General features: G+C 46.4%; 2 protein-coding genes across 2 annotated transcripts; both read left to right on the top strand.

Annotated features, from left to right (window-relative positions):
- The first annotated feature begins 4,155 nt into the window (after positions 1–4,155).
- On the top strand, positions 4,156–6,385 carry LOC144269733 (alpha-1,4-N-acetylglucosaminyltransferase-like). The gene is made up of 2 exons (XM_077825531.1): positions 4,156–4,566; positions 5,774–6,385. Exons 1-2 carry the CDS (start codon positions 4,156–4,158, stop codon positions 6,383–6,385), a joined length of 1,023 nt encoding a protein of 340 aa, XP_077681657.1.
- A 13,065-nt stretch (positions 6,386–19,450) lies between these two features.
- On the top strand, positions 19,451–49,789 carry DZIP1L (DAZ interacting zinc finger protein 1 like). The gene is made up of 15 exons (XM_077827186.1): positions 19,451–19,966; positions 21,654–21,738; positions 23,124–23,248; positions 25,501–25,641; positions 26,374–26,511; positions 28,302–28,364; positions 30,452–30,592; positions 31,889–31,919; positions 33,525–33,575; positions 36,787–36,920; positions 39,146–39,338; positions 40,296–40,506; positions 42,292–42,491; positions 47,122–47,261; positions 49,610–49,789. Exons 1-15 carry the CDS (start codon positions 19,451–19,453, stop codon positions 49,787–49,789), a joined length of 2,349 nt encoding a protein of 782 aa, XP_077683312.1.
- The last annotated feature ends 21,868 nt before the right edge of the window (positions 49,790–71,657 follow it).

Below are 71,657 nucleotides of genomic sequence, written 5' to 3'. Positions count from 1 at the left end.
AGATCTTTTTTGAGTGGTAACAGCTAACTTAGACCTCAACATATTGTATGTATAATTGGGATTATGTTTGCCAATGTTCATTACTTTGCATTTGTTGGAGACCCCAGGGCATGGCCACTAGTTAAGTCGAGGGGATGGAAGGCCATAAGGGTCGAGGAGGTCTCCCTGCTGAAGGCCTAAGGGCTTCTTCTTAACCCCCCTTAATAGAATTCAGGCCTGGCTGGTTTGAGTAAGCTCTTTTGCTCTTTAAACAATGTTGCAGCCGCAGATAATGCCTTATAGTGTAAGGTTTGCTGACGCCAAGTTAAAGATAATAGGAGATAGTTACAAGGCCAGACAGAATGTGCTGATTGTTTAAGTTGCTAGGAATGCTTGTTAGAGGTTGCAGGAAATAAACATTGTTGTAACCCATATAAGGAAGGCAAAGTATTAAGTTTTAATTGGCTGATGTGTAGTGCAGTAGCATTAAGGAATATAAAAGTGTGTGTAATGACCTGCTCTGGTGTGCAGGATTTGAGATTCTATTCTCCCTGTACCTTGTTTGCAGCTGCAAATAAACTTTTCTGCTTCTGCACCCCGTTGTGATTATTGAGTGAAGAACACCGGGTAACGAACCCCTGCTGCTGTTTTGCCTCTTGGGACTCGGAGCCGGCAACAGCTTTTGGCGTCCAACGTGGGGCGACGAGGCTGCTATTTAGCCTTGCCTGGATCTCTTCTGGAGGTCGAGGATTGCAGCGACAACCAACGCACAGCACGCACCAGTGAGTTCATCGGGGGCCTTGGAGGAGATGCAGTTTGATCGACCCCAGAGGGCACGACGGTGCAACGCATTCACATAGTGGAGAAGCAGCTGCGGGCGACAGTGGGGAACCGCTCCCTTGGATAAGGTAGGAACCTTTTGAAATCCGGATTGTGTGCTCTGTTGGAACCTGGGGACGCCCAGAGTTACCCTGTAGGTATGGGACAGGAACAGAGCACGGGAGATAGGGTACGGTGCATGGCCCTAGAGTGTATTTTAGTAAATTGGAAGGTATTTGGATCAGATCCAATGACTAAGGGTAAATTGAAGCGATTTTGTACGGTTGACTGGCCTCAGTACCAATTAGAGGACCAGGAACAGTGGCCTCCCGGAGGATCACTAAATCATAATACAATCCTCCAGTTACTCCTGTTCTGTCAGCGAACGGGGAAGTGGAATGAGCATTCGTATGCTTACTTGTTTATGACCTTGTGGTCTCGTACTGATATTTTACAACGCTGTAATTTAACCCCAATTGGCCCGGTACCAATTAATGTCAGTCCCCGGACCCCCACCCCAAATGTAATGGCAGATCCGGTGTCCCCTTCGACCCCTACAGCCACACAGAGCGAGGCTCAGAGTAAGATTCCTAGTGAAGCTCATAGTGAGGTTCAAGCTCCATTTGCTGGACTATACCCGTTACTTACCAAGACTAAAATTGCTCGAAATGCAGCGGAAGGTAGACCAGCCCTTACCATGCAGGTCAATACTCATGCACCTTTTAATCCTATGGACCTGGCCGCTTTCAAAGCACAGGCTGGAGAATTTTCTATCAACCCAAGCAAGTTTGTATCAGTTTTTGAGGGATGTCTTAGCAGCTACAAGCCAGACTGGGATGATTGTAATGTCCTTCTGCGAACATTATTGACTTTGGTTGAACGAGAACAGATCATAGCTAAAGCAAGGGAGGAAGCAAAGAGGCGATATGACCAGGACCATAACAATACCCCAACCCCAGATGATCAGGTTCCTATAAAGGATCCTAGGTGGGACCCAAATGACAATCAGGCTATGACCCACCTCACCTCCTATAAGGAGCTGCTACTGTGTGGACTCCGTCATGCAGCTGTCAGACAGAATAATTGGACTAAACCATATGAGGTAGTGCAGGATTTGAGATTCTATTCTCCCTGTACCTTGTTTGCAGCTGCAAATAAACTTTTCTGCTTCTCCACCCCATTGTGATCATTGAGTGAAGCATACCGGGTAACGAACCCCTGCTGTTTTGCCTCTTGGCACTGGGTGCTGGCAACACATTTATCAACACTGAATTTCATCTGCCGTTTTCTTGCCCAGTCACCCAATTTTGTGAGATCCCTGTGAACATTTCACAGTCAGCTTTGGACTTAACTATCTTGATTAATTTTGTATCATTTGCAAACTTTGCCACCTCATTGTTTACCCCCTTTTCCAGATCACTTATGAATATGTTGAATAGCACCAGTCTCAGTACTGATCCTTCAGGGGGTCCCTGATATTTACTTCCCTCCACTGTGAAAACTGGTCATTTATTCCTACCCTTTGTTTCCTATCTTTTAACAAAGTACTGATCCATGAGAAGACCTTCCCTCTTATCCCACAATTGCTCACTTTATTTAAGAACTTTTGGTGAGGGACCTTGTCACAGACTTTCTGAAAGCCCAGGTATGCAATATCAACTGGATCACCCTTGTCCACATGCTTGTTGACCCCCTCAAAGAATTCTAATAGATCAGTGAGGCATGATTTCCCTTTACAAAGAGCCATGTTGACTCTTCCCCAACATATCATGTTCATCTGTGTCTGATAATTGGTGTGCAGTACATGGTACTTTGTCTATATTCTGATCTGTTTAATTAGTTAATAAAACAAATTACCAGACAAAGAAATGTGGGTGTATCTCCTAACTTTACTAGAAGTACAATTTATTCAGTTTACTCGCAGGCTTGGCGAGTATTATAGATGGTTACTACAGATTTCCCCTTCAGACACCTCAAATCCACAACTGTCAAACAATCACCCCCATGCCATACACTGGAATGGGAGCCCAGGTATGTATCACTTTCTTTCTTGCAGCCTTATCCTAAACATAAAACAAGTGGCCCCCTTAGGCACTGAGGCTGCTGTTCAAAACCTCAGGCTGGCTAATGAGTATTGGCAGATCTGACTATAATGGATATGCACTGGTAACATGCAATCAAGCGGCACACCCAGAGTGAAAGCACCTGAAACACAGTCCAGTCCAGATATAGGGCCAAATTCTGCCTCTTATGCAGCAACTTCTGATCTACTGGGTTGTGCAGGAATGCTGAATTTGGCCTATGCATTTATTTTTCACTTCATGCAGCCAAAAGAAAACAGAAGACTAATGGATAATAACTCGGTTTCCACAGGGACTGCACAGCCAAGTAGACTGGGCTTCTTCTAATATTACCAATGCCCTGCAGTGAGAATATACATACAAAAATACACTACCCACTTCTTTTGGGATTTCATATAATCTGAAAGGTGTGAGTGACTGATTCTTCTGCTCCTTTATATGGAGCTCCTAAGACAAGAGAGAAGGTTGTTCATCGGTGCCTTTAACTGGGTCTTCTTCAAACACCCACCACCTTAGCTCAGGAGGGTCCCTTGCTTGTGTGCAGCATGCCACTCAACTAGAGTCCAGGCAGTTTCTCCTTCCTGTTATGACTTAGGGCCCTTTTCGTGCACTGAATTCCATTAAGATCAGTAGAGAACATCTTTGGTTTGAGGACTGCAAATTTCAGGGCTCCAACCCATAGACCAGTGGTTCCCAAACTTGTTCCACCGCTTGTGCGGAGAAAGCCCCTGGCGGGCCAGGTCGGTTTGTTTACCTGCCGCTTCCGCAGGTTCAGCTGATCGCGGCTCCCAGTGGCCGCGGTTCGCTGCTCCAGGCCAATGGGAGCTGCTGGAAGCAGCGCAGACAGAGGGATGTACTGGCCACTGCTTCCAGCAGCTCCCATTGGCCTGGAGCAGTGAACCGCGGCCACTGGGAGCTGCGATAGGCCGAACTTGTGGACCCAGCAGGTAAACAAACCAGCCCAGCCCTCCAGGGGCTTTCCCCGCACAAGCAGCGGAACAAGTTTGGGAACCACTGCCATAGACGGTTAACAAGTCATTTTCTTAAGCTGCAGCGTGAGTCCGAGGCTTATGCCAACTCAGGTATGTGATTTAGTTTAACTCTTGAGTCCCCAGTTTTGTAATATGCTCTCAATCTCATAAGAAATAATCCAAGGTAGTAGTAATTTTTGAAATCCTATCCTATCACGTTTTTTCTCCCAGTGATAAACAATGAACCACAGACATTGACTTTGTTTCTTTTTTATTAAGACTCAGATGTCCAAGGAAAAGCAAGAATGTTGAAGGAGATCCAAATAGTACTCTGGTTCCTTTTTGTCTTTGTCTTTGCCCTGTTCTATAAACTCTCCCTGTGGTCCGGCTGCATCTTCTCATGCATGCCTATTGCTAAGCAATTCCTGACGCAAGAGGATATTATGAGCCAGAGCAGAAGCATCATCTTTGTGGAGACCACAGATCGCCTTGAGCCTCCTCCACTGGTTTCATGTTCTGTGGAGTCTGCTGCCAGGATCTACCATGACAGACCTGTTGTTTTCTTCATGAAAGGGCTGAACAATAGCACATGGCTGGATTCAAATTCCGCTTACACAGCCTTCTCACTTTTATCTGCTATGAAGAATGTCTTCATTTTTCCTTTCCAGATGGAAACTTTGTTCCAGGAGACACCTCTGCTGCCATGGTATCACAAGGTGAGAGGAAATGTTTTTGAACAAGATTTAAATTAGAGGTGGTGGAAAATGAAAAGAACATTTTTTCACTTTTTTGAAGCTGTTGTCATTTTGTTGCACCCAATATCAACCCCTTGTTCATGACAGTTTGCCATGCGTTAGTCAAAATATTTATTGAAATTGTTATGGACATTTACCATTTCCTGATGACAGGAGGTGTGGTAAATGGAACATTTCAATAATGATTTTGATTAACCATATTTTATCAAAATGGTTAATCACCATTTTTTTCAAAAATGGTAATGTATGGATAAAAAAGGTTGTATTTGAAAAATTTCAGTAAGCGTGAATTTAAAGTGAGCTTTTAAGGTTTGTGAAAATGATTTCAGTGCTTGTTAAAGGTGTCAGACACAGCAATGAAAATGTCTGGGGACAAGCTCTAGAAGTGAGAGGGTCATTCAGAGGTCAATTTTGGGGGGGAAAAAGGGCAGTGATGCTCTTCCAAGTTCCAACCAGGCCTCTCAGAACTGTTGTTCAGGGTGAGTTCACACACCTTTGAGTTCTTGTTCTGAGTCCTTTGAGTCCTGTCTGAAAACTCAGGTAGACTTCACTGCATTATTCTGCACTTGTTTCATGTTTCCATGGGTCGATTGACAACCATTATAGCTAAGGACGTCATTATTTCACTTATTTTTAAATGGAAGTGGAGAGTCTGGAGAATAAACAGGGACCTGGCTGCTATACTGGTACACCAGCCCTCCGTGCACTGGCATAACCCAAGGCCTGAATTTCTCTCACTTTTTATCCTCTTTAGAGATTGCCAGGAGGGGCCTATTCCAAAGCTCACTGAAATCAATGAGAATCTTTCAATTGAATCCCACGGGCTTGGTATCAGACAGTGTGTGTGTAAATTGAGATGGGGGAGGTTGTTTTTGTGGAAATTACAGTTCATAATTCATATTCTCATTATTTCATAAATGTTGCATATTTCCTTGGAGTTTACTGCACCTTGGAAACACCTGTAGAATCACATTGAACAAAACCTACAGCTGCTCTTGCCTTTTTTTAGCAAAGTTTCATAACTGAAAAAGAAAAACAGCCATTAATTTTAAAGGGATTAAAGTAAGGATAGATACTGTTAAGAGTTTTATAGAATATATAGCTAATGGGATCAGGTGTTTCGAAGTGGAGTCAATTGCATCTCTATGATCCCTTTCCAACTCTGCAGGTAAATGCAACCCAGGAAAAGTACTGGGCTCATATCAGCTCTGATGCCAGCAGACTTGCACTCATTTGGAAATACGGTGGGACCTACATGGACACAGATGTCATCTCCATCAGGCCTATTCCAGTGACAAACTTCCTGGCAGCCCAGGCTTCCCAGTTCTCCAGCAGTGGGATTTTTGGCTTTCCTCACCATCACTGGTTCATTTGGGATTGCATGAAAGATTTTGTTCAAAACTACAATGGACGCATTTGGGGAAACCAAGGACCCATCTTAATGACGAGAAGGCTGCAAGCCTTGTGCCACCTGACCAATTTCCATAATGTGGAGGATCAGAGCTGTCAGAACATTTCCTTCTTACATCCTCAGCGTTTCTACCCCATCCCTTACCCAGCATGGAGGCAGTACTACAAGGTTTGGAAGAGAAGCCCTGACTTCAACAACTCCTATGCTTTGCACCTGTGGAACTTCATGAACAAGGAACACAAGACTGTGGTTGCAGGAAGTAACACGTTAGTGGAAAATCTGTACAAAACATACTGCCCCACCACTTATAAGGCCCTTATTCAAGGCACAGAAGGCAGTGGTCATATGCAACAAAATAAGACTGAATGACTGGATCTAGCCAAACGAGGTGTCCTTTCCAGCCCTGATAGTCCTGTGACTAAAATAAACTGCACAATGTGTACTTCCTCTTAGTCAGTGACTCAGCCATTTTCTGTCTGCAGACCACTTCGTAGGAAAGTCTCTCAGAAACCACCTCTTCTCCCAAGTTTCCCCAGGACCTAATGAAATCATAGAATATCAGGGTTGGAAGGGACCTCAGAAGGTCACCTCATCCAACCCCCTACTCAAAGCAGGACCAATCCCCAGTTTTTGCCCGAGATCCCTAAATGGCCCCCTCAAGAATTGAACTTACAACCCTGGGTTTAGCGGGCCAATACTCAAACCATTGAGCTATCCCTCTCCCCAAATGTGTAGGAAGGTGGGGGTGTAAATATCATGTCATCACTAATGGTAAATATGTTTTGTCCTTTAGGGTACAATTTTCCAAAGCAGCTAAGTGATCTAGGAGCCTGAGTCCCATTTTCAAGTCATGTTGGCTTTGGGAGCCACATATCCACTGAAAATTAGTGCGACCTAGGAACCCAAGGGTCAGACTTTCAAAGATATTTGGTGTCTACAGATGCAGAAAAGTACTTTTGCAAATCCCATTAGGCATCTATCTGCATCTTTAGGTGCCTAAATGCCTTTAAAAATCTGGCCCCTTAGATGCTTTCAGAAATTTTTCCCTGCCATTTGCTGTGCGGTTGTACAGCACTTTGTGCAATGAAGCTCCAAACTGGCTGAGGCCTCTTGGTGCTACTGTAATATCAATGTTCAGTAAGAATAAATATAATAATCAATCATAGCCCAAACTTCCTCCACTCCAACTGTTCATTAACGTTGTTTATTTTTCCTCTTCTGCTTCAGCTATGGTGTACACTACCTTTTGGACAGTGACATTTTAAATTCACATATAAATAAAATATCTAACCCACTCCAGTGGCTCTGAATTTGTATTCCCCTCTCAAGCCTCCTTCAAGCTTCTGGGATGGACTGAAGAGGAAAGGGGGTTGTGTTTATTCATTGTTTCTTAATATATCTAAGTACTTATGTGGCCCCATTCTTATAGCATTTGGGCAGCTCACTTAAATTATGGAATTTCGTCTCCCAACAACTTGTGAGGATGGGAAGTACTATTCTCCCCATTGTACAGCTGGAGAACTCAGGCATGGAGATGAAGGCTTAGATCCCCAACAGAACCTAGGCACCTAAAACCCAGTTTTAGGCACTACTGTAATCCACAAAACCCCCCATTCAGCTACTGCCTAACCCAGTAGGTGCTGAACTCATGATTTAAGTTCCCTTGGCACCTATGTTTCTGCCTCTACTCACATGCGCTGCCTGCAGGGCCCAGTCTGGTAGGTGTGCTCTGAGCACTCCTAACTCAGCACAAAATGGGCAGGGGAAGGAGGCCTCCCTTATAACCTTTAGCCCAGTGGTTAGGAAACTCACACCCGGTGAAGGGGACGCCAGTTCAATTCCCCCCTCTGCCTGGCAAGGGGAAGGGATTGTAACCTAGGCTTCCTACCTCTCAGGGGACTGACCAAGCCTCTGAACTATGGGGTATTCTGATGTGAGAGATTCTCCTGATGAAGCTTGGTCCACTTTGTATGAATAATTAAATACGCATTGGGGCAGAGAAAGTACGAACTTTCATACATCCGCAGGCAGTTGGCCTCTGCCAGGCTGTGGCTACACAGCAGTTTTTAGCATGTTAGCTCAATCAGAGGTAGCACATGAATATTTACAGAATGTAAGAGACCATGGCACAGGCAGTGTGGCCAAGCAGTTACAGCTGGGCTGGGATCCACACAGCAGGGACAGTGGTCAGAGGAATTGCTAGATCCAGGTTCAATAAATAAGAGTCGGGATCAAAGTCAATGAGGGTCAGAAACCAGAGATAGTGCCAGGCTGCAGTCAGGAGTCACCTTCCTGGGGCACCCTCCAGGGTTAAATAGGGCTCCTGGCAAATCAAAGGGCCACAAGGTACTGTCACTCTGGGTCACTTGGGCCGTACGTCCTGCAGCTCCTACTCTCCACCATGCTCCCTGGCTGTGACTTTGCATGGGCTCTGGGTGGTGGTGTCCCAGGCTCTGCCGACCTGGGTCCTCATCCCTAAATCCTTACACCTGTCCCGGAAATTACACCTCCAGCTGCAGTGTAGCTACACCTTAGGAGAAGAATGACAAGATCCTTCACCCTCACCCCTTGTAATTCACCATGATGTTTACCTCCACTCTGTGGTACAAATAAACCCTCCCCCTATCTTCCCTGTGGTATGATTTGCAAGCCACAACAGCAGAAGGTCTTCCCAGCTTTTAGTCTCCTGGCCTTTTATTAGGGGGTTTCATTTACTTAGAAAGAAATGTAAGCTGGAGTCTTTCCCAGTGTTAGTTCAAATCCTTTCAAGCCCAGATCTCAAACAAATCTAAATAGCAAATCCGTTTCTGCTCTGCTTGAAAGGCTGTTTAGAAATCCAAAGCCCAGGGGATGGCAGTTTAATAACCCATTATCAAATGTTTGCCATCTGTGATATGGTGTCTTTTGTAAACACAGCCGCTAACAAGTGGACTGCAAGCTGTAGCCTTTTCTATGCTGCACAAGTTACAGTAGAATTAACTAGCAGGAGTATGTACATGTATACACACGCACAGTGAACCCTGAGCTCTGTTCCCTTAAATCATGGGGCCTGATTCTCCTCTCACTCACCACAGTCAATCAGGAGTAACTGCACCGAAGTACCTAAAGCTACACCAGTGTCAAGAGGCTACATGGTAGAGGAGAGTCAAACCAAGTGTTGCCAGAGCAACAGCTTGGCTTTATGGAGCATTTTACCATTTGTTTTTCCCTGGAGAAGCCGCCTCGGGGGAGGGGGAGGCAGGGCAGGCTGTTTTCATCAGCGCATAGGCTGAGATGTATTTTTCTCCCTATGCTGGGAGAAGGGAACTGGGATTTTGCTTGAGCTAAGCACTAACAGCTGCTTTTCTTGGGTGGCTTTGAATTTCCCGGTGGGAGATGCAGGGAGGGGTGTAGTGTTACAGCACAGGAAACCCTCCCTGTTTTCCATGCAGCTTTGCATGGCCCTTCTGTGTTAGGAACCACTTTAACCCTCTGCGTTCATCACTCCAAGGCGACCTTTCTAGACTCTTTCCAAACTCTCCCTCTCAGGGGACAGGTAAGGATTTGCTTTTCTTGTGTCCTAGGGCTGGGATTTGCAGTCTCTCCTGGCTGGTCGAGTAATAAATACTGGATGTAAAAGTCTAGCTCGGAGGAGGGCTCAGACCAGCGTTTCTCAACCTTTTTGATACCAGGGACAAGCTTGCTGCCTTCCTAAACTGTGTCAGGGAGATCTCAGGGACTGGTGCCGTGCACGGACCGATCCCTGAGAAACACTGTGTTAGTTGGAAAGAGCTTCTGTTCGCACTCATGCTTTGGAAAAGGAAGTATTGCAGAGGTTCCGCTTGGTTAAGTATTAGCTGCTGTGTCATGTCTCTAGCAGGCTAACCGAGCACGGGTACATCCCACTCCACCTCCACTTGGCTGTGTGCTAGGTTTGCAGACGGTGGGGATTTTTTACAACCAGCCCGTGAGGCCTGGGATCTGCACACGGAATCCCTGGCTTGCTTCAGCTGTTAGAGGGTGTTTCTGTTGCATCCATGCAGGAGAAAGAGAGTTTTGTGTGGCTTCCCCCGGGAGGGAGGTCTGGAGCAAGTATACCCTGCCAAGAAAGGAGGGGACGGCACTCTGCTGTCACTCACTCCGGGTCTGGGGGAGGGCTGTTGGCCTGCTAAGCAGTTTCTGAACCAGGGCCCAAATCCTGAAGTCTATAATCTGGTTCTGAAGCCAGTGGGATATTTGCCTGTATGAGGTGGGGTCACCACCTTTGAAATGCAAAAAACACAGCACCCTCCAAAGCAAGCCCACTGCAACCCCAACCCCCAAGCCAACTCCACAACACCGCCCCCCCCCCCAACAGCCATTTATAGTATCTAGAGATAGAATACATATAGATAAGACTGATAATATGACAGGTTTCCTCACTGTCCTGTGACTCAAACCCTCTTACACACACACAGTGCGCTTGTGTGTTGGTGGGTGGACAGCTGCTGTCTTTTCAACAGTTTTGATCTGTTATCACTTAAACTGTGGAAGTGGGAACACTGCAGCATCTCTAGCTGGACACAGACACTTTTATGTATCCCAGTGTATTGGCAGAATAATTAAAATCTTTAGACCCACGTAAAAAAAACCGAGCAGATTAAATTATTTTTCTGGCAACTGGCAAATCTATTTTAAAAAATGGCCAGGCTGGTCAAATACTGTTCAGGTGGTAGCCCTAGAGTGAGGGTTGAGAATTGAGGGCCACCCTATGCTGTTCCGCTGTAATACAGCTGCCAGCATTTGGGAACTTTTTTCCAAGGGACAAATTTCCAAATAAGCAGGGTGGGAGTGTGAGGGGGAGAAGCTGCTGGCTCCTCTTGTGTGAATGGGGTGCTTTAGTCTTCCCCACAGCTCGAGTGCTTTTCAGAAGGGAAAAAAAGGCCAACAAAATAACCAGAATGTCCCTAGAATGCTCAGATAGCGGGGGGGAGGATGGGGGGTGGGAATGGGAATGGAGAGGTAGGAAACAATGTTGGTGGAAGATTCGATAATACTTGATAATAATTAACACTGATTTACACCCTTTGCATGTTCAAAGTGCTTTACAGACCTTAACTAAATAATCTTTAGATTGTATATTCCCTAGCGCAGGGACTGTCTTTTACTTGTGGGTTTGTAAAGCACCTAGCACTTCCCAGGTGCTTTGATAATACAAATAAGTAAGAGGAGGGGGAAGGCCCTCAGCCCCTCCAATAACATGCCCCTAGTTTTCTAATTGTTAAAACAAACCGTCAAACATCACATCACAATATACAATGTAAATAGTGTTAAATCAGAGCCTAATAAGTTCTCAAGCAGCATTTTTCTTCCTTTACTTTCCTGTATATTTTGATTATTATCTATGGAAATATTTTTGTTGGTTTGTATGTGTACAGTGAAATCAACATTTGCCGACATTTACCGATAAAAATCTAATCCTTCCAAACCTAGTTGTAGACTTCAGTTAGCCTCTTTTCAGAATAATACACTGGAGAGGCTGCATTTATCAGCTACTTCATCTCTCACAATGATTAGGTGGGGAGTGGTTTCTCAAAGTGCACAAGGAAACTCCTCATTCAATTTCTAAAAGTTGTGGCCTTTTCTTAGCCTCATTTTGTACTAATCTTTGACCAGTTTTTTCCTTGGAATTTGAGGATGAACTCAAAACATTAACCCCAGCTTAATGCTATGGAAGCCAAAACGATCAGTCCTTTTGAGGGGTTCAGATTTACACAATGGAGAGTTAATACCACTGTGCTGAGTTAGTTGTACAGCATTCTGACATGCATGGACACAGCTGAGGACACACAGTGAAGTCCTGGCTCCATTGTAGTCCATGGGCCTTCATTGGGGAAGGATTTCACGCAGAGATCCTCAGCTGGTGCAAATCACCACAGTGCCCTGAAAATCAAGGGAGTTGTGCTGATTTATACCAGCTGAGGATCTGGCCCAGATCTGGTGGCCTCAGTGCCTGCCCCAGCAGCTGGAGTGGCTCTCCTTACGTGAGGACAGCCCTGCAGTGCCTTGTCCCTTCTGCCATTTAGAGTCCTTACCTGGGGTTGGGGTGTTGGGCCATCAGTGGGCTCCCTTGGTTCAGTCTGATACCATGGGAAATAGAGTTTGACCGTACAAAACAAAGCCACCCACCAAGGTCCTTCCATGCAGTGCTGTGTATCAATGAGCCTGAGGAAAACTACGGCAAAGGCAAACAGTTCACCGTCACCCCGACACACACTTACGGTAAGCAACAGCATGCTTAGAGCTGTATTGCCAGGCACCAAGTTCATGATGAAAATCAGGTTAAACACCATTCCCTAGGAGGGCAAGGAGACCATGAATATTAATGAGATTGCACAACAACACCTGCCTCCAGTGTCATGGAGCAGCTCATTAGTGGATTCTAATTAGTGCTCTGACAATACACAGGAAGTGTACCAGGGCTGAGGCAACCTGGAGACATTCATTCAGACTGTCTTGCTGGCTACAAAGTTGGATGGGGAGCCAAATTTATTGAATTTGGATTCAGCCCTAGATGCCTCTTTTTGTCTGTGTTACAGAGATGGGCGGGCTTTCAGAGGAGTTGGGGGAAACATTCTCCTTAGTTATATGTGCTGAGCTAAACAACTGGGTCCCTCCAGTCGTGTAATGGCAGAGGAAGTCCTGGAACAGAGGCAAACTGAATTTATAGGGCCAGATCCTCAGCTGATGTAAATCAGCACCACTCCCTCAATGCAAAAAGAGATTGTTGTGTTTTTTGCATTTTACACAACAGAAATACTACATAGAAACAACAAAGGCATGGTGGGCTTCAGATAACTCTACTGATCAATTACACACAATACACAAGATCTAGTTACACATTACACACAAAAACCTACGTTAAAAATACTATTTAGGTTGCAAAGTTGAACATGCAAAAGTCAGGAAATGCCAGCATTAATATTGTCTGTGTCTGTATTAGTATATGATCATGTAATTAAAGACCATACCATAGTGCTCAAGAAGAGCTAAATGAAGATTGTAAAGACAACCTCAATTCTGGCAATTCTTAGCTTTTGAGTGCTTGCCTTTGAAAACTCAGTAATGTTCTTTTCATGTTGGGTTTGTGTGTGGAATTTCCCAGGTTTTTTAAAAAGCAAACGGCAAAACAGAAATTCTGTATGGTTAGAGATAAGCACCCAGGTCTTTTCTCCTTTTTCCCTACCTCTCTTGTCCCACCCCGGGTTTGGGAAGATTTCATATTCCATGGGCTGGTTTCCCTCATGGAAGAGAATACCCCTGTTATCCCCTTTGACTGCAATGGGAGGAACATAGGATTTCTCATACAAAACCAGTCCATCGATCAATCTAGTGTGAGACCCTGCCTTCAGGAGTGGCTAAGGCAGCACATGATGCTTCAGAAGAAGGCAAAAGCTCCCATAAGGAGCCAGTTGTACACTACTATATATCTTTTGACCCATACAGTGATCAGTTTATGCCCTGAAGTGACTGATTCCCCATCTCCTCACCCAGCAGGACTATCTCTCATTCAGGCTTTCTAAAATACTATAAATATATGTAATATACTAGAACATTGTGTTCTCTATAATTCTGTATTTCTGCAGCAGCCCTGCAGTTACTTTTGCTATATATAAACAGTACAGTGCGCTTTCGACACTGTTATTACCTAGGTAACCATAACAACAGAAGCTGATAACCCAAGGCTAGAAGCGATCCCTGCAGGTTTCCATTTCACAGAGCGCTGCTCAGCATTCCCATCCCCAGATCATATTGAATATCACATTGCATGACAGTCCCACTCTCAGGGGTCCCCTTTGTTTGTCACAGCAACAGTGAAATAGACGTTTCACTGCAGGACACAGAAAACTGACAGGAGTTGGCTGGGTTAATCTCAGCTTGCGTGCATCTGGCTGCGATTAACTGTTATGAGCCAGGTCTGGGGTTTGTGCCTGTTTTTTCACAGCTCCTGGCACATTGGAGTTCTGATCTCAACTGGGGCCTCTAGACACTACCACAGTGCAAATCCTAAATAAACAATGAATAGCAATCATTACTTCTGCAGGCAAGAAATATGGTGCATCCGGGTATTAGTCGTGGTAGCCTTACCATTAGGGTTGTCAACTTTCTAATTGCAAAAAACCGAACACCCTTGCCCTGCCCCTTTCCCAAGGCCCTACCCTGCCCTGCCCTTTCTCTGAGGCCCCCCTCCCTCTGTCGCTTGCTCTCCCCCACCCTCACTCACTTTCACTGGGCTGGGGCAGGGCATTGGGGGTGGGAGTGGGTGAGGGCTCCGGCTGGGGGTGCGGGCTCTCGGGTGGGGCTGGGGATGAAGGGTTTGAGGTGCAGGAGGGGGCTCTGGGCTGTGGCCAAGGGGTTTGTAGTACAGGCGCACGCTCAGAGCTGGGGCAAGGGGTTGGGGTGTGGACTCTGGGAGGGAGTTAGGATGCGGGAGGGGGTTCTGACCTGGGGCAGGGGGTTCAGGGTGCAGGCTCTGGCTGGGCAGCGCTTATCTCAGGGGGCTCCCAGTTGGCGGTGCAGCAGGGCTAAGGCAGGCCCCTGCCTGCTCTGGCTCCGCACTGTTCCTGGAAGCGCCTGGCATGTCCAGCCCTTTGGCGGAGGCATGGCCAGTCAGCTCTGCGCAATGCATGCTGCCTGTACCCGCTGCCCCTGCAGCTCCCATTGGCCACTGTTCCTGGCCAATGGGAACTGCAGAGTTGGCGCTGGGGGCAGAGGCAGCACGCAGAGCCCCCTGATCACCCCTGCGCCTAGGAGGCAGACATGCTGTCCGCTTCCGGGAGCTGCACAGAGCCAGGGCAGGCACAGAGCCAGCCTTAACCCAGGGCCCCCGCCAACTGGACTTTTAATGGCCCGGTCAGCAGTGCTTTCCCAGAACTGCCAGGGTTCCTTTTTGAATGGGCGTTGCGGTCGAAAACCAGATGCCTGGCAACCCTACTTGCCATCTCTATCCCAATGAGTGATAAAGTCAGGTCGTGCAGGATGGGCTTTTAAAGGGTTTTTATTCATTTCCAAAAAATCTATGAAGCAGGAAACAAGCCTATCCCATTTTTTGGTCAAAAAGTTCAATTGTAGACAGAAGTATGTTGCCCAGGTGCACACTGTCCCTCTTGGAGAACTACTGGGGAGATACAACTGTGACAAATGCCCGCAGGTAGCTGATTTGCAAATTCACCATTTCCTGTCTTCCTTGGATGCAGGACAAGTGTTTCAGTGTTAGTCACAGCCAGCCCAATTCTCCTCCTGCTGACACCATTGCAAATGAGGGGCAACTCCATTGAAGTCCACGTGGTTTCTCCTGTGTTAAATAGGTGTTGGTGAGATCAGGCTCAGGCTCAGGCCCAGGACATGCACACCTAGGATAGATAGATTAGGCTTCGGGTGGTTCTGGGTGGGGGGAACTCTGGCCGAGTTCTCTCAGCCTGGCTGTTTGTGACTCTCCCTCTCCTTGTTGCCATGTGGCACCTTAGAGACTAACCAATTTATTTGAGCATAAGCTTTCGTGAGCTACAGCTCACTTCATCGGATGCATACTGTGGAAAGTGTAGAAGATCTTTTTATACACACACAAAGCATGAAAAAATACCTCCTCCCACCCCACTCTCCTGCTGGTAATAGCTTATCTAAAGTAATCACTCTCCTTACAATGTGTATGATAATCAAGTTGGGCCATTTCCAGCTTTGTGTGTAAAAAGATCTTCTATACTTTCCACAGTATGCATCCGATGAAGTGAGCTGTAGTTCACGAAAGCTTATGCTCAAATAAATTGGTTAGTCTCTAAGGTGCCACAAGTACTCCTTTTCTTTTTGCGAATACAGACTAACACGGCTGTTACTCTGAAACTTGTTGCCATGTGTCACTCCATTTTACCCCCTTGGGCACAACTCAGGAGAAACATATGGGACGGATCCTCCCCTGGTGTAAATCCTCACCTTTGAAGTCAATGAACCTATGTTGAGTTACACCAACTGAGGATGTGGTCCATGAGTCTCTATTTCAGTGTGCTACAGCCTGTGAACAAGTGCTGCCTTATCTTCCTTTGGGAGTTCAGCCTGGACAGAAGCTCAGAAAAATCTGATAGAGCTCTGCATTCATGAAATGTACCCAGATCTGCATAAATTCTCACTCCATTTCCTGGCCCTGTTAATGACTTGCTTCAGACACACACACCCTGCTCCCTCAAACAATTTCAGACAATGAACGCATGTTTATTTTAACCACCTAGAGATCTCAGGCTGATGGCAGTATAAGTCTACAATAGTCTGCCCTTAGGCATCTTGTTACTATTGCACATGACACACCTAGTAACACACTGTTGCTCTACACAACTCTCTGTTGTCAGTCTTCTTGGTGTTCAGAGTTGATCTGAAAATATGGTATGTAACATTTTTCTAAATAACTTCTCTGTAGGAATAGAACAGTGGGTATCCCATCCCATTCAGGATGATTGTAAACACTGAGAGCAGAATTTTAGAATCCTGTAACTGATGTCCTGATTTTAACAGTTAAATACCTGTTACATTTTACAGTTTGTGGATATTAACCCCCAGCAGAATTTCCAGCTACCAAGGCTAATGAGAAAGATTCCTTGAAACTATATATAGAGGTTTACAGATTTTTGCAAAGTGGTTTTGGCCTGTGGATGGCACAAATAAAAAATGCTGCAATACAGGCAATGTATCTGGTTAACACGTGGTGTTTGAAAGCAGTCAGAACTGTGTGCTACCATGAAGAACTATGTGTGTGTATATAACATTTAAACAGTTGTAACTCAAAAAGGATGGGTTTCAGAGTAACAGCCGTGTTAGTCTGTATTCGCAAAAAGAAAAGGAGTACTTGTGGCACCTTAGAGACTAACCAGTTTATTTGAGCATAAGCTTTCATGAGCTACAGCTCACTTCATCAGATGCATACTGTGGAAAGTGTAGAAGATCTTTTTATACACACAAAGCATGAAAAAATACCTCCCCCCACCCCACTCTCCACTCCTGGTCTCTATTCAGGCCTAGGTTGATTGTATCCAATTTGCAGATGGGTTCCAGTTTGGCGGCCTCTCGCTGGAGTCTGGATTTGAAGTTTTTTTGTTGTGATGTTGCGACTTTCATGTCTGTGGTCACGTGACCGGAGAGATTGAGGTGTTCTCCGACTGATTTGTGAATGTTGTAGTTCTTGGCATCTGATTTGTGTCCATTTGTTCTTTTGCATGGAGACTGTCCAGTTTGGCCAATGTGCATGGCAGCAATGCCCCTCTGCCATGCGCATTGGTCAAGCTGGGCAGTCTCTGCGTAGAGGAGTGGATGGACACAAGTCAGATGTCAAGAATTGTGGCATTCGTGGACCAGTCGGAGAGGACTTTGGTCTCTCTGGTCACACGATTGCAGACGTGGGGGTTGCGATGTTGCAACAGGGGAACTTCGGGTCCAGGCTCCAGCGAGGGACTGCTGAGTTGGAGTTCATCTGCGGGTTGGATGCAGTTGACTTGGGCTTGAGTGGAGACTGGGAGTGGCTGAGTCATTATGCAAGGTAACCTATTTCCCCTTGTTTTTTCCTCCCCCCCTCCCCCCCTCAGACGTTCTTGTTAAACCCTGGATTTGTGCTGGAAATGGCCCACCTTGATTATCATACACATTGTAAGGAGAGTGGTCACTTTAGATAAGCTATTACCAACAGGAGCGTAGGTTTGCGGGGGGGAGAAAACCTGGATTTGTGCTGGAAATGGCCCAACTTGATTATCATACACATTGTAAGGATAAATTGGTTAGTCTCTAAGGTGCCACAAGTACTCCTTTTCTTATTGTAAGGAGAGTGATCACTTTAGATAAGCTATTACCAGCAGGATAGTGGGGTGGGGGAGGTATTTTTTCATGCTTTGTGTGTATAAAAAGATCTTCTACACTTTCCACAGTATTCATCCGATGAAGTGAGCTGTAGCTCACGAAAGCTTATGCTCAAATAAATTGGTTAGTCTCTAAGGTGCCACAAGTACCTAAAAAGGATGGGTTTCTTTTTAAAGTTTCCACTTTAAAGTACTAAAAGCTGAAAAGTATGGTTCAGCATAGTTACCATCTGTTGATTTTCCACATATCTGGTGATTGCTTGGTCTTCAATATATCAGTAGCTGACATGTATTTCCCTGAAGAATTTAACAAAATCTACTGATATCATTTCCTCACAGAGAATCATTTTCTAATAGTCTCTTCTTTTTACACAGGCTATTCTTTATATGGGTATGTGCGTCTTTATGCATGTGTACATGTGTATGTATACAGTGTAGTTATAGCAGTGGCTGTAGCTCTGTGGTTCTCAAACGAGGGCCACCACTTGTTCAGGGAAAGCCCCTGGCAGGCCAGGCCGGTTTGTTTACCTGCTGTGTCCGCAGGTTCGGCTGATCGCGGCTCCCACTGGCTGCGGTTCGTCGCTCCAGGCCAATGGGAGCTACAGGAAGGGCGGCCAGTACATCCCTTGGCCTGCGCCGCTTCCCACAGCCCTGGTTGGCCTGGAGAGGCGAACCGCGGCCAGTGGGAGCCATGATCGGCCGAACCTGCAGACGCGGCAGGTAAACAAACCGGCCCGGCCTGCCAGGGGCTTTCCCTGAACAAGCAGCGGCCCTAGTTTGAGAACCACTGAGCTACAGCCATGTGTTATTGGGATTCATACACAATGGGTGCATGCATATGTTTTAGGTGTGTATGCAGCCTTTAAGTATAGGTGTGCTGTATAGAGGTGTTTGTATGAACATAGATATGTATTTGTACAATGTAGGTATGTGTATGCATACCATTGTGAGTGCTAAGGCCACTATATTAAAAAGTGACTTTCTGAAATTGGCTCCTAAATACACATTTAGGCACCTGAATAAGTTCTCTGATTTTCAAAAGGGTTGAGCACAGCAGTTTGCACTGACTTTGTATAGGCATACATGTATATGCAAAAACTATGGGTACGTGCATCTTCAGTATACGGGTGAGTTCTATACATAGTTGGTAAAAATGTATTTTAATTACCAAAAAAAATTGAAGAAAATTTTCCTCAGAATAATTTGATTTTCATTAAAAATCAATAAAATAAATAAAAACGAACTATTGGAGGGACTGGTTGATTTTTTTTTTTTGACAAAAATCCAAAATATTCCAACAAAAGCAGAAACTTTCTTGCAAAATTCAAAAAGCCATTTCTTTGTTTTGAAAAATGTTTTGACAAAATGTTGCGGCCAGCCCTAGGATCACAGAGATTTGAATGTATGCAGATGAAAGGTAGCTTTGTGTATGCACACAGTAGATGTGCATGCTCAGTGCAGATCTGTGTGTGTGAAATACAATAAACATACTTACCAGCCTTTTTTCCTTATTTTCCAGCCTTTCTCCCAAAATACATACTACCCATTGCATTGGCCTGTCTTCAAAACTAAGTGGCTGGGTATGCCAGGGCACACCGCCTCCATGAGCTACCCAACTAGTGGCGTTGTCTTTGGGAACATGCTGACCAATCCAGGTGGAATTCCCTCCTTCAAATTCCAGGCCCGTCGAGACAGCGTTGACTGGAGGCGGTTCAGTGCCATAGACGTAGAGCGGGTGGCTCGGGAGCTGGACGTGACCACGCTCCAAGAGAACATTGTCAGCGTCACCTTCTGTAACCTGGACTCGGAGAAGTGTCCACACTGCCAGCAGCCCATAGACCCGGTTCTCTTAAAGGTCCTTAAGATGGCACAGCTGACCATCGAGTACCTACTGCACTCGCAGGAGTACCTGACTGCCAGCCTGGCACTGCAGGAGGAGCAGCTGCAGGCTACCCTGGAGGAGCTGAAGCGCACCAAGCAGGAGCTGGACAAGCAGGCGGAGGAATTGAAGGGAGTGAAAGAGGAGAGCCGGAGGCGGAAGAAGATGATTGCCACCCAACAGCTCCTCTTGCAGGCTGGGACCAATAACTACCACAAGGTGAGCTCTGGGGCAGAGAACAAAAATAACCTCCCAGCCTTGATTGTCCTGGAGGTATGAGAGGAAGGAGCCTTTTCATCACTGACCTCAGAGGCAATGGCAATTCAGTCCCCAGCAGCACTAGGTAAGCGTGACCTAGACCAGGCGCTAGACAGAAAACTTCCCTGTTCAGCCCTGATCAGGCACTCACCCAGGATGTGGGAAACCCTGATCAAGTCCCCCCTCTGCCTACTGAGGAGAAGGGATTTGACCAGGGATCTCCCACGTCTCAGGTGAGCTCCCTGAACCACTGGGGCTATGGGACATTCTGAGGTGGGTCTCCCTCAGTCTCTCCTGTTGAAGCCATTCCTCTTTCATCAAATGTCAGTTGGGTCAGAGCCAGTGAGAATCACTCTCTAGCCCAGCAGTTGGAGCAATCCCCTGAGAGGTGGCAGATGCCTGGTCAAACCCCTTCTCCCCCCAGGCAGCTGAGCTGGGATCTTCCACATCTGGGGGAAGGGCTCTAACTACTGGGCTAAAAAATGTAAGGGAGGCGATCCTCCTTCTTCCCTCTCCCCCCAGGCTGTTTTGTGTGGAGTGAGGGAGGTACCTAAGATGCCCAGCTCCAGGCAACGGGCCTCCCTGCAGCCCAGACTTAGGTGCCTAACTCCAGGACGGGGCGTGGCTTAGGGCACTACCCCTCTCCTTAGCATCTCCCATTGGCTATCTTAGCTCCCTGCCTAGCGTGCTGGCTTTGTGGATCCCATTCTTAGGTGTCTCTCTCTCCCCATGCCTTGTGTAAGGAGCTTAGGTGCCTCACTCAGGCTCTGTGGATCCCAGTGTGTTCCTGTGATTTGCTAGGTACCTAAAAGTTAGGGGTTGCAATGCCGAAGGCCCTTTGTGGATCCAAGCTGAGGTCCTCAGATTCTACAGTCCTGGGGGCCATATAAATACCCATGATAGATATATGACAGGAAATCTAGGATCACTCTTTCTTTGGAAACTGGTAGCACATTTCTTTCCTCCAGTCTTATTGTACCTACCCAGGGTACAATTATTAATTATTAAAAACCAGTGATTGCCAATAAATCATCACATCGGTCAGCCAATTCCCTTACTTGGGAATGTCCAACAAGCCATTGAATTTATATTCATCTATTCCAAACCATCTCTTAGCCGCAGCTCTTCCTTCTTTATTAATGGCTCCAGCTTCACTTCCATCTTTTTCAAGTTGAAGACCAATTTTTTTTTTAATTGCAGTACTTCAGCCATTTTTGAATCATTAATTCATCCTCCTCCTCGTTTGTTAATGAGCCTTCTTTCTCCCTAGTATTTCTTTCCTCCTGAATATCTTTATAAAAGCCCTTCTTTTTGTCCTTCATCACCCTGTGGCTAGTATTGACTTGTTTTGGTCATCTCTTGCCCAAAGTTTTCCCTACAAGCCTGAGCGGTCTCTGAATCATCTTCTTGGATTGTCTCTTCTTCTTCACCCCTACGAGAGGTTCTCTTTTGGCCTCAGAGTAAAGATACTCCTGATAATCATGCTGTGATAAGGTTCTGACACAGGTCCCAAGTATGTTGGGAACTCTGCTTTCAAGTAACAGAATGAAGTCTTTTGGTTTGGGGTGGGAAGATAGGATGGGATGGGGAGAGCGTGGCACTCTGGTAATCTGACCCCTTTCACTCATTCGCTTTTTCTAATGCCCAGTGTCAGCTGTGTGACAAGGCCTTCATGAACTACTCCTACCTCCAAGCCCACGTTCAGCGTAGACACACTGAGGCCAGCGAAGCTGGTGAGTATGGGGCTGAGCTTTTCTCCTTTGGCTTCTTTTTGGAAGGGTTTTAGGCCTCCTAGCCACAGGGGATGACAAGCCTTGGAGAGGAACGACATGGGCATGCAACACACTTTATTGTTTTTAAGACTGGCTTTTTCTGAAATACTTTTGTTCTAAGTATATCATACTTTCCTTTAAGGAAGCTGCTGGGTCACTAATTTCCTCTGTCAAGGCCCTAATGGGAGCAGCACTGCAGGGTCTGAGTCCAAGTCCAAGCTGCTAAGGTGATCGCAGTGCATTGTCACCTAGCATCCAGTCTGAAAGTGGGAAAAATGTATCTTCTCACCCCTCAAAAGAGGTGACAGACCCAGGGCTGGGACTTAGAGTGGGTGCTGGCAGAGAGACCAGGGGCTGTGTAAGGTACAGTGAGCCCAATAACTATGATACTCAGCATCTCTGAAAATCAATTTAGGTTCATAGAAATAGATCTACATGACTAACCTTAGGCGCCCATCTGCACTGCTGAAGATCCCAAATCAGTAATGAAGCATTTACATCTAAAATGAGAAACAACACATTTGAAAACATATAGATGTCTCCTTTATTCAAAAAAAAAAGGAAAGTCAAAGTGGCCTAGTGGCTAGAGCAATGGACTGGAACTCAGGAGATCTTGATTCTAAGCCTGGTGCTGCCACTGGCCTGCTGGGTGACGCTGGGCAAGTCACTTCCCCTTCTGTGCCTCAGTTTCCCCATCTGTAAAATAGAGATGATGCTACTGATCTCCTTTGTAAAGCACTTTGCTATCTGTGGATCTATTTAGTCACTTATCAAGACCAGAATTCCGATGCTTCAACTTGGCAGATAAGATAATTCAGAACTGGAGCCACACAGACACCATAGTCACCTGTTCCACTACCCACAAACAGGTTGCCTGGAGGAAAGAAATCACAAGGTTGGGTACAAAAAATGCAAGCTGAGCTCAACTCAAGGAGGGCTCTGCAGCTGCTGTGATATGCATTCTGTCCAGCAGAGGGCAGTGGTGTTATACATCTATCTTCATGTGTCCCATCCTTAAGTCATTTGCCCAAGTATCTTATTTTAAAATGGCAACAGCTGTTCAAAAAAACCTGCAGTGAAAAGCAAAAAATGGCTTGGCATTTTTAATTTTGTTACAAATTTGAACATGTGCCACGTTTTGCAAATATTTTTCACGGAAAATTGAGCCCCTTTTCTGGGGCAAATGACTCAAGGGCTGATCCTGAAGCTTTAAAGTCAACGAGAGTTTTGCCTCTGGCTTTAATGAAAGCAGGATCAGGTCCTAAATATCCCAGATAAGTCACAGCAGAAGCTTCTGGCAATTCAGGCTGTCACTTATGGTTCCTCGGTTTGAATGGCCTTCACAGAGAGACAGAAGAAGAAGCAGGTGGAGCAAATGGAGGACGAGATTCAAGAACTAAGAATGAAGCTGAAAGAGACCCATATGCAGCTGGAAATTGAGAGAGAGGCTGAGACTCAGTGCAGGGCTCAGGTATGAAAACAAGTGTATTTCCAAGGATTTGGGGGGAAACGGGGGAGGGAGGGAGGAAGGGGGAACATTTATTTTATTTTGACCTGAAACAAAATGAAAAACTCAGCGAACATTTTCCAACATCAAGGAAAATTCTAATTTCTTTTGAAATTTTTCACAGAAAATCTGCAGTGAAAGGCAAAACTGCTTGACAGTAACAAAATTTTGGATATGTCCTAAAAGTAACATTCCTTTAAAAACAAACAAACTTTCAAACTTTCTAGGCCTAGTCTACGCTAGAAAAGGTTTGCTGGTGTCACTATACAGGTATATACAATCAGTGCTATACCAGCAAACCCTCCTACTGGAGATGCACCTATTAGCGCCAAAGAGTGCTTTTGCTGGTATCGCTTATACTAGTCCCCGAAACTGAATGAGCCATGCTGACAAATGGCCCTTTTGCTAGTATAACTACAACTATACTAGGGCTTTTGCCACTATCAAAATGTCATAGAGTCATAGCCCTGACTCACATTATTATACCAACAAACGTTTCCACCGTAGACCTGACTTTAGCCCAAAGCCGGCTCTACACATGTTTTTTGCAGTGGTGTAACTAAGGGTATGTCTACATTGCAATCACAGGGTGTGGCTGCAGCCAGTTTTAGACATATCTGAGCTAGTTCTCATCTAGCTAGCTAGAGTACCAGAGCAGTGACGCTGTGGCAACCTGGGCTGTACAAGCCCACTTGGAATTCTGGGTAATTCACACTGTTCTCATAAACAAACTAGCGAAATGCAACCTAGATGGAGCTACTGTATGGTGGGTGCATAACTGGTTGGAAAACCATTCTCAGAGAGTAGTTATCAGTCGTTCAAAGTCAATCAGGAAAGGCATAACAAGTGGGGTCCTGCAGGGATCAGTTCTGGGTCCCATTCTGTTCAATATCTTAATCAATGATTTAGATAATGGCACAGAGAGTACACTTATAAAGTTTGTGGACGATACCAAGCTGGAAGGAGTTGCAAGTGCTTTGGAGGATAGGATTAAAATTCAATATGATCTGGACAAATTGGAGAAATGAAGTAAACAAGATGAAATTCAATAAGGACAAATGCAAAGTACTCCACTTAGGATGAAACAATCAGTTGAACATATACAAAACAAAATGACTGCCTAGGAAGCTGTACTGCGGAAAGGGATCTGGGGGTCACAGTGGATCACAAGTTAAATATGAGTCAACAGTATAATACTGTTGCAAAAAAACCCAAACATCATTCTGGGATGTATTAGCAGGAGTGTTGTAAGCAAGATATGAGAAGTAATTCTTCCACTCTACTTCATGCTGATTAGGCCTCAGCTGGAGTATTGTGTCCAGTTCTGGGCGCCACATTTCAGGAAAGATGTGGATAGATAGGAGGAAGTCCAGAGAAGAGCCACGAAAACTATTAAAGGCCTAGAAAACATGACCTATGAGAAAAGATTGAAAAAATTGGCTTTGTTTAGTCTGGAGAAAACTGATAGGGGACATAACAGTTTTTAAGTACATAAAAGGTTGTTGCAAGGAGGAAGGAGAAAAATTGTTCTCCTTAACTACTGAGGACTGGACAAGAAGCAATGAGCTTAAATTGCAGCAAGGGTGGTTTCTGTTGGACATGAGGAAAAAGTTCCGAACTGTCAGGGTGATTAAGCACTGGAATAAATTGCCTACGGAGGCTGTGGAATCTTCGTCATTTGAGATTTTTAAGAGCAGGTTAGACAAACACCTGTCAGGAGTGGTCTAGATAATACGTAGTTCTGCCCTGTGTGCAGGGGAGTGATTTAGATGACCTCTCGAGGTCCCTTCCCGTCCTACACTTCTTCGATTCTATAATTACATACTCTTGTCAATTGGGGTGGTGATTTTATGTTGAAATAGTTATACTGATAGAAGCGCTAGTATGGCTGTAGTTATACTGATATAATTATGCCTCATACCAGGATACCTAATAGGAAAAAGCACCTTTATACCAATATAACTGCGTCCACGCTTGAGTGGGGAGGAGCCACTTTAGTTATACTGATATTGTTAAATCAAAACAAAATTTGGGTGCAGATACAACCTAAGCTCAGAGAAGCTGACTGATCTGTGAAGTCAGATTGTCAGAGCTTATTTCACTGGGGGGGGGGGGCAGAAGATGAGGGGTCTGAATCATTAGAAAGCCTCTGTTTTCCTCTCAGCTCCAGCTTGGAGTTTATGTTTCCTTGGCAGGAAGCAGAGATAGTTCGCCAGAGAGAAGAGGAGGGAAGAAGGGGATTTGAGAGATGGAAAGAGGAGGAGAGGACAAAGTTTCAGGAGGAAATGGACGGCCTGCGGCAGTTGTTCCTGACAGAATTCAAGGACATTGCCAGCAAGAACTCTGCCTTGGAAGGGGTGAGTGAAATGTGAGGGTTAATGTTCTTCTGTTGAAACAGATGCTCAGCTTTTCCCCTGGCATGTGTGTTGGCTCAATAAGTCCCATTGCTTTTTCTCTCTAATGCCGTCAGATCAGAACAAAATATCAAAGGTTGGCAAGGATGTTTTTCATCCACAGGCTGGTAAGTGTAGCTCCCCTTTATACCAATGCGGAAAGTGAAGGAGTGTCACACAAGGAAATGTCAGTGAAACTAGGAAGCAAACAAACTGGCTTAAAATAGTGCTGGTAACCCAAACGAATCACAGCACAGAAAAGAGACCTCAAGGGGTGCTGAACAAGCTCAGTGGAGTCAGTGGGATTCCAGAGCTTGGTGACTTGTGTATTCCAGCCCTGCAGTAGCCCTGGCATTTTAATATGCCCCATTGCACCCCAGTTTGGCAACACATGGGTCTCTCTCAGAATGGGGGGAAATATTGACCTGTTCAAGGAAACTTCCTACCACACCCCGCCATGTCATGTACAATATCAAGCCAGGATTGCCTGTGTGTAGTTCAGTTGCATAGTTATTTTTATGGTAAGTCTCACCTAAAGGAAAACAATATTCTAAGGTCAAACACTCCCATCTGACAGGCAATGCAGCATTTTGATAAGTGAGTCGCAGGTATCAGTGCTCGAGTCACTTCCCCATCAGGTACCATTGCTAGCTGGTATCTGACATAAGCAGAAATATCTCCTTCCATCCTCTCCAGAAACTGCAGGAGCTGCAAGCCAAAAACCTGGTGGCATCCAATCTGGGGGTCCTGCGGGATGAGGACTCTGATGACAAGCAGCAGTGGGCACTGACTCAGAGAGAGCTCCAGGGCATGAGGGAGAAGATCGAATTACAGGTGAGGCAGTGCCTCCAGCTGCAGCAGCCCATTTGGTTCTGATCAGTTTCCCATCAGCCAGCTGTGGGGAACCTCTCCCATGACTGCGCAATATAGCACAGGGCAAGGGAAATCCAGTAATGTCCCTTGCATGGAACTTCATGGCACACTAGGGCTCACATTCAGGATAGCACTGGGCATATGCTTAATTTTAGCATGTTCGTAATCCCAGCTGCTTTTCTGAATCGTGGCTTGCGTGTGTTTTCCAACATGCACAGCTCTGCAGAAGGGTTATGAGCCCTCATGCTCTAGTACATAACTGACCTCTAATTCATGGGGGCACTAAACTTTCCTTGGTGGAAGTTTAAGTCATAACCATCCCTTGCAAGGTGAAGCAACTTGCTGACAGGTATTAGAGTAGATAGAGCCCTGGTCTGATCCGATCTGGCAATTCCTTTTTGCCTATGAGGTGAAATTTTAAGACGAAGTTCTTGCTCTCTACCCACGGTACATGCACAGTGGAATGGTCCATTCTTTCTGCAGATGAGATTCCACTGGACAAAGGCTCCATCTGTTCAAAGTGAGGATTTGGACTATCTGACCAAACAAGCTCTCTGATTAAATGGACCCATTGCTCTCTTTTCTGCTCGATGCTTGTGTCTATGGCAAGGTTAATCTTGGTAGAAGACAGCTTGAGCAGACATTCCCAAGAGGCAAAAGCCATAGGCATGCATTGCATGGTCGACCATGCTTTTTATTTTAGACACAGTCATGGGCCAGCTGAAATATAGAACCTTCACTCTCCAGCCTCCTGTCCCCTCTGCTAAGTTATGGGGTTGTTCACCAGCCTTCCAGTTAGTGAAGCTGTAAATAGAGTGGGCTGCCAGTCGCTCCAAACAGCTATTACAATATATTTGACTACAATTGTTTGACTACACGCATGGCTTATTCTTTAAAACGTTCAAGAGACCAAATAACCAAATTTATTGTCTAAAGACAAAGCAGTAGAATACGAAAATGAGAAATACATGCCATTCTTCCAGGGAGCAAATTCTCACAGCAGATTCACCTTACACAGAAGGTGTGCTTCCCCAATGCCTCCTTAAACTAGCCATCTTTTATAGCATGGCTGTTCACACGTTACAAAGCACTATTCACATCACTTAAAGTTTAACTAGCCAGCATTGTCTTTGGTGCCTCACTGTACTTTTCCATCTGTCATTTGACTATTACATTCCAAATGTTAAGGGGCAGGAAGATACTCCCTACTACAATGCATTCATACATCTTACATTATTTTCTTGTACCTTTGTTTCATAACACTTGTCCAGCTAACTTTTGACAGTTTTTAAATTTCCTTAAGACAAGTACTGAACTATATTTGTCCCAGGGCATCATGGGATATATGACTTAGCATAAGTGAGCAAGAATAAGCATAGTACAATTTAACAATCTATACCCTGCACATAATACTATTAATGTGGTGTATGGGTGAGTGTGTAAAAAATAACCTATATGCATTGACTAACAAATAATGGCAGATTACAAGAGCACAAGAATACTGGCCTCTATGCCAGAGTGGGGTTGGAGAAAGAGCCCTATACCAGGTTTAAGGCTGCCCTGAAACAGCCTTATGAGGTCCAAAGGTCAAGCCAGAGAAAGCTAGTTCACTTAGAGAATGGAAACATTGGGAGGTGCTCCTCTGCACCAGCCTTAACCTCTGAAACTTTGGATCACAGTAATGGTGAATAATGGCACACTCATGGCAAACTGAATGAGAAGAAAAAACAAAGGTATTTTTGATTTGTCAGAAAACAGAATGGAAGAAGAAGCTGAAGGAGCTTCAGAAGGAGCACCAGGTGGAAAAGGAAGAGGTAAATACCAGACGGAAGCTAACAGTGATGACTCAGAGTTCTCCCATGGGTAGCACATCAGTCATGAGCTCCTGAGGCACACAGTAAGATCCTGCTTGCACCACCTGGACTCACATCTCACAGACACATTTGCAGAAGGTTTTTTCTGCCTCAGTTTGAAACATCTACAATATTAGACCACATCAGCTGCACAGAGCTCCCTCAGCAGAATTCGGCCTATCCACTAGAAACAAGGAAGGTTGCCCAGCAATGTAGTGCAAAGGTTGAATAGTAACTATTTTTCTTTGCCATGGGATGTTGTGAAGGCCAAAAGTGTAAGTGGGCTCAACAAAGAATTAGATTAGTTCATAGAGTGGACAGTCAATGGCTGTTAGCCAAAATGGCTAGTATGCTCCATATGTCCCTAAAATCTCCAACCCCCAGAAACTGGGATTGGATGATGGGATGGATCACTCAAAATTGCCCTCTTCAGTTCACTCCCTCTGAATCATCAGGCACTGGCCAGTTGGAAGACACAGTACTGGTCTAGACAGACCATTGGTCAGACCCAGTATGGCTGTTCTTATGGTCTTTTTCAATAGTAGCTTTCTTACAAAATAGCTCAAGGGGTTTTACAGTGAGGGGTTGCAGTAGGGTTGCCAATAGCCCGTTATTACAAGGGACTTCCCTTATTTTTTCATCTCTGTGCAACATGATTGGGAATTACTGAGTACTGCAAAAAGCTGCAAGAAGTAGCCCTGGTGCATGTAGGTGATTACTTAATAAATAAAATAATAGTCATAATATCAGGAGGAGGATGGTGGGCGGGGATACTAAGAAAACCATCCCTTAGTTGTGAAATACAGTTGTTGGCACCCCTACAGTAGAGAAGAAACACTTTACAGAGCTGGTCATGGATTGATTAGGGTAAACAAAAATGTAGCTTGAAATATAAGGGCCCAATGTGACTCTAATTAAAGTCAAATAATCTTTGGCTTAAAGGGATAACCACTGGGCTGGGAGCCAGATGACCACAAGTTCAAGTACTACTTCGGGGGGATAGCTCAATGGTTTGAGCATTGGCCTGCTAAACCCAGGCTTGTGAGTTCAATCCTTGAGGGGGCCATTTAGGGATATGGGGCAAAAATCTATTGGGTGATTTAATTGGGGATTGGTCCTGCTTTAAGCAGGGTGTTGGACTAGATGATCTCCTGAGGTCCTTTCTAACCCTGATATTCTATGATTCAATGGGAAGATTCCCACAGTGCCATCAGTTGTCACAGTGGCTTTATGACACAGCCATGTGTGCTTCCACAAGTGGAAAGTGACCATCCGCTGCCATTTCACAGGGGACACTGAGCACCATCAGACAGCAGCAGCTGTGGGTCACTTGTTACTAGAGCTGGTTGGAAAATAGAATTTCCATTTTGTGGGAAATTCTGACACTTTTGAAATTTCTTGTGAAATGAAAATTTGTGACCATTGAAATGTTTCGTTTCAATAATATTGAAACATGATAAAATATTAACTAATACAGATTCAACTTTAATATAATTGAAACAAAAATCAAAATGATACATATTAATTTCAATGATATATTTAATACTATTGATACATATATGTTAATTTTAAAGTAATATAGACAAATTGAATCAAAATTGTAAAGTCAAATCTATAGTGCAGTTAATATTTTATATCATTATGTTTCAATAATATAGTGAAATATTTTACCTTATGGAAACATCATTAAATGAAACAAAAAAGTCAAATGATTAGTTATGAAATTTTCCCATCAAAAACTTAGTCAAAATGACACTTTCCCATTAAATGTTTTGATTTCAATGAAGCTGCATTTTCCATTTCTTCTCTCTCTACTTAGTCTTGATTTGAATCTATGATCAAGCAGGAAAAGAGAGCAGCAGAAGTTTATAAGTATGCCACTGGATCTCAATGCAAAATAAAATCTCAAGGCAAAGTGAAAATCCAGGAGCTGCCCCACTTAACCTTGGCCAGGAGAGCAATCTGAGCTAACGGGCAAAATGGTATTTTCACTATATTTTATACTCGTCACATCCAGGTCTCATAATTACCTTCCTTGTTTTTCTCAGTTGAAGAGTGAAAATGAGAGACTCCGGGCCTCCCTGTCTCAGGAACAACGGATAGCTGCTGACCGCTTCCAACAGCAAATGGGCTCGCTCAATGCTCGGCTCAAAGAGCAGACCAAGGTTATCAGGTTGCAGGAGAAAACAGTAAGCTTGCCATGTTCTTGTGGGCCTGTGAACACAACATGGCTCTCTGTCCCACTCCAGAGGCTAATCCACACCTAGTTTACGAGTCTGCCACAGCCTTTGAGCTACAGAAGATGGCATCTTCAGCTCAGGCAGTAACACAGGCAGTAACAGTTATTTGCTTTAGAGTGCATCTGAAGTATGATTTTTAAGCCACTCACTTCTCCTCAGTAAGGACCATTTACCTGAGGTATTTCAGCTTCCTACACAAACTGCTGAAGTACTAGAGCTATCCAAAAATGAGTGGAGGATTTTCATATACAGTGGGGAAAATGTTGGGGTTTTTTACTCAGTCTCAAAAATTACTGGTTTTGAGGGGGAGGAAGGGAAAGGCAAACAGTTATAAGGAGGCGAGAAGGGTCCTTCAAGGCCCCCAACTGTAACTGGTGCTGGTACTTGAGCTAAAATATAATGATGATACAATTAAAGATGTAAGCCCTGATTCAGCAAAGCACTTAAGTACGTTCTTAACTTTAAGCACATGCTTAAATGTTTTACTAACTCAGGATGGATTTAAGCAGGAGCCTGTGCTAAAATGCTTTGTCAAATCAGGGTCTCAGGCCTGGGCTACCCTTCACTTTAGGTCAGCCTAGCTATGCCGCTCAGGGGTGTGAAAAATTCACATCCCTGAGCTCTGTGGCTAAGCTAACCTAACCCCTGGTATAGATGTGCCTCAACTGATGGAAAAATTGTTTTGCTGACCTAGCTACCACTGCTTGGGGAGATGGATTTACTGCGTGGACAGAAAAACCCCTTCCGTAGATGTAGGAAGCATCTGCCCTATGATGCTACATTGGCATTGTAATGCCTGTGGTGTAGCAATGGCCTAAGTCCCACAAAATCACAAACACCCCCCATTATCACATACATATGGGAACGAGCAGGCACAAGTCATGTGCAGAATAATAACGGGACAACATTTAGTATTGCAGCTTGGAGATTATTTTATTCTTTTCTCGACCTTTGACTGAGACAGCGTTACATATAATTATATATAATAAATAAAGCTTTTCTTTTTGTCTGCTGGCAAAGCATCCATCTAGGAACCATCTGGTGTATAATTCCAGCAAAAATGTCTCCCTTGCATGCATGATGAACTCAGCTTGTGCTTTGGCCTTACATCGAATTATTTTGTGCACCCTTTGAGGTTGTGCCCAAATGTGAAAACTCCAGTTAGAGATAAAAAAGTTACTAGACTTTGCAGACAAAAGAAACCAGTCTTTGAATGGTAAATAATGATAGATAATTTCTTTGCAGATCAAGATACTGTCTGCAAGCAAAGCTGAAGGTAATGTTCTGTCTTTTGGGTTAATGAGAGTGAGAACTGATAAGATTTCCATAGCTGTGACTGCACCACCCAGCTGCATGTACAACTTCATCTCTCTCTTGACAGCCTTAACAGCATACTTGCTGGTTCAGGCAAGCAAGCAAGGAAAATATCTGATTAGCATCTAAAGTTTTCTGACCCTCATGTCTAAGGGCTGGTCTACACCATCACTCAAGTTGATGTAACTTACATAGCTCAGACGTGTAAAAAAGACACTTGAGCAATGCAAGTTACAGTGACCTAAGCGCTGTCCACACTGGTGCTATGTCAGTGGGAGATGCTCTCCCACCGACATACCTTCTGCCTCTCACAGAAGTGGAGTTATGATGTTGACGGGAGAGCGCCCTCCTGTCAGCATACAGCATCTTTACCAGATGTGCTACAGCAATGCAGCTATGCCAATGTAGCGCGGTGGTGTAGACTTGCCCCTAGGGATTCAGATATAAATCAAGATCTGGCAATAAAAGAAAGAGCCCCTCCCAAATGATTCTTTGTTCCAGTAAATCAGTTGCACAAGAATAAGGAATTGTTCCATCTCAGATTTTCTCATTGAGATCGAGGTTTCCCACAATGCCAGTGCCAGGGCAAAGCAAGGACTTCCCTTCAGATGCTGTGGCTACTAAGCTGCAGAGAGCCCTGAAGTGTCAGAAACCAATCTTGGCAGCAAAGAGATTTTAGATATTCCTGCCATCACTGTAACAGTCCCCTCCCCACTAGGCACTCTCTTGTGGCCTGGCTTGGTGTTGCAGCTCTCACACTGGGCCAGCACCCCCTGCCGACCATCACTCCAGTGCTGTGGTGGCTTGTTGGATAACTTGGCAGTTGAGTTGGGTCAGGATTTTAAGGCCTCCCCTTCCAGAGTCACAACTGGCCCAACTAAAAGGTCCAAAATGTCCATAACAGAAACAAAAAAAATCCTTCCACCTTCTCTGGGGCTTCTTCTTGACTCAATCTGCTGCTCCCTTGCTGGGCTCAGCTACCCTTGTAAAGGGTTTATGCCGGTGGGGGAACCCAGCCCCACGCTCAACTCTGGGTTCTATCAACTCTGGGTTGGATCCTCTACCTGTATTGCAGTTTTTCCAGGACCACTTCATGTCTTGAAGGTCTCCCAGTCTGTTCTGCATTTAGCCAGAGTTTCTCCCTGCCTGGAGAGTGGTCTTTTCTGCTTGCTTATGACCCTGCAGGAGCCATCTCAGTCCTGTCCCTCCAGCTCTTCCCCCAACCAGACCTTGTCAGCACTTAACCCTGGCTCCTTTTATTCACTAATCACCTAATTCCTCTCAGATGGGACCCATCCTGTAATCAGGGCTGGCTTAGGCCCAGGCTCTGCACCCACCTGTTATGAATACAAAGTTACACTCAAACAAATGGGGCAGACTTTCTCGCCTCCTCACATCCTACAAGGTCCTAAGAGTCTGTTGAGTTGCTAGCTTTGAAGACCACTGTTTTCACAGCGTTCATCAGAGGATTGAGTCTTCCTTTTCTGGGGAGAAGGTCCCTTCCAGTGGGATATGTAACCAATCGTGCGTAGGTCTCTGAGTCATCAAGGATTTCTCTTCTCTGCAGTGACCCAGGAAACATCCAAGGTACCAGATCTAGAGGAGTCTTCTGAAGAAGGTATCTATCATATAAATGAAAGTCCTTCTCTCCTGGTGTCATGCAGGTGTTGGACTTTAGACGTTGATGAGGGTGTGCAAAAAGGAGGAATTTCGGGACAAAACAGGCTTTGGGTGAGGTACTCTGTCCCCGATGTTTTCTCCCTAAGTTTGAGCAGAGCACGGTCACTTGATTACAACAGCATCACAGCAAGCAGCCTTCTGCATGCTTCTTGTGATTAGATGTTTTCAGCAAGGATGCCCTTCTTGCACTCAGGCCCACACTGTCTCCCTATTAGAAAGAACCTGACTGTACCTCGGCTCTCAACAGCGTGCGACCTAACAGCACCCTGAGGGTAACGCCACCCTGATGTCAGCACTCTACCCCTCCCTCAGAAGAGTAGTGCTGTCTGCAGGAGCAATCCCTAAGCTCTGCGGAGAGTTTAAGTGGAAGGGAAAGCCAAGAATCACTTACTGACCCAGCCTGATGGAGCCACGTACTGTGAGCTGGTCAAAAATGGGGAGAAGTTTTTGACAAAAATAAAAGAAAATAATCGCCCCACATTTTCATTTAATTTATTCCCACAAAAAAAATTTTTGCTGAAAAATTGAAAAAAACTACCAAACAAAAAATCAGCTGAAAACCAAACTATTTCAATTTGGAAATACTGCTGTGGTGCCTCGTGGGAGTTGTAGTTTGGATGCTTCATGCTCCCGTTCTTCTCTATAGCCCATGATTCTGAGTTGGACTACATCTCCCAGGATGCACCATGGAATCTTCTCTTGGAGAGGGAGGTGGAACATCAGGGAATCCCAAGAGGAGACCATGGTGCATCATGGGATATGTTGTCTGATGAGTTTTCAGCAAAGCATTTCAGTTTTGCGGGATTCGGTTTTTGACAAAAAAATTAAATAATTTCAGAGAAAGTAGACACTTCATGAAAAATTTTGTTTAGATGAAAATCCAGTTTTCCATCAAAATCCATTTAGATGGAAAATTTGCAACCAGCCTGAGAAACGTAGTGTGAATGTGTGGAAATACAATAACTGCACAACTGAGCACCTGATTCTCCCAGTGAAACCTGGGATGGGCCCCACCTTACTCATTAAAGTGGTATAATCTGCTTTCCAACAGCAGAGTCAGGGATGTGGTCTGGGGTGGGTCAGCTTACAGAATGATAGAATATCAGGGTTGGAAGGGACCTCAGGAGGTCATCTAGTCCAACCCCCTGCTCAAAGCTCCCCAACTAAATCATCCCAGCCAGGGCTTTGTCAAGCCTGACCTTAAAAACCTCAAAGGAAGGAGATTCCACCACCTCCCTAGGTAACGCATTCCAGTGTTTCACCACCCTCCTAGTGAAAAAGGTTTTCCTAATATAAAACCTAAACCCCTCCCACTGCAACTTGAGACCATTACTCCTCGTTCTGTCATCTGCTACCACTGAGAACAGTCTGGATCCATCCTCTTTGGAACCCCCCTTTCAGGTAGTTGAAAGCAGCTATCAAATCCCCCCTCATTCTTCTCTTCCCCAGACTAAACAATCCCAGTTCCCACAGCCTCTCCTCATAAGTCATGTGTTCCAGTCCCCTAATCATTTTTGTTGCCCTCCGCTGGACGTTTTCCAATTTTTTCACATCCTTCTTGTAGTGTGGGGCCCAAAACTGGACACAGTACTACAGATGAGGCCTCACCAATGTTGAATAGAGGGGAACGATCACATCCCTCGATCTGCTGGCAATGCCCCTACTTATACATCCCAAAATGCCATTGGCCTTCTTGGCAACAAGGACACACTGTTGACTCATATCCAGCTTCTCGTCCACTGTAACCCCTAGGTCCTTTTCTGGAGAACTGCTGCCTAGCCATTCGGTCCCTAGTCTGTAGCAGTGCATGGGATTCTTCCGTCCTAAGTGCAGGACTCTGCACTTTGTCCTTGTTGAACCTCATCAGATTTCTTTTGGCCCAATCCTCTAATTTGTCTAGGTCCCTCTGTATCCTATCCCTACCCTCCAGCGTATCTATCTCTCCTCCCAATTTAGTGTCATCTGCAAACTTCATGACGGTGCAATCCACGCCATCCTCCAGATCGTTAATGAAGATAATGAACAAAACCAGCCCCAGGACCGACCCTTGGGGCACTCCACTTGATACTGGCTGCCAACTAGACATGGAGCCATTGATCACTACCCGTTGAGCCTGACAATCTAGTCAGCTTTCTATCCACCTTATAGTCCATTCATCCAGCCCATACTTCTTTAACTTGCTGGCAAGAATACTGTGGGAGTCCGTGTCAAAAGCTTTGCTAAAGTCAAGGAATAACATGTCCACTGCTTTCCCCTCATCCACAAAGCCAGTTATCTCATCATAGAAGGCAATTCATTTAGTCAGGCATGACTTGCCCTTGGTGAATCCGTGTTGACTGTTCCTGATCACTTTCCTCTTCTCTAAGTGCTTCAGAATTGATTCCTTGAGTACCTGCTCCATGATTTTTCCAGGGACTGAGGTGAGGCTGACTGGCCTGTAGTTCCCCGGATCCTCCTCCTTCCCTTTTTTAAAGATGGGTACTACATTAGCCTTTTTCCAGTCATCCAGGACCTCCCCCAATCGCCATGAGTTTTCAAAGATAATGGCCAATGGCTCTGCAATCACATCCGCCAACTCCTTTAGCACTCTTGGATGCAGTGCATCTGGCCCCATGGACTTGTGATCGTCCAGCTTTTCTAAATAGTCCCAAACCATTTCTTTCTCCACAGAGGGCTGGTCACCTCCTCCCCATACTGTGCTGCCCAGAGCAGCAGTCTGGGAGCTGACCTTGTTCGTGAAGACAGAGGCAAAAAAAGCACTGAGTACATTAGCTTTTTCTGCATCCTCTGTCACTAGGTTGCCTCCCTCATTCAGTAAGGGGCCCACACTTTCCTTATTGAGAAAGTTATGGCAGAGACAGGTTAAGGCAGAGGCACAAGAGACACATGCCTATGGCCCAGCTCCCAGGATGCTCTCGTGATGTTAGAATCTCAGCTTTTGTTTATATATGTCTTGCCCTTGTGGTTGTGAAGAAAAATTTGAAAACATGCCACAGCTGGGGAACAGGGAGCTACCAATCCATCTTCTGCTAGGGAGGAGGGTCCCCAAGACGGACCAGGCCTCTGGTCCCGAGTCTCTGGCTCTGACTTTGATATTGAGAGTTTCGGTCCATCCAAACCCACCCTTATGATTTTGGGTTTTGCTGCAGACTTGGAGGATACCCTGGACAGGAAGCAGAGGCTCCTGGAAGCCCTGCGGAGGAATCCCAACTTGCTGAAGCAGTTCCGCCCCATTCTGGAGGAGATGTTGGAGGAGAAGCTGGAGAGTATGGGCGTGAAGAAGGTGAGTATCAGGAGAGGGGAAACCAAAAAAGCGGGGAGAGAGACATCTCTCTATTTGCAGTGCAACCCCTTCCCTCCTTGTCCCTTTCACTCCTTCCGGTGTTTCAAATGTTAATTAGCTAGCCCAGGTATGTTAATATTTGTGAGGGAGCATTGCATGGATATAAAGAGCACCTCAAATTTCATTTAAGTTATTGTGCTATGTAGAGGTTCTAACTGAGATCAGGATCCCATTGTAACAGGTGCTGCCTAGACAGTCCCTGCCCAGTGCTTGTCATCCAGTTTCTGTGTCCTTCCTTCATGCTCCAGGGAGGGAGGGTGCACCCTTCCCAGGGAGAGCCGGCAGAGCTAAAAGCAACTGAGACCTTCATTGAAGTGGGGCATGGCAGAGATGGGAGCACCCCCAGTCCACCTCAGGTCCTCTAGGGCTTGCATGCAGTCAGCATGTGAGTGACCCTGCAGGTGACAGAGCCAGTTCTCTGAGATTGTTCCTACCCCTTCAGAAACGTGTGGGATTGCACTGGGAGGACTAACCGCACCATTGCAGCTGCTAGAGCAGAGGTGGGCAAACTACGGCCCGCAGGCCACATCCGGCCCACAGGACTGTCCTGCCCGGCCCTTGAGCTCCCAGCCAGGGAGGCTAGCCCCCGGCCCCTCCCCTGATGTTCCCCCTCCCCCGCAGGCTCAGCTTGCTGTGCCGCCTGCGCTCTGGCCCGCCGCTCCTGCCGGGCAGTACAGCAGCGTGGCTGGCTCCGGCCGGGCAGTGGGGCTGCGAACTCCTGCTGCTCTGAGTGGCATGGTAAGGGGGCAGGGAGAAGGGGGCATGTCAGGAGGTGTGGATAGGGTTTGGGGCAGTCACGAGACAGGGAGCGGGGGGAGGTGGACAGGGGGGTTGGGCCCGGGGGGGCTGTTAGGAGCGAGGGGTCCCAGGAGGGGGCGGTCAGGGAATAAGGAGCAGGGAGGGGTTGGATGGGTCAGAGGTTCTGTCGGGGGCAGTCAGGAGGGGGTGGATAGGGGGCGGGGGCCAGGCTGTTTGGGGAGGCACAGCCTTCCCTACCTGGCCCTCCATACAGTTTTGCAACCCCGATGTGGCCCTCGGGCCAAAAAATTTGCCCACCCCGTGCTAGAGCAATGCTCGCTGTGTACGCTGGTGCTTCATAGGTGTAGAGCAGGGGTTCTCAAATGGGAGGTCAGAACCCCTCAGGGGGTTGGGGTTGCAAGGTTATTACATGGGGGGTCGCGAGCTGTCAGCCTCTACCCCAAGCCCCGCTTTGCCTCCAGCATTTATAATGGTGTTAAGTGTTTTTAATTTATAAGGGGGGGGTCACACTAAGAGGCTTGCTATATGAAAGGGATCACCAGTACAAAAGTTTGAATCACTGGTATAGAGCAACATGATGGTGGATGGCATAGTGGGTATGACTACACTGCAGATGAAGGTGGCATGGGTAACATTGGTAGTGGGGACTAGCCCAGCAGGGACTCTGGGTATGTATTTACATTGTTAGCCTACGCCAGGATCAATGTCACCATGTCCTCACTGCTATTGCTACCCGTGCTGGCTAGATTAAAGCTAGCACAGGTATATCTACCCCTGCTACAATCACCCCTTCATTTGCAGTGCAGATGTACCACATGGTTAGCCTTACTCAGAGCAGGTACAGTCCAGATGTGCGCCCCTGTGTGCTACCAGTTGCACTTTTGTGCGTGTGTGGTGTGTTAACCGGAGAGGTGGGGATTGAATGTCACCAGTCTCTAGTGTAGACAGGGCTAAGTGAGGAAAATCATTGAAAATCTCCCGTGTGTCTGGAGACTGGCTTACGTGATGCTGACAGGAGTGGAGGGTTGAGAGTGCTCACTTGTCCACACCACTGGTAGGTACCCTGCTGCAGCACACATCAATGGAGCGTACACTCCTCTGGGCTGAGACTCTTATTAGATGTATGTCAACCAGCAGCACAAAGGATGGATGGAGTCTTATACTGGGTCACCTGATGGGGTAGGAGTCTCTCCATCTTATGCTGATGACCATTCTGGGTGTAAGGCCGGATCCAAAGCCAAGTGAATCTGATGGAAAGTTAGATGAGGTCCTTAGTTTGCAGAAGGCCGGGTTCTCTTTCAGAGGTGATGGAAACCTTAGGGGAGAAGTCTTGTTTCACCATCTGAGGCAGTGTCAGAATTATGTCGGGCTGGTTTTAATGTTACCCACAATTCTCTCTGCTTTAGGCTGCGAAGGGGATTCCAGCTCAGACCTATAAAAATCTGAGCTCCCTCGTAATGACTCAGCAGCAGCAGAAGGCCAAGAAATTTCCAAATCTCCTCAGCTTGAGGGACAAGCTAGTTCAAGAGGTCACTTGGAAAGTCAAGCAGCGCCAGAAGGATGATGGCATTTTGCCACAGCAACTTTCAGTAGTCTCAGGTAAAGGGCTGCGATGCTGTCTTTGGAAACCTGTGCTGCAGACAAGAGTTCAATCCCAACATAGTGTTATTGTCATGAGACATTTCCGTGACCCATTGTGCATCCCCAAGGAAAACTGGGTAAGATAGATATTGTATTCAGTGTCAAATAACCATTTGCACTTGCGGTGTGCACTGCTTGCCTTGAGTGACCTTGCAAAAAAAAGTTATATATAAAAATAAAACGCACACTTCTCAGCTCTGGGGAATGGACGGGGAAGAGCTCAAAGGGAAAAGAGCTGCAAGAAGAACCTGGTCTGCAAACTCTCTTCCTTCTGCCTGTTGCTAGAACATGCAGAGATCCAGTTTATCAGCATCAAATGGGGGTTATAGCGAGCCACAAAGCACAGTGTCAGCACACATTAGTGGAATGCCACACAGGAAATACCAGAAGGACAGTGCAGGTGGAGAGAGTGGGTGGGGTGAGGGAATGAAGGTGATTCTAACCCACCTTTCTTCTTCTCTATTTTTGGGCCAGCTAGGGACCAAAACATCCTTCAGAATAGTTTAGAGCAGCCTAAAAACAGCTGTCTGTTACACCAGCTGAGTTACTGCATTGGCCAAGGATCAGACAGAGTCACATATGTCGACCTCTCCTCCCAATGTGAAGTGGATGTGTGTGTGTGGGAGGGGAAGGAAGTCACCTAACACTGGCTACATTGGCTGTGTGACATTTTGAGAATGTTAGATGGTAAAGCATGGGAGTTCTCATCAGCCACTCATTTTGTATGTTTTTTTCTTTTTTTAAGCCAGTCCAGTTTAACAGCATCAAATTACAAGCATTAATCTTGCTTAATTAATTTTGCTGGGCAAAAACCTGCTTGGGCCAAGCAGCTTGTAGGTGTTAAAGAACAGCCATACTGGGTCACACCAAAGGTCCATCTAGCCTTTGCTCTCAGTGTCCCTTGTACCTTTCCAGCTAAAAGCCAGAAGAGCCCCCTGTCGCCTCGCCGGGTTGCATCTGCCAAGCCTAGAGCACTGCAAGTTGAGTTACAGCCCTATGCGGAGGAGATGCCCAAACCAGCTCCTCGGAGCAAAGCCAGCTATTCCCACAGCCCAGTAGAGGTGCCCAGAGTAATGCCACAAAGCAAAGCCAGCAGCTCAAGACATGCTGCCATCCAGCATCCGAGGTGAGGCCCATCCACACCTCCCATCCTCACTACGGACATTGCACTCATGCCTTTCACTAGCATGCTTACTGGGGCAAGCAGCCTCATACCGAGCTTGGACATCGCTATTCTATTACAGTGTGGACTGCAGTAGCCCCAGGGCCCCACAGTGCTAGGTGAAGAGCAAACGCAGATCATTTGTTGCGGCAGGAAGCTTTGCGTGGGGTGCACCTGAAATGTCTAAGCTGCAGGGCCCATGGAGGGTATGTTTACCCTAGGGAATTTCCAGCTCGAGTAGATACACCAACACTAACTCTGATTCACAGAACCATGGGGTGAGAAGGGACTGCAAGGGTCATCTAGGCTAACCCCCTGGTAAGGTGCAGGATTTGTTGTGTCTAAATCATCCAAGACTATCTAGCTTCCTTTTGAAAGCCTCCAGGGAAGGAACTTTCACGTGTTGTAATATGACAGCCATGATTGAGCTATCATGCTAAAAATAGCAGGGTATGCTTGGCATGATGGGCTAGCCGCCCCAAGTACATGCCTAGGGTCTTGGATGGGATAAGATTCGGGGTGACTAGTTCATCCCGCCGCCCATGCAGCTGCAGTTATTTTTTTTTAAATCATGTAGCTACTTTTTGCGTGCTAGCTCAACCAGAGCTCGTGTGGATATGTCCACCTGAGCTGGAAAGGACACCTCCAGCTCCAATACAGATAGACTTTGCAGAATTCCATTTTTGTTGTTTTATAATTTCAACAGATAATGCCATTGCCTAAAAATAAACTTTTATTTTTATTTTTGTCAATTTAAATAATTGTCTGGCCTCCCCCATAACTTCTCACAACTGTGAAAATTTAATGAGAGTAGATGTTGAGATTCAATTTGTCCAATTTGACCTTTAACTTTTTCAAATATTATATAACATAAAAATATCCCAATTAATTTTGTTTCCAACTGAAAAGTCTAAACATTTCATTCCAAGAATATCAAACCAAGACATTTTGACATAATCAAAGTGCTTTGTTTGGGGGGTTTTCCCCTCTACAGGAAATGCCAACACTGTTTTGATGAAATGAAATGCCAAAAATGTTTTGATGAAAAATGTCCAAGTAGCTCTAGTAATAAAAGAGACTAGAAGGACAAGAACGGAGAGGCCATGCCGCTTAGGCAGAATGAAGAGGGCAACTGGGAGGGGATAAGAGATGACAGAGGAGAGGTATGGAGTAACTGGGTTGTGTAGGGTTTTAAAAGTGAGAACAAGGAGCTCACATTTTCCCCAGGGAGGAAGAGGAAGCCAGCTGAGGGTTTTGAAGATGGGCTGGAAGTAGACCAAGAATTGGACAAGATACTTGAGTTTTTGTGGCAGCATTTTGGACTGAAGAGGATGAATTGGCAGTCAGAAATTCCTGCTCCCCCTGCTGGTTGGGAACAAGCTAGGTACCGAAGCTGTGATAGCCTGCTCTTGAAAGTGGTGTGGTGCTAAGCCAGGGCTGAGGTGCATGGAGCAGCTGCTGCAAGTACCAGTGGAATGGGGGTGAAGGAAAACAGGCCTAATATTTGCCCCTGTACTCTACCTTGCTGTTCAAAGTTTCAGTGCTGGTTGTACATATGCTCTCGCCCCACCAGGGGACTTGAACACACAACCTTCTAGCCAACCGCTGAAAGCACTGCCAATCTGTATTTAATGACAACAGTCTTGGTCTCCTCATCACAGATTGTCCCAGATATCCCTGACCCAACTGCTCAGAGCCCTCCACTTCCTCCATGTCTGACCTTTCCTTCTTCCATCATTTTACTTTCAGCACCCCACCCTTCAGTTCCGAGGAGGACTCTGGGGAGGACGGCGCCAGCCTCACCCCAGTGAAATTCAAACATCCCATCACCCTGCAGCAAGCGCAAACCCCTTTGAGGCTGACCCAGAATGACGAAACCACATCAGACTGGTCTGACATCGATTCCTCAGAGGGAAAAGCCAGCCCAGCCATGAGAACCACTCCAACAGGTGAATCATAAATAATAATTTTCATCTATCAGAATATAGTTAATGTGCTAAAATCAGAAATCTCTATCTAGTTCATGCCCTGATATTGAAGGAAAGGGGAGATTTGCATGCACATCTGTTTCTACATTTGACAGCTTAAGCCAACAAAAGAGGTAATTCTATGTTAGTGTCTATTAAGCCCGTTCTCAGCCTGGGGGAAACTGATTGTGAAGAGAATGGGGTGGTCATTCTCCAGGAATAGAATCCTAAATACACTAGTGCCAAGGCCCCAGAAAAGGACATTTCTCACCTTGCTTTTCCTAACACAAGACCCAGAGGTACCAAGATAATGGGTGTCAGGAGCAAGACTTTGTTCTGATGCATCTGCACTCTTGGAAGTCAGTTACAGTGGCATGCTGCTGGTTCAGCTAAGGGGTGTTCACAGATAGATAGCCTGCACCCTGCTCTGGGGTAGTCCTCCCCATGAGAAACAAAACCAGCTTCTGTTTTCCTGCAGAGCCATTACTAAGTCACTTTGGCTCCAATCCACATGAGCAGTCCCACTGAAGTCCATGGGACTATTCACCCGCATAAAGATACACATGTACACATGTACCTTCCTGGATCAGGGCCTTTGTGAGGGGATTAACACTGATGTGCTTTCAAAATGCATTGTTGCTCCCCTCTTAAACCCCAGAGAGTGGGGTGCATGGTTCCTTCTCTATCCCTTTAGAATAGACCTTGCCATTAATCCAGGGGATTTCTCAATATCTTCTTTAGGTGTAAGAAATAATGTTGTTCAAAGGGACCTCTCAGCTTGGCATTTTTAAATGGACTAAAATGCTAGTTTCTGCTAGCTCACCCTGAAAGTGTGAGTGCTGTCTTTTTAAAAAATGCTTTTGGGGAACAAATATCAGGGTTTTTCTGCTGCCCTACTGAGATTTATCATAGAATCATAGAATATCAGGGTTGGAAGGGACCTCAGGAGGTCATCTAGTCCAACCCCCTGCTCAGAGCAGGACCAATCCCCAACTAAATCATCCCAGCCAGGGCTTTGTCAAGCCTGACCTTAAAAACTTCTAAGGAAGGAGATTCCACCACCTCCCTAGGTAACGCATTCCAGTGTTTCACCACCCTCCTAGTGAAAAAGTTTTTCCTAATATCCAACCTAAATCTCCCCCACTGTAACTTGAGACCATTACTCCTTGTTCTGTCATCTGCTACCACTGAGAACAGTCTAGATGCATCCTCTTTGGAACCCCCTTTCAGGTAGTTGAAAGCAGCTATCAAATCCCCCCTCATTCTTCTCTTCCGTAGACTAAACATCCCCAGTTCCTGCAGCCTCTCCTCATAAGTCATGTGTTCCAGTCCCCTAATCATTTTTGGTGCCCTCCGCTGGACGTTTTCCAATTTTTTCACATCCTTCTTGTAGTGTGGGGCCCAAAACTGTACACAGTACTCCAGATGGGGCCTCACCAGTGTCGAATAGAGGGGAAAAATCACGTCCCTCGATCTGCTGGCAATGCCCCTACTTATACATCCCAAAATGCCATTGGCCTTCTTGGCAACAAGGGCACACTGTTGACTCATATCCAGCTTCTCGTCCACTGTAACCCCTAGGTCCTTTTCTGGAGAACTGCTGCCGAGCCATTCGGTCCCTAGTCTGTAGCGGTGCACTGGATTCTTCCATCCTAAGTGCAGGACTCTGCACTTGTCCTTGTTGAACCTCATCAGATTTCTTTTGGCCCAATCCTCCAATTTGTCTAGGTCCCTCTGTATCCTATCCCTGCCCTCCAGCGCATCTACCTCTCCTCCCAGTTTAGTGTCAGTTTATGGGGCGGGGGGGGGGCATTTCTAGCAACGTAGAAACTGACTATACAGGGAGACAATGAAACAAACTATATACAAAGGGCTGTCAAATGGACACCAGAAAGAATCACTTATTTCAAGTAGCTCCCTTCGACTATAGAAGCCTTTGGTGCTATAGTAGATACCACAGTTCCCTGGCTGAATCCCCAGTGGGGAATAAATCCAGGACTTTTATCTCCAACGTGCCAGCTTCTCCTGCTTGAGCTAAATGATGTCCATTTCCTGGGAGCAGCAGTAGGCATCTTTCATCTGTGGAGCAGCCACCGCAGAGACAGACATTTGGCAAGCATGTTACATGGGTACCACATGTTTAGTCCCACATGTTGAAGTTGTCCCTTTAAATGACACTCCTGATGCACATTATTGGCAAAGAACTTGTTTACACCAAAGGTTTTTTAGCTAGCCCCTTTGTAAAGGCTAGTGTGAATGCTCCTCAAGCGTTTGTTGAAGGATATAAACCTGGTGAACCATGGGCAGAGGTATAGTTTTGATCTCACCGACCTTCCTTGCAGTAAAAACTTCAGAGCCTTGTCTCCACTACGGCTTTCCAGCAGGATAGTTAATGCGTGTTAATTATCCCGCAGTAAAACCAATGGTTTTTGGCAGTGAAAACTATTGCCTTTGTGGTTCTCCCTGTGCCCAGCTCCGTGGTCAACTACAGGCACTTTTATCCTGGAACAGACATTTGGGGCATGTTAAGACTATTTCTTACACACATGCTAACTATGTTGAGTTAACTGGCAATCAGTTAGCTGGAGGGCACTAAACAGGCCCATAACCATTGGAGCAGCTTACCAAGGTTTGTGGCGGATTCTCCATTGCTGACAATTTTTAAATCCAGATGGGCTGTGTTTCTAAAAGCTCTGCTCTAGGAATTACTTTGGGGAAGTTCTCTGGCCTGTGCTACATAGGAGATCAGACTGGATGGTCCTAATGGTTCCTCCTGGCCTCGGCATCTATGGAAATGACCCAGTGGCTCCACCTTCCATGATGTCAGTACTTTGCATCGACATCTCCAATAATTGGGTAATCTCAGTGATTGGCCATGAGCCACAAAGCCTTTCTTGTGCAGGCCAGCAGTTCAGAGCTGAACCATGCTGGGCGTGGACAAAAGTCATTCTTCCCTGGCTGCTAGTCAGCCCTGTCTACGAAATGAGCGGGCGCCTTCTATCCACTGCCTAGCTGGCAGCCATCTGCATCACAAAAACTGTCACCACAACCAGAGTCCACATCAGCTCTTTTTGGAAGGACTGACTAGACATGGAGCTAGAAGCTCCAACACTTAGCAGGAGCCTTAGTAACTCAGGTTTGAGGCACACTGCTGTGGTAGCCTGCAGCTGATTGTATTTGTCCTATGAGTGAATTGAGGCTGGAAGTTAGGACTGTTTCTAACCATCAGAGGAGTGAGGTTTTGGAACAGCCTCCTAATAGGAGCACTGGGGGCAAACAACCAAATTGTTTGTTTGAAGACGGAGCTTGGTAAGTTTGCAAGCGATATGATCGGGTTGCCTGAGATAGCATGGGACTGGACTCAGTGACCCAGGAGGTCCTTTCCAGTCCTGTGTACTATGGCTCCATGTCTAGTTGGCAGCTGGTATCAAGCAGAGTGCCCCAAGGGTCGGTCCTGGGGCCAGTTTTGTTCAATATCTTCATTAATGATCTGGAGGATGGTGTGGATTGCACCATCAGCAAGTTTGCAGATGACACTAAACTGAGAGGAGAGGTAGATACGCTGGAGGGTAGGGACAGGATACAGAGGGCCCTAGACAAATTAGAGGATTGGACCAAAAGAAATCTGATGAGGTACAACAAGGATAAAGTGCAGAGTCCTGCACTTAAGACAGAAGAATCCCATGCACAGCTACAGATTAGCGACCGAATGGCTAGGCAGCAGTTCTGCAGAAAAGGACCTAGGGGTTACAGTGGACGAGAAGCTGGATATGAGTCAAGGTTGTGCCCTTGTTGCCAAGAAGGCCAGTAGCATTTGGGGCTGTATAAATAGGGGCATTGCCAGCAGATTGAGGGATATGATCGTTCGCCTCTATTGGACATTGGTGAGATCTCATCTGGAGTACTGTGTCCAGTTTTGGGCCCCACACTACAAGAAGGATGTGAAAAAATTGGAAAGCGTCCAGCGGAGGGCAACAAAAATGATTAGGAGACTGGAACACATGACTTATGAGGAGAGGCTGCGGGAACTGGGATTGTTTAGTCTGTGGAAGAGAAGAATGAGGGGGGATTTGATAGCTGCTTTCAACTACCTGAAAGGGGGTTCCAAAGAGGATGCATCTAGACTGTTCTCAGTGGTAGAAGATGACAGAACAAGGAGTAATGGTCTCATATTGCAGTGGTGGAGGTTTAGGTTGGATATTAGGAAAAACTTTTTCACTAGGAGGGTGGTGAAACACTGGAATGCGTTACCTAGGGTGGTGGTGGAATCTCATTCCTTAGAGGTTTTTAAGGTCAGGCTTGACAAAGCCCTGGCTGGGATGATTTAGTTGGGGATTGGTCCTGCTCTGAGCAGGGGGTTGGACTAGATGACCTCCTGAGGTCCCTTCCAATCCTGATATTCTATGATTCTATGAACTATAGTTGGCTTCTGAGCTTCATCACTGACACCTTTCACCAGCAACATGTTCCCTTTTAAACTGGAAAAGAGGTCTGGAAGGAAATCCTTTCCCATCCACTCTGAGTCCTGATGAGCAATTCAGTTGTGCAGCGATATTGACCATGTGATTGCAGGGCCCTGGATTCCAATTCTAACAAGCTGTGCTCTGTGCAGGGACGCTGGTGTCCGCAATGGCTAAAAATCTGGAGCGCACACTGAGCATGCCAGCAAGGAAGCCTTCTGGTGGGAGAAAACTCCTCCCCGCCGCGCCCTCTGATTCTCCGAAAGCAAGTCACTCAGACAAGAAACTCCAGGTACCTTGTGCAACAGGCAGACTTTTGGAGAAAGCTGGGCAAGCCATACAGAGAATGGGAAGTGTCTGGTATTCAGGAATGCAACGATTTAGTATGGAGACCAGCATCGTCTCAAACCATTTCCCAGTCGAGACCACTGTACAGCCAGAGACTCAAAAAATAACAAGCCATTGGGGTAGGGGAAGGAGTTTTAGAGCGTTCGCACTGGGGAGGAGGAATGTGTGTTTATGCTCTGGGCTGACAATAGTTCAGTGATGTCTGGACAGCCCCACGGTTGGTTCAGGTAAATCTGGTGTCCCTGGTTCAACTGTTCATTTGGGTCCCCCAGCTACAAAGCTAAAGACTCAGTGTGTGATTTTTTTCCCCCTTCCTCCCATACTTCCCCATAGAACAGTTCTGCCATATAAGCTGGGTGAGGATCGAGAGTACCATGGAGCATGAGGGGTGAGAATAGGGAACCTATCCCGGACCAGGTGGGTCTTTGTAGAGGGAGCTAGGGCAACTGCATGGAGGAGGGGAGAACATGCAGTATGCCCCAGCTAGAGGAAAGAGAAGCCAAGATGCTCCAGGCCAGCTCGTCCTGTACAGAACTTTGCGCTGGAGCGACAGCAGTGGGTATCACAGCAGCATTTCCATCTGCCCCCAGTGTTCAGAGCCCATGAAGCTGCAGGTTCGGCAGCATTACCAGAACCAGCCTTTGAGATCTAGATGTGGCTGTGCGGACATCATCTCAGCGTTCAGCCCAATGGGACTGATTTTCAGCTGGTGTAAATCAGCCCAGCAGCTTGGTCACATAGACAGTCTCTGCTGGGAGAAGCGATGGTGATTTACAGCTGTGGAGGATCTGCCCCATCATCCAGTTATTTTGTAGCCCCTTCCGAATATTTGCCTGTTCACAATCTTTGGAAAATGGAAATTCACATGGTTAAAGACAGACATGAAATGCCTGGGAATGAAATTAAACAGAAGTCTCTGGAACATGTCCAGAGCTAATCGGGGTGACATGATGAAAAAATGTGACATATGTAACCTCAATTTTAATTACATTAACTCTTTCTCATAAGTGGCTGCAGCACTGAAGTCCTATTGCTTTTTAAAATTACTTTCCCTGAACAGTCCCACTGAGCATACCAAAAAGTTTCTTCACAACAATGTGAAAGAGATTCTCTGCCTTCATCTGGCAAAGCAGAAAGCCAAGAGTGTGATTTATAAAATGATTTGCAACCCATGAACATGGGAAAGAGTCTAGCAAGCATCAAATTACATCCTCACATTAAATCTTCTGCTTCTCATGCAACTTCGGCACAACGTGGTGTTGTAGGATAAATCAGAAATAATCCCAGCCAAGCCACTAACACAGGGGATTCCTTACTGAAATCACAGTAGGAACCTGAAAACGCTCCTTGAAGGTGGGGTAAATGAATGACACTCAAAGTAAGGCCAAATCTCGCCCAAGAAAATACAAAGATGTATTTGGGTGTAAAGTAACCCGATCCTGCTATAAGAGACTTGAGGGTACAAGGAACTATCCTGGCAAATCCAGCTGCAGGATTGGGTCCTTAGATCCCTGGAAAGCCTGGGTTGTAGCTGTAATTTACATAAAGTATCAGACCTGTTCAATGAATGAAATGTCATTGGTTTTATTGAAACAGATGCCGAGCCAAAAGTGAATGTCAGTGCCCACTGGCCATAGGTCATGAGGTATTGTTTAGGAATAGACTCAGGGGAAGACTTTCTGCAACTATCTCAACATTGTTCCCCCATGTATATTTTTTTCAGTTTTTGAAATGTCATGGAAATTCTGTAACTTGACACACTTCAAGCAGCTCTGCCCAATTCCTCTCCCAGCTTCATTAAATCAGGACTGGATGTGTCATTCTAAAATATATACTCTAGCTCAACCCACAAGATGTGGGCTTGGTGCAGGAATCCCAGGCTGAACCTCTGGCCTGTGTTATGAAAGAGGTCAGACTACATGATCCCAACAGCCTGGTCAGGCCCATAACTGCATATTTGAGTTTCCTAGGGAGTCCTTGTAGTTCATGCTCCATAATACACATCTGAGCATGTAAGTAGTTCTGCTGCTGGGCCGGCCCTGCCTTGCACTGGGAAGTGCTGGGGAGCTGCAGCAGAAAACCAGTAGCTGAAGGAAGCATTTGATAAACGTAAATTTGGATTTGAATGATAAGGGTTTGCCACGTGGAAATGCTCCCCTGGGTGCAGAGGGCAAGCACTATACTAATCCCATGCCAGCCCCCTGCAATCAGCCAGGGCCATTATCGGCAAAGACAGCACTGGCTAATGCTCGCCATGTTTGCTCATTCTGTCTCCTCCCATTCCCCATGCAGTTTGTGGATGAGAACAGCGACTTGGAAACTTCCTCCCTTGAAGAGATCACCCAGCTCCTGGACGCCAGGAGCCAGACGAAGCAGCAGCAGCAACCAGCTGTGAGGCACAGTGGGAACTCGGCAGGGTCGCAGGGCACCAGCGTCTGGAGTTCCAACAGCATGAGGGCTGGAGGCTGGTGACTTGCTTGATAGCTCCCTTCGCCGTACCCTACAAGTGCTTGGATTTCAGGGCCCAGTCCCAAAGCTGGAAGTTCCTGCCATGTGGCCACAAGGCTTTGGAATCCCGCTACTCATAGGAAGATCAGGCACTGGGCTCCAATTTAAAAACAACCCACGAGTTTAGAGCGATCAGAATGGGAATCCCTGTCCCATGGCCTCAAATGCTACCTAGCCATGATGCATTTTTGCAATGGCTGCCCAAGTGCCCTCTCCACAGTGCATGAGGGTCAGTGTATCCTGGGCTGATTGGAAAAACATATCATTCAACACCCCTGCGTGTGGAGGGGCACATTCTGCTGCCCAGCCACCAGTGTGAAGAAAGTAGTGGGACTGAGCCTGTGGAGCGAAGACACTGTGTCAGCATTCAGGGGATACACAGGGCTCTGTGGGGGCAGGGCAAGGGCATGGTTGCCATCCTTTGGACACTCTGTAGTTGGGTCACGCATAGTATGAAGGCCACGGGAGCATCAAGGCTGCAGGTACATCCCCCAAGCTTCTCATCCCCTCCTTGGCCGAGCAGAGGAAGGAACCCCTCACTCCTCCCACCCAGAGAGATCCCCAGCAGACAGCTTCACTGTGCATAGATTCACAGGATCAGGCCCTAAAGAAGTCTGATTGTGCCCCAGAGCTCCATGCACAGTGCAGACTCTCCTCATGCAGATCAACCCCTTCCATGCGGCTAGGGGGTCAGCTGCCTTGGTGGCATCATCCCCCCATTCCTCCAGGCCCGTGGCGGGCGATCCTAGGTCTGCCTTGGGGGAGGAGATAGGGCAGGGCCCTTGGAGGGATAGGGATATATTTTGGACCCTCACAGCCCTGCACAGCCATGAAAAGATAACACAGGCCACAGCTAGGTTATTTTAATGCCTCCCCACTGTCTGCACTGGGGAGCCCCCTTTAGGAGGGATCCTAGTGACAGCTGCTGGCTGTGAGGCCCCATCAGCTCAGTTCCATAGGAGGCACTTTGCCAGGGAGCAGGCAGGGGAGGAGGGATTGGGGCAGCCTGCCAGGGGCACAGGGTCTCAGATGGATGGCTGGTCCTCCCACATTGGGGGATGGTTGGGCTGGCCCCACGGCCTGTTCTTCAGGGGGCAAACCTCCTCTCCCCACTGGAACGTTGTCCACAAGGAGAGCCTCAATAGGTTTCCATCCCTCTTCCCCACCTCACACTGGGAGTGTTCCCCTAGGAGCGGGAATCCGGCCCTGATTTTATAGCCGGGGAGCAAAAGATAAGATACAAGAAACAGGACTCTGTTAACCCCCTCAGCGCTGCATGGACAGGCCCCTCAGCATGGGGCTGGCTGCAGCTACTCCCTCTGACAGCATATGCCAGCTCAGATGAGCCATGTCCTACAGCTGGCAAAGCAATGCAGAGAGAAGGTGACAGAGAAAACATTAACAAGGATTGGGAATGCTTGGCAAGTTCTCTCTGAGAACACACATGTACAGAAACGTCCACTCGATGGCGCCATAGCCCCAGAAATGGGCAGGGCTGCTATACTTAGTACTGACTAAGGGAGCTGCTGGAAACTCAGGATCAGGTTGTAGGAACAGATCTGATCAAGCAGGTGCACTTGTCTAAAGCACATTAGAGAAAGCAGCAGAGCTCTGTCCCATAAATACGCAGAGTCTGGCTCTCCGTGAGCTTGCACCTTATGCCGTTGCTTACGCCAAGGAGCGTAAAATATTACCTGGTCAGAACGGTAGCCACTTACATCCTCCCCTTGCATGTGCATAAATTGTTACACAAGGTGCAGTGCAGAGGATCAGCCCCACAGTGTCATGCACTGAAGAGCATACGAAACCACATCCTGGGCTCTGTGTACTGAGAATCCACAAGGTTCAGCAATGAACTCTACAGTGCCTCACAATCTCCTCAGCTGCACCAGAGGGACACAGCCCATAGCTGTTACGACCGATAACACTGTGAATTTAAGGTATTTCTGCAAGGTGGCTTGTGGCTGGGCCTTGTTCAGGTGCAAAAGGAGGAGGATGCAAACGCTTTCCTAGTGTCCCACTGGCAAGGGACCTCTGCAGTCTATGGCCACTCCAGAGGGCAGGAGCTGCCCCCTGCGAGTGCTTCCTGAATCTCAAGCCATGCCAAAAGGACAGGGAGTGAATGGAGCCACACAATGCTGCCCCAGAGCTATAGGGCAGAGCTGCACCTCTGCCTACTGATAGCTCTGCCTTAATGACAGATCTGGCTCCCTGTGTGACTAGAATGGCTGGATACGGTGTATTACTTACATAATCAATATAACAGCCTTCCCAAATGCTACCTCCCACTCACTTGAGGATGCTTTTCATGGTACTTTTACAAGGCTGTGATAAATTTCCACAGACTCCAAAGGGTTAACAAGGTTTCACTGCATTTGCTCGAGCTCCCTTTGCTTTACAACATATCTGCTGTTGATTTGCACTGTCCTTCCTAATCAGGGTATTTTTCTTATTTGTTGCAGAGTTCCCCTGTGTTCCTCCTAGCAAGAGAGTTATTCTGCTCCCATGCCTTGATGCAGCAAAGCACTTTAGCATGGGAATGGTCCCACTGTCTTCAGTGCATCAGTGCTTGATATTATGCATGTGCTTAAGGCCTAGATCCTGAAAGTTATTTCAGGGGAGCTAGGCACCTTTGAGGAGCTGGGCCTAAGTGCTTTGCTAGATGAGTGTTTCAGAGGCAACTGCCTTCAGCCAAGTGAATCAAAAGAAATCCAATCTGTGTTCAAGGGACACTCATTTTGAAATCAGGTGACTTTTTAAAACAGTTAAAAATTATTCCAGGTATTAACCCTGACCCTGAGTCCGCCTGCCCTTTTTTGTTGTACAATCAAATTTTCATTTTTTTAAATATGATTTGTCTCCCCCCTGGTGCAAGGGAAACTGACTAGACAAGGAGAAACACAAAGTGACTTGACAAAAAGTGCTGTCAAAGGTAAAAATTTAATGGAAAAATAGGAACAAAATTAGTTTTCAGATTGGCATCACTGAAGAGACTGAAGCATTGCTTGAAAGAGTATGTGAAGAAGTGTCAGACTTCGAGGTGGTGGGGATTAAATGAATGGTGTCCCTTTAGTATGCCCATCAAAAACATCTATGCATGAGTTTGGAACTGGTTTTAGAAAGCAAAAGGACTCTCAAGAGCATAAGAACAGCCATACTGGGTCAGACCAATGGTCCATCTAGCCCAGTATCTTGTCTTCTGACAGTGACCAGTGGCAGATGCTTCAGCGGGAATAGGGCAATTATCAAGTGATCCCTTCCCTTTCATCCAGTCCCCACATCCGGCATTTGGAGGGCTAGGGACACCCAGAGGAGGGGTTGTGTCCCTGAAAATCTTGGCTAGTTGCCATTGCTGGACCTATCCTCTTCTTGTTATATCACCCTCCATATGATGGGAAACAACCAGGGACTTCCTGCTCTAGAATGGAGTTTGCCTGTGCGCAGCTGAACAGAAATGCATATCATAGCTTTACTCCCCCCTTCTTATTTTTAAATTATTGGAGGACCCTATCCAAAGAATGAATATAGTCCATGAAAATAAGTTACTGCACAAAATGAGTTTTGCTACTAAAATTTAGCCTTAAAAATGAAGTAAGTGCCAGGAAATCTATACATTTTTGTACATCTACTTATATGCTGTGTCTGAGACAATTTTGACAATTCAGATTTCTAATTTTTGTAAATTTGAAAAAAGGAAAAATCAGTGACATTTTTACAACCTCCATGTCCCTGCCCTCTTTTTTTTCAACCAAGTATAGAGCTGGTTGGAATTTTTACATTTTTGTAATTTCATTTTTTTTAAAAAAAAAGGTCAAATTAAAAGCAAAATTCATTACATTTTCCCACTTTTTTCAACCAATTTTAATTTCTAGTGCCTTTCTAGTGCCTAGTGTCATTAGGGAAAAAATATTTTAAACTAACATTTTATATATCTGGTCTCATTGTCTGTGGAATATAAAAGAGTCTGAGTTTAGGAGAATGGAAATAGAAATTCAATCCAAAATGATATTTCTGAGCTTTCATAAAATATCAAGAACACCTGGTAACTAGCAATCTCAAAACAAGTATAAACAAACCCTATCTGAAAACACGGAAGTGTGTTCCACACACCTCATCACTAATTAATGTTCCCATTTTAAGAAAGAATTATGATTTATTTGTATTAATTATTTATTATGGCTACAGTGTCATAGCGAGGCCTGATACTCTACAATTACTTTAACAGACGTTATCCTTCTTTTTGGCTGGTGATCAGCCTATTTGTGAATACTTCCTTCAATATAACGTGTTTGTTTCAGCAGCGGGGTTTTCTTTTAAATTGTTCCTTCTGGAGCTTTTGTCTGGGGAAAGCAAATGAAAGAGTCCCACCAAACATGCTCTAGAATAGTAAATGAGTTTACATTGTCACAGGTCCAAGGTGTTAGCTGGAATGCACCTGAAGCTAGAGTAAACACACATGGGCTAAGGAAGTCAAATCCAGTTTTTAACTCATGGGCTGCAGGCCGCCACTCCCTAGCTGTAGCTCCCTTATTGTTATTAATGATTTCTGGTCACTCCAGCTCAGCACATCATGCTAGGCGCTGTACAATCACATAGTAAGAGACAGACCCTCGCTGCAGGTCTTCCACTCTAAAGAGCCAAAACACAGGCATAAAGAGGTGAACTGACTCACACAGCAGGGCAATGGAAGAGCTCAGCTGCTGCCTTAGTCATTGGACCACACCGGTTCTCTCATCTAGAGACGCCACATGCAGTCCTGTAGGCTTTGGCTCCCATTGCCATTCCCCTGGCTCCGCCTGAACCCAGCCCCTTCCCCACATGTCATTGTTCTAGGAATGGTTTGGGGGCAGGTGTCTGGCCTGTGTTATGCAGGAGGTCAGAAGAGAGGATCACAGTGGTCCCTTCTGACCTCGGAATCTGTGAATATGAATCCCTTGCAGAGGCCTAACAATGGCCTTTATATTGATGTCCACTTTGTATCAGGGATTCCAAGGCAGCTGTTCTCGTGGCCCTGGCCAGCATTTTTAACCATTTCAGTGTAGAAAGTCTATGAACATGTGGAAAGAACCATAAAGACCACAAGGGCAGTCAGAGACTCCCAAAGTTTTGTGTCTCACTGACCCAGCCAACGGGAGAGTCAAAGCTCATTGAAAGGAGCAGGTAGTGCAGCATTCACAAATGAGGGGAAGGAGAAAAGAATCTGTGTGCCAGAGGTAGGGATGGTTGCAAACAAGAGACACCACACAATGGGGGCCATTGGTGGGAATGCCCAGATCCCTTTCTATACTTGCTGGATTGAAAATAACATGACAAACTTGTACTGCAGTAGTGTGCTACTGGAACATGAATATTCTACAGATTGATCAATCTTCTAACCAGCATACCAGGTCTTAGTATCCCTTAACACCTTCTGCTAGGAACCCTGGAAATGTATTTACCAGCCTCTGTTGTTCAGTTAGCGCTCCCATGGAACACAGTGCTGTATTAATTAAGTAACACCACAGGTTGCAATAGTCTTTAGATCAAAATCAATTATGTTTGACTTGGATACATAATTTCCAACCTGCAAACAAACAGTGCAGCCTCATGCTTGAAAGAGCCTCTGCCACACTTCAGCACATTAGATAAAAACAACCAGTTTTACCAGTGTACGTGTATGTGTTCCAACTATCCCTATGTTGACTGGGTATGTCACCTCAGGATGGGATGCAAAGTTGAAGTTTCTAGAAGCTATTAATGACTGCTTCTTGGAGCAGCTAGTCCAGGAACCCACAAGGGGTGAGGCAATTCTTGATTTAGTCCTAAATGGAGCACAGGAAGTCCAAGAGGTGAATATAGTTGAACCACTCAGCAATAGCAACCATAATATAATTAAATTTAACATCCTTGGGAGTGGATGGGAAGATACCAAAGAAGCCCACCACAGCGGCATTTAACTTCAAAAATGGGAACTACACAAAAATGATGAAGCTAGTTAAACAGAAAATAAAAAGGAACAGTCTTCTTTGAGTGCTTGCTCATATCGATTCCAATGACGTGCGTGCGCACCGTATGCACGATCCTCAGAAGATTTTTATCCTAGCAACACCCGGTGGGTCGGCTGAGGCGCCCCCTGGAGTGGCGCCTTCATGGCACCGTATATATGCCCCAGCCAACCCAGTGCCCGCTCAGGTCCTTCTTACCGCCCGTGACAGTCATTGGAACTGTGGAGCATGGCTTAGCTGAACTCCACTTTCCCTAGCTTCTCTTGTTAGCACTCGTTAATAGTTGTAAATAGGTTTAAATAGTTGTTAATAGTTCTTTAGTAAGTAGTTAGTAGTTATTGTTCTTAGTGTAAATAGTAGTTGGGGGGTAAAGGGCTTCTCCCCTTCCCTCCCTCCCAGTACCCGGACTGATACCTAGGTCTCCGGGTTTCAAACTGTGCTCAACCTGCCTTAAGCCGATGCCTATGGGAGACCCCCATGACTCCTGCTTGAAGTGCCTGGGGGAATCCCATCAAGCTGACAAGTGTCGCATTTGCAAGGCATTCAAGCCTCAGACTAAAAAGGAGTGGGACTTTCGCCTGAAGCAGCTCCTTATGGAAGCAGCACTTAGCCCGATGTCCTCAGCCCTGCGCCGACACCTGGCGCCGACTTCGTCAGTTTGGAGCGCGCCTGCAGCACCGTAGCGCTCAGGGCAATGTCCAGACGCTGGCAAAGACTCCCGGCACTGGATGTCTCTGGCACCCCTACCAGTGCAGCGTCGCTCCCTGTCTCCAGGACCGAAGAGGCAGCACAAGCAATATGCTGCCCCTTTGCAGTCGCTGGCACCACCTGTGCCCCCCTCGGAGCCGTGTCCAGTGTTGGAGCGACCGGCAAAGGCACCAACCCCTGAACTGTTGACTCCAGTGCGGCAAGGGCCGTCGAGTCCAGCACATGTAAGCTCCCCGGTGCACACGGTGGTCGAGCTTAGGCCACTGTCCATGCTGGAGACATTCTCCACGGCGTGCGACCTGATAGCACTCACCGAGCCAGGACCATCACAGCGTCCAGTGCCGCCGGTACAGGCTGTTCCCTCAAAAAGGAAAGCCCTCCATGCTATACCCTCCATCACAGAGCGAGATAGGACGGCACCGACCCTGGTCCAGACGCCAGTCTTGTTCACGGCACCACATGCAGTCCCGGCACCGATCACCATCTCAGCGCCAGTCGAACTCGCAGCGCCACTCCGCCTCACAAAGATCTTCTTCTTGGTACGGTCGGTACCGGTCCAGCTCCCGGCACCGATCACGGCGCCGGTCTGAGCGCCGATTTACTCAGAGTTGATCCCAGCGCCGATCCACCTATAAATCTTCGTCGAGGTCCAGATCCAGCTCCCAGAACCGATATGGGCACCGGTACTGATCGGGGTCGTGACACTGATCTCCATCTCCCCAGCGCACTACGGTACCCCATGCCAAGACAGCACCGCAAATGTACTCGGCACCACCTTGGCCATCCTGCTCCGCCTCGAGGTCATCTCAAACAGGAAGTGGCTACCACGTCAGGACCAAGAGGTGGACGGGGCTAGCCAATGGCAGGATGAGGGCCAGGACCCTGGTCAGGGTCCTCCGCAATGGTCCTTTTGGACTCCTTGGGCTTACCATCAGACCCAGGGTGTCCCCTCGGGGGCTTCTCGCTCTGCCCACTCGGAGCCCCGTGAGTCACCCTCCCCTGGGTTGCTCGGAGGCGATTGCCCTGCCCCCAGTTCAGGCCCATGCCCCTAGTGTGGTGGACCTAAGGCAACCGGACCCTCCCCAGGAAGACCTTCCCCAGGACCCATTAGTCCCGGCGGTATCCTCCTCGTATTCCCCAGATGAGGTGGTAGCGGGTACGTCCTCCTCTGGCCCCACACCTATAGACCTCCGTGCCCACCAGGAGCTGCTCTGCAGGGTGGCACAAAACATGAACCTCCAGGTGGAGGAGGTGGTGGAGGTAGAGGATCCGGTAGTGGACATTCTGTCTGCCTACACACCGTCCAGAATAGCCTTGACCTTCATTCGGACTATTCAGGCTAATGCCACTACAATCTGGCAATCTCCGGCCTCTATTCCTCCTACTGCCAAGCGGGTGGAGAGGAAATATTTTGTCCCCTCCAAAGACTTCGAGTACGTGTATACTTAACCCCAGACATACAGTCCATCAACGAGAGGGAGAGACACGGCCAACAAGCCCCCCCCCCGCCCCTCCCAGGACACTAGATGCCTGGATTTATTTGGGGTGCAAAATATACTCTCTTGGTGGCTTGCAGCTCAGAGTGGCTAACCAGCAGGCTCTCTTGAGCCAATACAATTATAATATCTGGAACTCGATGCAGAAGTTTAAAGAGCTTATCCCTCAAGAGTCCAGGGAGGAGTTCGGGGCTTTAGTAGAGGAGGACAAGAAAGTAGCCAGAACATCTCTACAAGCCTCGTTAGACATGGAAGACTCGGCAGCTAGGACTCTAGTCTCGGGAGTAGCTATGCGCTGTGTCTCCTGGCTACAGGTCTCCAGTCTCCCACCTGAATTCCAGCAGACCATACAGGACCTACCCTTTGATGGCCAGGGTCTGTTCTCAGAGAAGACAGACTCCAGGCTTCAACTCCACTCTGAGCTGAAGGACAACAGGGCCATCATGCGTTCACTGGGCATGCATACCCCGGTAATGCAACATAGGCCCTTCCGACCCCAACCGCAGCGCACCTACCCCGGCCCAGACAGGACTTCTTTAGAAGACGCGGCCGAGGTGGTAGGCGAAGACAGTCTGGTCAGCAGACGGGCCAGAACCAGGGTCCCCCCAAACTATCAGCGGGACCCAAACAACACTTTTGAAGGTGCGCCCGAGGATGGAGCACCAATCTCCTTCCAGGATCATTCCCCGCCTTTCTACAATTGCCTCTCCCATTTCCTCCATGCGTGGTCCCGTATAACGTCAGACTGCTGGGTGCTACGCACGGTGGAAAGTGGATACAGCCTTCAGTTTGCTTTTTCCTCCCCCTCCCACCCTCACTCCCCATCCCTCTTCAGAGTCCCTTCTCATGAGCAACTCCTTCTACAGGAGGTGCAAACGCTCCTAGCTATTGGAGCGATAGAGGAGGTTCCAAGGGAACTGAGGGGTAGGGGATTTTACTCCCGATATTTCCTAATCCCCAAGGCAAAGGGGGGGGGCCTACGGCCCATTCTGGACCTGCACGGACTCAACAAATCCATGGTAAATTTGACGTTCCGCATGGTTTCCCTGGGGACCATTATTCCTTCCCTGGATCCTGGAGACTGGTACGCCGCCCTCGACATGAAGGACGCGTATTTCCACATTGCGATTTATCTGCCACACAGGCATTTCCTTTGCTTTGTGGTCAACTGACAGCACTTCCATTTTACCATCCTTCCCTTCGGTCTATCCACAGCACGAAGGGTCTTTACGAAGTGTATGGCCATCGTAGCTGCCTCCCTTCGTCGACATCAGATCCAAGTGTTTCTGTACCTCGACGACTGACTCATTCGGGGCCACTCCAGGGACGAGGTGCAATCTCCTGTTCAGTTCACCATGAGCACATTCAGACGGCTAGGCCTGCTGCTCAATGTAGAAAAGTCCACTTTGGAGCTGACCCAAAGGATAGACTTCATCTGCGCAGTCCTAGATTCGAGACTTGCCCATGCGTTTCTACTGGACGCACGTTTTCAAGCCCTAGTGAACATCATCCGTGGTTTGCAAGGCTTCCTGACCTCAACAGTACGGATGTGCGTCGGTCTCCTAGGACACATGGCGTCTTGTACATTTGTGACCAGACACCTCAGACTATGCCTCCGTCCACTTCAGGCCTGGCTCTCAACCGTATACCATCCAGGCCGGCACAGCATGGACATGGTGGTCATGGTACCGCTGGACATCTTAGGCTCCCTGAACTGGTGGCTGACCCCCAAGTCAGTAGTCGAGGGGGTACCATTCCATGCCCCACAGCCCTCCCTGGCCCTAACCACGGACGCATCTTCTCTGGGTTGGGGTGCTCTCCTTGGGAACCTTCGCACGCAGGGCCTTTGGTCCACACAAGAGATATCCCTGCACATCAATGTACGGAAGCTGAGAGCAGTGCACCTGGCTTGTCAAGTATTTCACAGGCACCTTCAGGGCCGTTGTGTTGCAGTTCTCACAGACAACACAACGGCCATGTTTTATATCAACAAACAAGGGGGAGCACGATCGTCCCCCCTCTGTCAGGAAGCCATTCTCCTGTGGGAATTCTGCATAGACCACTCGATCCATCTGGTGATGTCTTTTCTCCTAGGAGTCCAGAACACCTTAGCAGACCGCCTCAGCAGATCCTTCCAGGCTCATGAGTGATCGATTCGCCCGGACGTCATCCACTCTGTCTTCCAGAAGTGGGGGTCTCCCCACATAGACCTATTCGCCTCTCGCGAGAATCGGAAGTGCAAGGTGTTCTGCTCTCTCCAAGGATGCTCCCCGGGTTCCCTGTTGGACACCTTCCTAATACTGTGGAAAGACCACCTGTGTTACACCTTTCCTCCATTCCCGTTAGTCCACAGGGTCCTGCTCAAGTTCCGCAGGGACAGAGCCCACTTAATTTTGGTCGCCCTGGCATGGCCCAGGCAGCACTGGAACACCACTCTCCTAGAGCTGTCGGTGGTCACTCCAATTCCACTTCTGTTGTGGCCGGACCTGATCACGCAGGAACACGAATGACTCTGCCATCCCGACCTGTGATCCCTCCACCTCACAGCGTGGATGCTGCATGGCTAACTCAATCTGAGCTACATTGCTCCTGCTCGGTGCAACAGGTCCTTCTGGGTAGCAGAAAGCCCTCTACCAGATCCACGTATTCGGCCAAGTGGAAGCGTTTTTCCTGCTGGTGTGCTCTGGGTGATACGGGCCCCCTGCAGGCGTCAGTAGCTACCATCTTGGATTACCTCTTATCCTTGAAACAGCAGGGCCTGGCAGTTTCATCCATCAGAGTACACCTAGCAGCGATTTCAGCCTTCCACCCGGGCAAAAATGGGCGCTCGGTCTTCTCCAATCCCATGGTCAGCAGGTTCCTCAAAGGATTGGAACGCCTGTACCCTCAAATTCAGTGTTTGGTCCCTATGTGAGACCTCAACCTGGTCCTATCCAGACTCATGGGTGCCCTGTTCGAGCCGATGGTCATCTGCTCGCTCCTGTACCTTTCCTGGAAGACAGCCTTCCCTGTAGCTATCACCTCGGCGAGGTGTGTGTCCAAGCTTAGAGCCCTCACGTCGGAACCACCATACACGGTGTTCCACAAGGACAAGGTACAGCTGTGATCACACCCAGCCTTCCTTCCTAAGGTGGTCTCTGCCTTCCATGTCAACCAAGACATCTTCCTCCTGGTCTTCTATCCAAAGCTGCACATCTCTCGACAGGACCAACAGCTGCACTCCCTAGACATTCACAGAGCCCTCGCCTTTTACATCAAGTGAACAAAACCTTTTAGGAAAACAACTCAGCTGTTTGTTGCTGTGGCAGACCGGATGAAATGCCTCCTAGTCTCCTCCCAGCGCATCTCGTCCTGGATCACATCATGCATCCGTGCATGCTGTGACTTGGCTGGTGTCCCAACTACACACCTTACTGCCCACTCCACCCGGGCTCAAGCTTCATCCTCTGCTTTCCTGGCTCATGTACCAATTCAGGAGATATGTAGAGCAGCAACTTGGTCATCTTTGTAACTTTGTAACTTACTCACCTTTGTAACTGTTGTTCTTTGAGATGTGTTGCTCATATCTATTCCAAACCCACCCTCCTTCCCCTCTGTTGGAGTAGCTGGCAAGAAGGAACTGAGGGGGCGCTGAGTCGACTGGGGCATATATTCGGCGCCGTGAAGGCGCCACTCCAGGGGGCGCCTCAGCCGACCCACCGGGTGTTGCTAAGGTAAAAAATCTTCTGACGATCATGCACACACACCCCTAATTGGAATGGATATGAGCAATAGTTACAAAGGTGAGTAACCAACTTATATTAGGGCTGGAAGGGACCTAAGGAGGTCATCTACTCTAACCCCCTGCTCAAAGCAGGACCCATCCCCAATTTTTCCCCCAGATCCCTAAATGGCCTCCTCAAGGATTGAACTCACAACCCCAGGTTTAGCAGGCCAATGCTCAAACCACTGAGCTATCCCTCCCACAACAAGAGTGAAATGCCTGTGGCTGCATGGAAACTTTTTTTAACAAAATATCATAATAGAGGATCAAATTAAATGTATTCCCCAAATTACAAAAAATAGTGAAAGGACAAAAAAAATGTAACCATCAGAAGACAAAGTAAAAGAAGAAGGTAGAGGCAATAAGGCATTCTTTAAAAACTGGAAGTTAAATCCTACTGAGGAAAATAGAAAGGAGCATAAACTCTGGCGAGCCAAAGTATAATTAGGCAGGCCAAAAAAGAATTTGAAGAGCAACTAGACAAAGACTCCAAAACAGTAAAAAAAAAAATAGTTAAGTGCATCAGAAGCACAAAGCCTGATAATCAGTGGGGCCGCTGGACGAAAGAGGTACCAAATGAGCACTCAAGGTCAACAAGGCCATTGAGGAGAAACTGCATGAATTCTTCGCTTCCGTTTTCACAGTTGAGGATGTGAGGGAGATTCCCAAACCTGAGCCATTCTTTTTAGGTGACAAATCTGAGGAACTATCCCAGACTGAGGTGTCAGAGGAAATTTTGGAACAAACTGATAAATTAAACAGTAATAAGTTACTAGGACCAGATGGTATTCACCCAAGAGTTCAGAAGGAACTCAAATATGAAATTGCAGAACTACTAAGTATGTTATGTAACCTGTCACTTAAATCAGCTCCTGTACCAAATGACTGGAGGATAGCTAACTTTTTTTTAAAAGGCACCAGCGGCACTTATAGACCAGTAAGCCTAACTTCAGTGTTAGGCAAATTGATTGAAACTATAGTAAAGAACAGAGTTATCAGACACATAGATGAACATGATTTGTTGTGAAGAGTCAACACAGTTTTTGTAAAGGGAAAACATACCTCACCAATCTATTGGAATTCTTTGAGGCGGTCAAACAAACATGTGAACAAGGGTAATCCAGTGGATCTATAAAAGCGGCAAAGAGTCCTGTGGCACCTTATAGACTAACAGATGTACTGGAGCATAAGCTTTCGTGGGTGAATACCCACTTTGTCAGATGCAACCCATGACAGCTTATGCTCCAATATGTCTGTTAATCTATAGGGTGCCACAGGACTCTTTGCTGCTTTTACTGATCCAGACTAACATGGCTACCCCTCTAATACTTGACACCAGTGGATATAGTGTACGTGGACTATCAGAAAGCCTTCACCAACAGCCCTTAAGCAAAGTAAGCAGTCATGGGATAAGAAGGAAGGTTTCTCATGGATCAGTAACAGGTTAAAAGACAGGAAACAAAGGGTAGGAATAAATGGTCAGTTTTCAGAATGGAGAGAGCTACATAGTCGTGTCCACCAGGGATCTATCCTGGGATCAGTACTGTTCAACATAGTCATAAATGATGTGGGAAAAAGGGTAAACAGTGAGGTGGCAAACTTTGCAGATGATATAAAATTACTCAAGATAGTAAGTCCAAACATGACTGTAAAGAGTTAGAAAGGATCTCACAGAACTGGGTGACCGAGCAACAAAATGACAGATGAAATTCAGTGTTGATAAATGCAAAGTAATGCACACTGGAAAACATAATCCCAACTATACATACAAAAATGATGAGGACTAAATTAGCTGTTACTACTCAAGAAAGAGAGCGTGGAGTTGTGGATAGTTCTCTGAAAACATCTGCTCAATATGCAGCAGTAGTCAAAGGCTAACACAATGTTAGGAACCATTAGGAAAGGGAAGACATAAAATAACATAATGCCACTGTATAAATCCATGGTACACCCACACCTTTAATACCGTATGCAGTTCTGGTTGCCCTATCTCAAAAAAGATATTAGAAATGGAAAAGGTACAGAGAAGGGCAACAAAAATGATTAAGGGTATGGAACAGCTTCCGTACAAGAAGCAATTAAAAAGACAGAGACTGTTCAGCTTGGAAAAGAGATGACTAAGTGGGAAATATGATAGAGAGGTCTATAGAATCATGACTGGGGTGGAGAAAGCGAATAAGGAAGTGTTATTTACTCTTTCACATAACACAAGAACCAGAGGCCACCCAATGCAATTAATAGTTAGCAGCTTTAAAATAAACATAAGGAAGTACTTTATCACATAATTTACAGTCACCCTGTGGAACTTATTGCCAGGGGATCTTCAGAAGGCCAAAAGTATAACGTGGTTCAAAAAAGAATTATCTAAGTTCATGGAGGACAGGTCCATCAATGGCTATTAGCCAAGATGGTCAGGGATGCCACTCCATGCTCTGGGTGTCCCTAAGCCTCTGACTGCCAGATGCTGGGAGTCAGGACTGGATGACAGGGGATGGATCACATGATAATTGCCATGTTCTGTTCATTCCTTTTGAAGCATCTGGTATTGGCCAGTGTCAGAGACAGGATACTGGGCTAGCGGGACCATTTATCTGACCCAGTGTGACAGAATGCACCCCTGTATTCATACCCTACATACTATTGTAATAATTTTTGTACAAAATATGCCCTGTAAGGTATTATTTGAAAACTAATAACTTACTGGTAAATAATATTATGGTGAAATGTATGTAGCAACATTATATGTAAAGTTATGAACATAAGCTGAAATCATGACTGAAGCGTGTTTACCAGATAATTCTTGGGAGTGGGTAAGCCTGTTTCTCAAAGACAAAGGACAAGTTGACTCCCCAGCCAGGTGTCATCAAAGCTGATGGGCCATTACCTATCAAGTGAGTATTTAGCAAGGAAGGGGGGCAGGAACAAACAGACCTGCATCTCAGCAAGCAATTTAGCAAACCTCTCCCACACCAGATTCCACGTCTCCATGCTCTCAGCTGGAAAGAACTTTACCTAGCGTCACTCTCAGGGAAATGCATTCCAAAGGGTGACAACTATAAAAGTGAGGGGCAAAACCACCCCAAGTTCTCTCTCCCTATCCATCTCTCTTTTCATCTGAGAAGACAAAAGAAACAGCCATTGGATTTGGAGAGCAGACCCTGGCCTGAGAGTTTCATCAGCAATGTACTAACAACATGGTAAGGGACTTCGCCTTGAGAGAAGTCTAGTTTGTTAAATTTAGAAAGAGTTTTATCTTTATTTTTCTTGTAGCCATTTCTGATTTTAATGCCTCGTTAGTTGTACTCACTTCAAATCTTTTTGTAAGTAAATAAACTTGTTTTATTCTTTAATTGAAACTAATCTACAACACTGGATTAGTTTCAATTAAAGAATAAAACAAGTTTATTGTTTATTGTTGTATGTTGATCCCCTTAGAGGAGCAACAGACCTAGTATATCTGGACTGTCCAAGAGAGAGCTGGACAGCACAGACCACACTTTGTTGCAGGGGTGGAGGTGGAATTCAGGACTGGGAGTGTGTTGGTGTCACCCTGAAAATAGTAACCAAGGCTGGTGGGAGCCAGAGTGTGGCTGGTGTTTGCTGGACCTGTGGCTATAGACAGACACTCAGGGTGTGACCTGCATGCTCTTTGGGTATTTGTTAGGCATCCAGGTTGGGACCTATAGCAGCAATGCATTGTGAGGCACCCCAGATTGCATGGCAAGTGGTGACAGTCCCTCACTGGTCTGGACTGGACCCAGAATGTCATTTCTAGTCTGGCCATTCATATGTTCTGTATTGTTTTTTCCGGTGCTGCTAATGAACACAAAGTTTGTGGCTAATGATGAAATTCAAGAAGTTTTAATCATTCTGGGTCTCCTAGGATGATTGTTACGCAGAAGCAATTGCCAGGTGATAATCTCACTAAAACTGGTTGAAAATTTTCCCATTGACTTGGTTTTTGGATGGAAAATTGGATTTTTGATTAAGTGAAATTTTCCATTGAGAGCATCTGCTTTCCATGGAAAATTGACTTTTGGGTTTTAAAAAAATGAAAAACCAAATATTTTTGGCCCCAAACTGAAAATCTTCAGCCAGAAACAGAAGTTTTCAATTTGGTGATCCTGCTTCATGTAGTTCAAGTACCTCATACCCCCATTCTCCCGTATGGAGCCAGGCTCCCCAGCTGACCTATATCTCCCAAGATGCACATGATAAGGGGACTCCCATGATGCACTGTGGTGGTTCAACAAAAGGGGAGTCTATGGTGTATCATGGGATATGTCGACCAGCTAGGGAAACTGGCCCATAGAGGAGAATGTGGGCATGAGGCACACAAATTAAGCTCCCATGAAGCACCAGGGTGGCATTTCAGTATCAACATTTTCAGTTTCTGATTGTTTGCTAAAAAGTCACATTTTTTTCATGGAGCATTTAGATTAAGCAATTTTAAAAATAAAAAAGGACCTTTGCTACAGAAATTTGCCTTTAGATTTAAAAAATCATTTTCAGTCAAACCAATCAAAAACCCCACAATTTTTGGATGGAAAGTTTCCCACCACGTCAAGTTATCATTTTGCAGCCAGAGGGACAAGACACTTAAAATTCTGCAGACACTGATGGGGCCACCAGTGTAGTCCTGGAAAAGTGTCAGACTGCCTGTTGTGCCTCATGTCAAGCCTTGATTTTCAGGTGGGCATAGTCTCCAGTTTAATCCAGTCTCTGTGTTCCAAAATTCAACGGCATCATTGCATGTCTGTTGCCAAGAAATTGCACATTAACAGTACTGAATGCTCTTGATGTGCTACACAATGATAATACAGGCTAGAAATAGAAGTGAATTTCACTCCCACCAAGCGGGTGGATTACCGAATCCAAGGGAATAAACAAAAAAACCCCAACAATAGGAAGTTCACAGCAAGAGAGAGAGAGAGTCAAAAGCAGGGGCAGGGAATCTTACTGTAACCCTTCTGCCAGGTGGAGCCAGCAGCAACAAGGGCCAGGTTCAGTATCTAGGGTTCCTTTTCAACAATACAACACAATACTGGCTCGAGCCCCCACCCAGTGAGCTGGGACAGATACACACCACCTGCTGGGTGCCTCTAAAAGAGAACACTTTCCCTCTCACAAGCACAGAGTCTGTGTAGCAAAGACTTTTAATAAAAGGATAAAAGTAACTCACCATTAATTTGGGAAAATACCACAACTAGGTTTCATAAACATAAACCATGAGCAAAAGACCCACCCCCAAGTAAGTTGGGCACTGTCCTTTTCCCCTCAGGTTCTTAAGTCCAACAACCCAAAAGTCCCTTTAATGTGTCCATCCCTTCTCTGCACCCCACTCACAGTTGCTGTCCTTGGCCAGTGCAGCCCCAGAGTTCAGAGGTTCATCCTCAGAGTTCACCTCCCATCCTGTGTGGAAGGGGGCGGGGGTAAGGAGGTACCTTACATGCTCCACTGCTCAGGCACTTGCTCATCGCCCCAACAGCTGATTGCGACACCTCTCTATGGGGCTATGCTCTAGCCATCTCTGCCACCTGCCCTGTTGGCTGTGCCTCTCCACCAGCCACCCTTTTGGCCACTTGCCAATATGTCCTCAGGGCCCTGCACTTAACACAGCTCTCAGTGATTCCAGCTGTTAGTGGGGGAGCCTCACTGCTGGTGCATACTGAACAGTCTCTTGCAATAGGTACATTGTCCCAAAGTAGGTCTAATACTTAGACCTACATATCAGTGACTTCAGTTTTGCAGCATGTAAAAAGACTCTCAACTGAGCATAAATTAGCTCTTTTATTATACTGCAGAGAGAAAGAAAGAGTCAAATCATGCCTAAGACCCTTAAACAGGAAATGACAGTATAAATACCCATCCTTACCTTCTCTTCACTCATAGGGCTTTGGAACCCATATCCCCTGCCTAGCGAGTGCTATTTAGTTGAGGGTGAGTCCCTCCACCAGGGTATCCCAGATATAGTTCTGCTGCCCTCGGTTCACACAACAAGGATAACAACGCTTTATTACTCCTGCCCCAATAACAAGGAGACTGGGGATCCAACACCAGACACAAGTGATCATTTGGGCAAGCAATCCCATCATGCTGAGCACCTACACCAGGTGGGTGTGTCCATGCAAATGAGATCAGCTCCTGAAATCTTTTTCCACAGCTCACCATTAGATGTCAGGGAGAGCTCATTCAGACTCTGCTTACATTACTATGAATTGAGTTTAAATAGAGAGACAAGTGTCTTGGTAATTGCTTTACACAAAGATTTACTTGTGACAGAATTAGAAAACAAATTTGGCTTCTCCCACAAGAGAAACACAAAAGAACAAAAGCTTAATCCAAAATGATTTTCTCTCTTCCTGTAAAGATGAGATTCCAAAACAAAAAAGACAATGCAATGCAGTTAACAGCAAATGCAAGTGGGGAGCTGGGCAGGCCAGCCCTCTACAAGTAGAAACCGTGTATGCAAATTGAAGATGCTGTTATGTTGTGTGACTAATGGGTTGCATTCTTAGCACTCAGACACACCCTTCTGAGATCCTAGCACTGGGGTAACTCCAAATCCAGCCTCATCATTTAGAGGTGCTACTCACCCCAAACCCATTGTTTAATTTTCTAGGTCATGCTGAGAGTTCTAATGGCAGGTTCTGGTCATTGGTCCTAGAGCTAAGTGGGCTCAGACCCACATCTGGAGCCAGATATCCTGAAGATCTCAGTGCCCAACCAGCTGAGCTCTTCTGAAAATCTGGCCTCTAGGCTTAGGGCCTGATTTTGCTTCTAAAGAAACTATCAGCCATGCTCTCATTTTGTTTAGACAGAAGCAGGACTGGTGCAATAATCAACAGCAGTAAATGTTTAGAGAGAAGAGTTACCACACATTGGATTAGGACCCAGATCTGAGTCAGGTTGAAATGACAGTTAGATTAGAAGGTGAATGCTAACGAATTGTTTCATTGGGGATGTTAGCCTTGCAAAAACCTCAGGGCCCAATTTCCCAGTGTAACTCCACTGAAATCAATGGTGATGTGTCAGCCACACATTGGAGTAATGTGGGCCCAAGAAACACTCATTACCTGGCCCTGGTTATGGCAGCCAGGCCCTGTGTGCATCCCTTCCTGTATGGACAGGACAGCAGTGTGTGGTACCCTTAATACTTGCCTCATCATCTGGGGTTTCCCTATTTGAGTGAGAACAGCACTGCACTGCTCTGTCCCTCCTGCCATACAGAAGTCCTCAGCTGAGGCTGGGTTGTTGGGCCCCCAGAGCAGGGGTTCTGGGAGTAAACATGACATTGAAAGGACTGGGCGAGACCCCCTCACAGAGCAATCATCTCAGGCTCTCTGCAGACACGGGCAGATGTTGCTGTGATGCTTACACTACACTCACCTTTCCAGGCTTTTCTTCGCAACCACGAGGGCTATACATGGACATTTTCTTTCAGTGAAAGCTGCAAGCCTCACATAATCACAAGCCTCAACATGCTGAGCCTGTAGGCACAGGCCTTCAGTGCCTATGCCTTACCCTAACCTGGGCTTCCCTCACCTCTGCTGATTCCCCTCAGTCCCAACGAGCAACCCCCTGCTATTCCAAGCTTGGGCTCGCCTGGGTCCTGCCGTCCATCCAAGTTCTGGCAATGCTGCTCAACACCAAACTACGAAACACGGCTAATCCCAGCCCTCCACCATCCCCTCCAGCTATGCATATGCTCTTCTTTCCCAACCCAGAGCCCCCCTGCTAGTCCAGCGCTACACAGCCCTGCTAATGTCCCTCCACCACTATTCCAGCCACGGAGTCCCCTCCAACTTGCGGACCCTCTTGCTATTCCATTCCTGGGCTCCTTCCCCATCCACCCACCGCTAAATCAACGGGCCCTACATCCCAATATGCAGCTCTCTCTACTATTCCAGCTTTTGGCTCCCCCCTAGAAACACAGCTCTGTGGATGCCCACAATCCCAGCCTCCTGCTGATGTCATACATACTGTGTTGCTCAGACTTGTGCAGTTATTTAAAGTTGTGCAAAGTAAGCATAAATGGGTTGAAACCATTAGCAAAATTTTATATCTCCTTTGCACAGGGTAAAGGACTATAGCAGTTGCAATGCAGTGGAAAGTAAAGTTCTGTCCATATTTTATGATACACCTTTAACAAGCTAAATAATATATAAAAGTATCTGCATAGACTAGTCTCATCTGACTCATGAGTTGAGGGGTATTTCAGAGAAAAATCCAAATACATTTAGAGTGACAGCAACAAAAAGAAACACAAAATTAGCAGGATGAAATGTGGCTTTCTGAATGTATGTGAAAATGCATGCATTGTTCAAAATTATCCATCAAAACAAAATTGTTCATTTGCAAACACAAGAAAAAAATCATTTTGATTCCATTTGACTAAAATAATATCAGTGCTTGTGGTCTTGTGGGTGTCTCCACCCCACTTCCAATGGAAAACCCATAGAAACAAAATCTTATTTGGTTCCATTTGAAATGTTTTGTTCCATTTCATGTTGTTGGCAAATCAAAGAATTCTGTGCAAAGTTTTGAACAAAACTAGTTTTTGTTTGTTTCTTTAGATGTTTCCTATGGAAGATACTTACCATTGTTGACCAGCCCTTCAAACTAATAAGGAGTTCTCTGTCTCCTTATTTTGTATGATGCCTGACCCTGCTGTCCTTTATGTATAAGGCAGGGCATTTCTTCCTTTTTACTGCTTGGAATCACTAGAGGCCTGATCCAAACCCTCTTGAAATCAATGGGAATATTTTAGCAGTCCTTAAGTTTTCCTCCCTTAAGAAGGACCTCACCAGCAACTCACTCCAAACAAAGCTAGAATAAGAAATTAGGAAGGAGCCTTTATTGGTCATCCCTCAATTATCCTCTCTTTGGGAAGATGAAGGAGATTAGGCTGTCCATGCACATAAACTCAAGAAGTACCTCCTGCCCTGATCAGAACACTTCCTCCCTCTATTGCCCAGCCGGAGGAGCCTCCCTCTATGAAAAGCCATGGGGCATGCCAATTCCACACCATTGCTCATGGAAATCTCCACTCACACAAGAGACCAGGAAATGAAAAAATTACTGAAGCACTTACCACTCCCTGATTGCTGCTATAGACATCCTGGTTTAACCATAGCCTGACACACAGCGAGACTCAGATACAAAGGATTCCTTAATATCCCCAGGTGGTGTAAATCAGCCTAGTTCCATTGGAGTCAATAGACCAGATCCCCAGCTGTGTGTCAATCACTGTACCTCCACAGAAGTCAAAAATTTGTTTTAGAGTATTTGTGCATGGATTTTGTTTTTCCTGTTGACAGTTTCCTGTGTAGGGCTGTATCTAACAGTAATACCCTTATAGGCTACACACGTTCCTGGAAAACTAACAGGTAAGCAAACAGCGTCAACATCTGCCTTTCAAAATGGAACACAGCTTACCCAAAAACCACAAAAGCTGAAAAATAAAGAAAAAGAAAAATCCTATCACATTTATGCAGCTGGAGTATCTCACCCAGCAAGCTACACTCCCATAATATTTGGGCAGCACGGTGTCATAAATCTTAGCGCTATTAATCCACAGCCTCATTCATTTCTGCTCAGCTATATAAAAGCAGTAACCTTGTCACTATAGGCAGGGAGATAGGGCTTTTAATTGCATATAGATTTCAGGAGAGTTCTTATCTCACAGTCCAATTTGGAGCTCCAGATATGGGTCTTTGCTTCCCTTGGTCAAAGTCAATACAAATTCACAGCACTCCATAAAGTGAGAAATGTCTCAGGAGCCCAAAGTCCTTCAGAAAGAACCTATAGCAAGCTCTATTTGTAGGCAATACGGGCAACCTTTTAGTGTGTTTTTCATTAGATGAGCCTAAAACAGTTGC

The sequence above is a fragment of the Eretmochelys imbricata genome, chromosome 9 (assembly GCF_965152235.1).
Source record: "Eretmochelys imbricata isolate rEreImb1 chromosome 9, rEreImb1.hap1, whole genome shotgun sequence".
In the NCBI taxonomy this organism is placed as follows: domain Eukaryota; kingdom Metazoa; phylum Chordata; order Testudines; family Cheloniidae; genus Eretmochelys; species Eretmochelys imbricata.
Note: the sequence above shows the minus strand (reverse complement) of the source record. Positions and strands in the feature narration are given on the sequence as shown.

Coding starts and splice junctions, on each gene's coding strand:
- LOC144269733 (XM_077825531.1), top strand. CDS start 4,156: ATGTTGAAGGAGATCCAAATAGTACTCTGGTTCCTTTTTGTCTTTGTC. Junction 4,567..5,773: donor TGCTGCCATGGTATCACAAG/GTGAGAGGAAAT, acceptor CCAACTCTGCAG/GTAAATGCAACCCAGGAAAA.
- DZIP1L (XM_077827186.1), top strand. CDS start 19,451: ATGCCAGGGCACACCGCCTCCATGAGCTACCCAACTAGTGGCGTTGTC. Junction 21,739..23,123: donor CACTGAGGCCAGCGAAGCTG/GTGAGTATGGGG, acceptor TGGCCTTCACAG/AGAGACAGAAGAAGAAGCAG. Junction 36,921..39,145: donor AGAGTATGGGCGTGAAGAAG/GTGAGTATCAGG, acceptor TCTCTGCTTTAG/GCTGCGAAGGGGATTCCAGC.